This window comes from Antechinus flavipes, chromosome 1 (genome assembly GCF_016432865.1).
Source record: "Antechinus flavipes isolate AdamAnt ecotype Samford, QLD, Australia chromosome 1, AdamAnt_v2, whole genome shotgun sequence".
Taxonomy (NCBI): domain Eukaryota; kingdom Metazoa; phylum Chordata; class Mammalia; order Dasyuromorphia; family Dasyuridae; genus Antechinus; species Antechinus flavipes.
The window spans coordinates 9,462,510-9,534,598 of NC_067398.1; the positions used below are offsets into that span (position 1 = coordinate 9,462,510).

A 72,089-nucleotide genomic window follows, 5' to 3' on the forward strand; every position below is an offset into this window, starting at 1 on the left:
GTTCTCTAGGAAGACCCTCCATGTCTTGGCTCCAGGCATTTTCCCTGACTTTCCTTGGCCAGGACTGGAACGCTCGCCCTCCTCACCTCTGCCTCCTAACTTCTTTAAGTCTTGACTAAAATCTCTTCTCTTCTGGGAGCCTTTCCCAACATCCTTCAATGTTCTGTTTGAAGGTCAAGTGTGTCACACTTCACCCCTCGGGTTTCTCAGGCAGCTTTGAGCTTTGAATTTCTCTGCCTTTGGCTCAAACCCCGACCACTTGTGTTAAGCCAATTTTAGGGGCTACCTGAACCCCAATTCCATTTAACCATGGAAAAGTCAAATAAGCTTTTACAAAAGACTATTTCCTTCAGAGACATATCATGCACTCCCAAACAAATCCCACCTCTTCTCACCCCACCCTACCCCACCTCTGTCTCTGGGAAGGAACTCAGTTCCTCCATAGCATCAGCCCCACCAAGTTCTAAGTCCCAAACCTCTACGAACCTGTGCCCTTGTCCCCTGGCTTCTCGTGGCGTTCCCTCTGGACTGGGGGCAACATCTGTCCTGGAATCCTGGCTCCAAGGTCGCCATGACTTGAACGTCCAGGGCTGGGAACTGAACTGATTGTGGTTAGAACTGAAAGGGGACCAAACAGATCCTGAATTAAGCTTTGGGTTCTAAATGGGAGAGGGGGAGGTAGCTCTTCCCTCATACCCAGGTAAGTGTATGGTGCCCATGCATTGGGTGAACACCCTTTAGATGTGGCTGAAAAGAGGGAATGAGTCCTTTTTTTTTTGCTCCATTTGCCATCCTCTTCCCCGCCCAGATTTAGTGCCTGAAAAGGAAAGGCTCCTTGTTTCCCAGGAATATGCAAGTGAGGCAAAGATGTGATTGATTAGATTGAAGGAGCTTGAGCAGATCAGCCCTCTTGCTTAGAAGACTTATCATTTCAGGGCTCCAAAGTCTCTGAGGAATGTTAATTAATAACCTCAAAGTTCCTCCCCGGAGAGTAAATAAGCTATTAAATCCTTCAGTTGACATGGAGAGAGGGCGAGTCATTCTCAGAAGAAGCAGCTTTGGAGGCAACAGTCAGAAGGACTCCTGACTTGGGCGATAATATTGTCCTGAAGAATTAGCAGGTCACTCCTTAGCTCAAGAAGCTGCAGGGATTCAGTTTTCCTTTCTAATAATAAGAGTTAAGGAAGTAGAACAATGCCAGTAGAAATACTGAAAAAAACAGCACCATCAACTGATCAATTGATAAGTATTTATTAAACACTTACTGTATACCCGGCACTTGCCTCGGCCCTTGGGAAATAAATAAAAGGAAAGAAGGGAGGCATTTAGGCCCTGGTTCAAATTGCATTTGCAGGAGCCACTCTTCCATATATGTTTGGCCGGAGCTTAGAAGAAGAAAGAACCAGGTCCTCTGGCTTCCTGTTTAGAGAGAGGACGTAGAGAGTATCAGATTCTTTTCAGGCCCCTAAAGGGAGAGAAAGTGTGAAAGGAAACCGACAAGTGAAGCAACTGCCCCCCATCCTATCTCTATCTTCAGTTTACTTCTACTGGAGACTTCAGGGAATCCCTCTTGGTTCAGATCTGGTGCCTTTGTTTCCATTAGGAGAGGAATCCATTTTCTCTGTTGTCTTGGATGGGGCCGGCACCGGTTATGGTCACCTGTGTCTTCCCGCTGGACTCTGGTGGCTCTGGAGGAGAGAGGCTGACCACTTTGCTGCTCTTTAAATCCAATTTTCTTGCAAAGTCAAGGTATCCCTCTCCTAAAGTCATTGATCCCCTTTAAGAAATAAGGCCAGGGGGCAGCTTTCCCAATGTGCCCTGCAGTGTCCATGGAGTCTGTTTATTTGTGGTTCACAGAGAGGTATGATATCTTAGTCTCCTCTCCCCCACCCTTTCCCAGGGGAAACCTATTCCTACCAGGAGGCAAAGGGGATATTGGTCACAACATAACATTCTCCCTCTCTTTTTGTTGTTCGCTTGTATTTTATTTTCTTTCTCTTGCAAAGTCAAGCTATCCCTCTCCTTCGCACTCTCCAGATTTCCCTTATTAGTTCCTTTTCTCAGTTTACCCCTGGTGCATCCCATATACCTCTTATTTGTACATTTGTGGGTTTTTCTCACTAAACTGTAAGCTCTTTGAGGGCATGGTCTGTTTTTAGCTTTCTTTGTACCCCCAGCACTTAGAACGTTGCCTGGTACACAGCAGGCACTTAATGTTTGTTGGCTGCCTCCATGAATTAGCTTGGGCTGGAAAACTGTTTCACCCTCACCTTTTGCTGGCTCTGTCACCCAAGCATCTAATTTGATTCACTCAATTAGTTTGGAGGGAATGCGGGGAGAGCTTTATGTAATACTTCCTCTACTCTGCCATCTTGGTCTTTGGTTTCATTTTTTAAAGTATTTTACAACCGGCAATGGACCCGTCTCTTGCTGTGACTCTGTCAGTATTTGGAAGTCTGCAAAGGCAGACCCTGTGGAGTGTTACTTATGGGGACGGCTACGCTTTCCCATTTCTCTTCTGAAAGATCCAGTTTCAAGTAACCAATTCCTGGAGCTTGTGACCCTCCCTTCACCTCCCCCCCCCCCCCAAAAAAAAAAAAAAACAAAAAAAACCCAACAACAACAACAAAAAAAACTGGCTTCTTGTCCTTTTGCTTCCTATAGGTAGAAATATACACACAAAAAAAGAAAGATTAAAAAACATTGGCCATTATGTATTCAAGATCAGTACACTATTGGTCTTCATGTCACATCAACAAATGATGTCATTCCTTTGATTATTCCATGGCTTTTTATAAAATTGGACTATAGGGAGAGCATCGATACAATCCGTGACTTTCTTGAGCCATCTAGAACATGTATTTTAATCAATCTAATATAATCTAAGGTATATCTCAGATTATTTCCCATAAAATAGATTTTACAAAATCCATTCCCTAATCCTTTCTCCTTTCTTAGGGAAGGATATCCTCATATGACATGGTGATAAAACCCTAACCAGGGATTTGACTGAGATTCATTTGTACTTTTCCATTCTCCCCACACTCCAGGAACTTATCTGTTAAACCGTCCCTGGAGAAAACATCACACACCCTCTGGATGGACAATCCTCCATAGAAAATCAATTCAAAGCCTTGTGATTCAGGACAAGTCACTTAATTCCAACTGTCTTGCAAAACAAAACAAAACAAAACAAAAAAACAAGAAAAGAAAATCAGTTCAAAATGCGGGAGATAATCTTTTAATATTTCATCCCCCCAACCCCCTCAACACTGGGACACTTTCTCTTTTCTCATTATAAGACTCAGGTGACGAGCTCCTTAGTGAAAACTTTCTAATGCACCAAGTGAAGATCTCTCCTTTCTAAGAACACTTGACTTGGATCTCTCCTTTGTACCCATTATATCCCATCTGATCTGTAGCTGTGAAATAGCCCATTAACAGACTCCAAATTCTGTGAGGAGAGGGATTGCTATTTTTTAAATCTTTTTAAAACCTAGCACAGTGCCTTTCACCATGTTAGAGAGCTCTTTGTCCTTATCCAAACCATTTGTCATATTCCAACTTTCTGTCATTTCTGACTTTTGTGGAGCATTTTTTCTGAGATCCTAATTCTCCAATACCCTGCCTTCTCACAACTTAAAGTGTATTCTCCTTTGTCATTGCAGTTTAGAAAATTAAAGATGTATTAGGATGGGTTGTTGGGGGGTTTTGCAAATGGCGCCATATAGTTTTCCATTCTATCTAGTTTCATCATGAAAATCCCCTCAAGTTTCTGTCTGTAGCCAGTTCTTTTATTCTTCTTTCCCCAGCTGATTTAGCTGTCCTAGCTCATCCTTTCAATTCCCCACATACCCTTTGAGCCAGCAACCCCATTACTAGGTTTGTAATCCAGAGAGATCAGGACCTACGTGTGCAAAAATATTCACAGCCTCCTTTTTCACGATGGCAAAATATTGGAAACTGAGGGGACGTCTATCAATCAGAGAATGGCTGAACAAACTGTGTTATATGAATGTAATGGAATACCATTGTGCAAAAAGAAATGGTGGCAGATTTCAGAAAAACCTGGACTTGTTAGGGAGGGATGTGAAGTGAAATGAACAGAACCAGGAAAACGCTGTACCCGGTGTCTATCAGCATCATGGTGTGATGATCAACTATGGACTACTCAGCTCTTCTCAGAAGGAAAATGCTGTCCATAAGCCAGGGGTTCTCAAACCTTTGTTCTCAGTATCTTCATGTTGTTAAAAAACTATTGAGGATCTGTCCAAAGAGTTTTTGTTCTCATGAGTTATAGCTATTTACGATATTAGAAATAAAAAATAATTTTGAATTTGTAGGCCCTCTGAAAGGGTTTCAGAGATCCCAACAATTCACTTTGAGGACCACTGCCATAAGCAGATAAAGAACTGATTAACTCAGAACACAAATTGAAGCTTACTTTTTTTTTTTTAACTTATTTCATTCTTTCTCATTTTTTTCCTTTTGATGTTTTTTCTTTCATAATTGTGACCGATATGGAAATGTTTTACATGATAGCACATGGATAAACTATTTCAAACCGATTACCATTTCAGAAGAGGGGAAGGGAGGGAGAAACAGTTGTAACTCACAGTGCTAAAAATTTTCTTGACGTTTAACTGGAGGGAAAATAAAATACTACTAAAATATTTTTTTAAAATGCAAATGAAATTTTAGAAAAATTCGTTTTAGTTAAAAAATTCCTCACCATGCTCCGTTTTCCCAGTTTCATTTCGGCTAAAGGTCCAGTTTTGTTTTCTAGTTTCTTGGCCCATAATAGATTCCGAATAGCAAATTAGGAGTGGGAGAAAGGGAGGTGAGAGCCCCGCTTGGTCTGGGGTTATCTAGTATAGACAAGCGGGTGTTTCTACCTCAAGGTCCCATGGGCTCTTCTGCTGTGAGAACCAATTATAGAAAGGTTCTTTGCTTGAGGTGCTCAGATCTGAGTTTTACTCTCTGCTCTGCCATGTAAGGGAGCTTGGCCAAGTTCCTTAACCTCTAAGGCCCTGTTTCCTAGGCTACAAAATGGGTAAGAATATTTTCCCTGCAAAATTTGGCTATTCTGTATCAAATGAAATTATTCTGGGGAAGTTCTCTGGAAGACTGTAAAGTGCTGTTGTAACAAAATATGATAGAGTAATATAACTATCATTTATCAATGCAATTACTGCCAATGGTGTGCCTCAATATGCAGTACTACGTACCAGACCCTGTGCTAAATGCTGGGGAGACAAAGCTCCGAGGACGGCTCAGAAATGTCCTGTCTCCAAATAGGGAAGCTTCAGGCATGTGGAACTTCATCCGTGGTATTCCTGCAGGTTCAGAGTAAGAGCCAGCACTGGACAAGGGGCAGTTCCATTGTTTGGAAGGGGGGCAACCACAGGCAAGAAAGCCCACTTCTACCGGAGCCAGTTCTCAGCTAGAACTGAATGCTTCGGTTACCTGATCCACAGACTAATCAGGAGGAAACCACCGTGGGAGCCTTTTCTAGTTGTACTGTGCACCCCCCCCCCCCAACCCTTCTAATTGCCTGGGGTATCTTACGTCGTTTTCTTGGGTTGCCATTTAATTCCCAGTGTGTGCACTGTACACAGACTTCTCACTAGATTCTGATGCAGCGCCAACTGAGAGAAGGGCACGAAAACTTAGTGACCGTATCTGGTGACCACCAGTGACAAGAGCTGCCCACCACACACACTGCCCCGAACGGGACGAGCAGCAGCCCAGATGACAGATGACTGGGAGGTGTCCGGACAAACGGCCGGAGCTGGCAGCCTCCTCGAGTCCCGGCACCCAAGTCTACACAAACCCATTTCCCAGAGATTTTTTTCATATACATGCACAGTAGGGAGACCCTTCACCTTCAGGCGCCAGGCAAGAGACTGCATTTCTTAATTAAAACACCAGCTGCTCAGGGGTATCAACAATCAAGACAGGGTTGGAGCCCAAGAGGTGGGTTAGTCGGGGCAGGTGGGGGGATAAGGCCCAGATTGGCCAGAGAACTGGCTGATGACCTCACCCACATTTAAAGGGATGCAGCTGGATGTTTCTACTTCTATAAATGAGAAGAAAACTCAGTTGAAAATTTTGTAGGTGAGAAAACTTTGTTTTGAAATTTTATTAAAAAAATATACTTGCAAACATACAAAATTTAGGATGAAAAAACGCTCAGTTTAAAACATGTAATAACTTAATATTTGCAAACACACATGGATGGTACAAAATTCATAAAAAAAGTTAGTGATGCAGTATCGATGTCGAAAAGAAAAGACCCATTTCCAGAGATTCTTACCTCCACTTCCTAAGAAGGGAAGCACAGCACATGTTCACAAATGCCTGTTGTTTGGACCAGCACTTTGTAAGAATGGGTGAAGCGGACGTTAAACAGTAACACACACACAAATTAAAAACCATTTCCAATGTACTTTTGGTGAATCAGGCAAATAGAATGACCAAAAAAAAAAAAAAGATAATCGTCTCACTTAAAAATGAATAATACATCTCAACAGTTTTGATGATGTCAAATACAAATTGGAGATGAAATATATTGCACACATTTTTCCTAAATTAAGCGGAAAAACAAATCAGGCAAAGATCTGGGCCCCAGGGCTGATTATCCTAAGTACAGGTCATTTAAGTCTGAGGCCGATCACCGTGTCTGCTTGACCTTTCGTTAAGATTTAAGTATGTTCATCCAAACCGCGTTATTGGTTTCACAAAAGAACCGGAATAAGAAAATATCGACAAAAAGCAAAGGTTTGCTCAGCAGCAAATGTGCAAGAAGAAAATTCTTCATTCTTTGTTCGGTGAAACAGCCTGAATGAAGCTGTAGGCTGCTTTATCTCCACCCTGTTCTCAAGCTTTGCTCAAGGTCCGTCTCTCACGGGCCGCTCTTACTTCCTTAGCGCCCCCTCCACCCCCCAGTATCTCTCTCACTTGCTTATGAGCTATGGAACAGCAGCCACTGTCTGCACTGGGCAAAATGGAAAAAAAAAATCGGGACCGACTTCTTTGGGGAAAAGAAAAATAAAAGCAGCAGGTCTAAAAACAGATTTTTTTTTTTGGTAGAAGGATCAATGTGGCTTTCTTTTAAAAAAAAATTATCACTAGAGAGAAGAACAAGAAGTGCTTGGCTATACAGGTTTTGTTTGGGAAAACTCATTCTCACTTAGGCGTCTGCACTCTTGGAATAAGTAAAATCCAAATTTCTTTTAGTGAAAACAATCCATCGCTGTTGATGATGGTCCCAAGTCTCCGGGAACCCCTCCTGGCGGCAAGAAATCTATACTGAAAATCAACGAAGCCTTCTTGTTTTCAGACGCTGGAGATGCCCTGGAAAGGGCAGCGATTACTTTGGGGAGGTGATTCCATTTGGGAAGGCTGGACCGGCAGGACACACCTGGGATCCTAATTCAGTCTCACTGCCCCGTGAGACTCGTTTCTTTTGAGCACTCAGTTCAATTTGGGGTTTTCAACCTGCGAGGACCTATCCAAGACACTGCCAAAAATGTAAACAAGCGATCCAAGCTAGCACGAGGGTCTGGATAGTTCAGTTGGAGGAAGTGATAAGGCGACTGAGCTACAGCTTTCAAGCAGGGTGGACCAACAGCAACTACCCAAAGAGGTTGACCTGCCCTATCCAGATACTCCTGCCTGAATTACTTCAGGAAGTATGGCAGTGTAGACCTGGCTTATGCATTATAAATAATTCTAATATATAATTATAGAGGTTAAAACTAAATTATCTTTTTAAAATCTCCACGACTTGGGCACTTAAAATTTTTACGTTCCACACGAAGGAAACCTGGTTTCCTTGGATTAGCTATTTAAAGGATGTAACGGTCTGGAACAATGGACAGAAACTGTCACAGAAGATTCCGCTCTACCTTTCCAGCGGGATCCAAATATCATTTTGACGCTAGCCCCTTGCCAATCGGTCTGACGGTAGGATGACATAGATCGTGTACCGCGATCAGACCCTTCTCTCCCACTGACCAAAGCATCCCATTTTGCTGGACCAGACATAGGAATCCTGAGGCTTGCCTAAAGCTAATTAGGATTCTGGCTGACACGAATCATTTGTTTTTGGTTGTCAAACAGATACGCTGTCTTGAAAGGCAAAGTTCTTTTGGACTGGGCCCTCTCCCTTGCCTTCCTCCCTGAATTCAGCCCAGGGTCACCAGCGGGACTCGAGAGCTAGGACAGGCAAAGCTGGAAGCTTGTTAAATAAAGCAAAGCCAATAAAACCAAGTCCTTTCATGCAGAGAAATGAAGGTCAAGCTAAAGTTATTTAATACACTTAATACGTGTCACCTACCGAAAACTCTGCTAGAAAACCCTATGATTGAGTTGCCTCGAAAGCTCACCGGACCGTTCCCGAGAGAAGATCCCGAGTCTGACAATGGCTTTCACAGCGCATCTTCGGGAGAGCGGCTGGAATCGGGTGAGCTTCTCACCCTGGAGTCATCAGAATGACGCCCAGAAAAGTGAGCAGTGCATCTTACTTGATTACATACGACCGAAGGCCCGACTCTCGTGTAAACTAAGACACTTTGATTCCGAGGGCTACCATAAAATGACTATTGCTGAAATAAACGGGAATCTACACTAAAATACCACATGCCCTATGGGGATAGACACACACCACACGGGGGAGGAACAGCAGCATCCAAGGTGCCTTTACGTGTCCTCTCAATACCTGGGCTGGAGCGCGCCCGCAGGGGCAGCGAGTCCACCGGCCAAACTCAGAATTTCATTCATTCGTTTCAAACTCGGAGATGAAGTGAGTGGGTGTATCCCGGCTCCCTTTCCTGCATAGTTTATTCCTATCAGTCAAACGCGTGAGGAACAGTCGGACTAGGGGAGGAGGAGGGGTCATGTTGTATTATTGGTCCAACAGTTGTTTTTTCCCTACAGTTAAGAAGAGGGATCAAAATTGTTTTGAACTCATGCTTAGCTAGAAAAGGACAATGAGGTTACACTTAGTCGTAGTTCTCATGTATAAAAAGAAACTTGATATCTTCTTTAAAACACCCGGCAGTTTAAAAAAAATGTTTTTAAGCCTAAGAGGATTCCGGCTTTGCCAATTGGCCAATTAAGTCAAAGTGGAACCTAAGTAAAATCGGAAAAGAAAAGGTAATGCTCACACCAGCGGCCAGACTTCCTATGGTCTGGTCGGCGTCAGAACAATCAACAAATAAATTCTTACCATGAAATCTGAGGCCCTCAAGGCCAATGACACCATTCTTATCAAATAACCTTGCAGGTGAACAAGAGTCATACAGCATCAACTTCAGTGGGACCTAAATACCGGAAACGATGCCGCGTCACAAAATTTCCATCTGATCACAACTTCCCTTAGTAGGTCAAATCTCAGGAAAAGGGGCTCAAGGCGGCTCCCTTTTGGAAGCGAATGATCTTTGCAAGGTAGGACATTGCATGAGATCTCTGGGACGGGCGCTTTACTTCCGAGGGAGGGAGAGAAGGCCAGAGCCGTCCCGGGGGGGCCAGGACGGGCCCCGCCCCGCCCAGCTTCTGGACTGGGGAGGTCACGCGTCTCCATCCTGTCGCTCCGTATGTGCTTGATGCTGATGAAAAGGCCCATGCAATTTTCCATAAATGGTCTTTGTTTTTCCCACTGAAATAAAGGATTGCTGGTGATGCTTCACAGTGAAATCTCCATCATTTCTGAGAATATAACCTTAAAAACATTCTTTAAGAACAAGTCTCTCTCTTTCTGTCTCGTAGGCTCAATTCCAGGACTTTCCAAACAGCACGGTTTCTTTAAAATCAAAACCTCTCACACCAGTTCTATTAATGAGGCGTATTTGTTTCTGAGTAGACACCCCCCACCCCCCACCCACTCACACGCTCACACACACACACACTCACACACTCAGGTGCCCGCGGGCTTCAACTCAGGTCACTATAGCTGCAGGTTGTTGATGTTCTTGGTCAGCACTTGCAAATAAACTTCATGGAGTGTGCTGAGAAAGCTGGCGTCGTTCTGTGGGGGAGAGGAAAGACACGGCTCTCATGAGTGGTGGCGCGGTGAAGCCCCCTCGAGACCCCAGCTACACGAGAGGGTGACTAAAGGCCGCCCAGCACGAGGAGTCGGGCAGCCTCAGACACCCCGGGCAGCGGCTCGGACACCTGCTCCCTGGGCAGGCCCGGGAAGGCCCAGGAGCTGCTGGTGCCCAGGGTCACACTCCGAGGCTCCTGATGCAGAAAAGACGCTGACCCTGCTCCCTTCCTACGCAAAACTAAGCTGTGGAAACGAAGAGGAAGAAGCCTGGCTTCTTCAGCCCAAAGCCGGGGATGGCGAGGGAGCACTCAGTCCCGTTTGGCCTCCATGACACCCCAGGCCCCTTTCCATGAGCGAACCAAGGTTCTCTGGCATCCACAGCATAAGCATCTTTCGCCCTCAGCTGTGCCAGAAAAGCTCAGGTGGGCGACACTGAGCCAGTCCCCACCCATGGGCTGGGGCCGCCTGGGACTGAGGGCAGATGATGGACCCAGCAACACGCCTGCAGCCAAGGCCCAGCCACGTTCAGCTCAGGCTCTGGTCCGCTGAAGTGCCTGCTGACTGACTCGGGGAACTGTGTGGTCACAGCAACTTTCCCCAAGTGGTGGGTGTGCTGCAGGGGTCTGCATGCGGCGGGCTGCGGTCTGTTTCCGGGGGGCTCCACCTGCCTATGAGCACTACTTTAGAAACTGGACCCAAAGCTCAAGCCTGGATCTTCTGAGAAGCTGGACTCCATTTGGACTTTCGATTCCCACTCAGACGTTAAAGCAAACAGAGCTGGACCAATCACTTTGTGGGGAAGAAGGGAGCACTGGTCAGCTGACTCTGGCCTCCCAAAGAACATGCGAAACACTCAATTCCTTCTACTGAAAAGTGGAAAATTCAAGCTAAGCAATTACCTTTATTAGATGTATTAATGTGTCTTGGAGCTGAGACCTGCTGAGAACCAGAGGAGGCTTTGCTGGATTTTCCGAGGTGCTGCCCGGGCGACAAGGGGAGCCGGCCTTCTTCTCCAGCTCTGCCGCCTTCGTCGCCGACTGTTGGAAAACACTGGGTGACATAAGGACGGAAGAAGCCGGTGTCGTCGCCGTGACAAACTTGGGAGAGGAGACCTGACAATGGAGGGAGGAGGGTCAGGGCGAGATCAGGTGGAGAGGAAGCCCTCTCTGACCAACATAAGTGAGAAGGCCAGGAAGGGATTAGGAGAAAATTAAACTAAAAACCTTAGGTCTAAGATTATAAATTTGGTGGAGGAGTCTGGGGAAAATTCTTTCCAAGTTATTAAATTTTCAGTTATGAACAAAGGGGGAAAACTTTTATCATGGGAACGATCCTGGAGTTGTTACAAGATCCTGAGATTCAATCACCTTGAACCAAAATAAGCTACAAAATGTAATTAAGAGCACTCCAAGACCGTCCTATGAGAATTTAGCAATTACAACAGCTAGCCTTTCATGGGGCACTTTACAAATCACATAAAAAAAAAATGCTCTCATTTATTCCTCATTACAACCTGTGAGGTGGGGGCTATTACAATTCCCATTTTACAGATAAGTAAGTGAGGCAAGTAAGGCTTGTCCTGAGCTAGTAACTGCCTGAGGGCAGACCTGAACTTGGGTCCGCCTGACCACAGGCCCACTGTGCTGCCCACTGCCTTCCTTAATGACCGGCTCCAGGCGGGCTGTGCCAGGCCTCCAGGACACGGCTCTCTCCTCAGGCAAGGGGAGGGGAAGCCAAGGGCTCTCAGGAAATGGGGCACCGCAATGGGGTCTGCCTGCCCATGGCACGCCCTCATGGGGGCCGAGAGAGCCTCGCTGTGCCCCCATAATGCCTCCCGTCCTTGGGTCCCGTCAGCGGCAGCGAGAATGAAGCAGGAAGGGCCAGCTGCCAACACTGCAGCGTGGGGGGCCGGGGCCTGCTGTTGGCTGGGCTCCAAACCAGGGCCCTCCCATCCCCCTTTCTCTGAATATCTATTATCAGGACGTGCAGGTTCTTGTTCTTTTTGTCTTAACTGTGGAGCCCAAAAAAAACCTGAAACGGAAGTCACGGACAAGACGGGGGGCCTGGCGGCACCGGGGTGTCCCTGAGCTGTGCAGCTGGGGCCAAGGTGTCGCCCCGCCCCATTGCCGCGACCTGCAGCCCAACCCGCTCTCTGTGGCGCCCTCAGCACCATTCCTCTGGCCCCTTCTCGCCCAGGGTGGAGTCCCCCTGTCCTCCCCTGACTCACACCTCTCTGTGTGCCCACAATAAGCCCCCACTTCCCATCCATCTGGGGGCACTTTCCCCAGCAGCCCTGCTCTGGCTCCCCAGGGGAGCCCTCCTCCTCTCTGGTGACGGGGATCCTCTCCCTGCCTCCTCTTCCTCCCAAACCGTCCTCCCTGGGGCTCTAGGACAAATGCTCCCCTCTCCCCCCACCCCCCGCCATCGTTTCCCTTCAGAGCAGCTGCCATTGCCCCCTCCTGCTCCCCAACCTCATGGTCATGGCTGGCCCTGCTCCATCTCTCCAATCCTGGACCTCACTCAGGCTTCTCAAGGCCCCTGGGAGACAGGAGACCAGGGGAATGAAGGTGAAAGGTCAACCAGCTGATCAGTGGCAAAGATGGGATTTGAAGACAGGGCCCTGAGCCCCGATCAGGTGTGTCACACCTGTCAGGCCACCCTGTCCAGCTCCCGCCCCCTGCTGGCAGTCATCGGTCCTACAAAGTCACGAACATGGCAGCCAAGACCCCTCAGGGTGCCCAGGGGATCTTGGTTCTGACCTGAACACTGATCATGGGGCCTCAGTTTCCCCTTCTGGAGAAGGGGGTGACCAGCCTCCAGCCACCCCTAGGACTGTTTCTTCTCTCTGTGTCCCCCCCCCCCCTGCTCAGATGGGATGGCCTATTCTAACCTCAGAGGGAAGACCCTTTCACCCCAGAAACCTCGAGACCACCAGGTGTTTAAACTGTCCGGGGGCTTGGCTGGGCTGCTCGGGGAGGATTCCTAGGCCCGGATCTGCCTCTCTGGCTCCTACCTTCAGGGGAGACCTCCCGGAGATGCTGAGGGTGGCCATGGCCCCTTTTCTTCTGGCATGAGGCTCTCGGAAGCTCTCGGGAGTTGCCAGCTGACTGGCCGAGGAGGTGAAGTGAGGGGCGATGGAGTTCTTGGGGAGCGCTGATGGCTGTGGGGTCAGCTGGAGCTTGTGCAGAAGGCTGGCACTCGAAGCGCTCCCGGGGCTCGTGGCATTCAGGGGGGCCACGAACTGGCTCTGGGAGGCGATCAGATGGCGCACCTTGTGCCTCAGCTCGGGGGTCGGCTGGGCGAGGAGAGGAGACCGCTGGGAAGCAGCCTTCTTCACGGCTAGAGACTCAGTGACCGGAGTGGCCTTCACCAGGGGGCTCCTGGGCACCACGCACCCGGACGAGCTCTTCCTGTCAGGGGCGGGAGCTTCCTGCTGCCCCACGCTGGGGCTGCCGGGCTGCACGAGGGGGTTCTCTGGCTGGTGAGCTCCTCTGGATGACTCAAAAGAAAATGGTGAGAATAAGTCATACTCTTTGGGGGAGGTGTCTGCTGGCAACTTCTCGACCCCTTCCGAATTGGGATACACGTTGGTGGGTTGTTCCTTTGGCAACGAAGTTCCGAATAATTCTTCCACCGTGAGGTGTTTGTGTCCGGATGGAACAGGCTGCAAAACAAAACCACCGAGAATCAGGACGACTGAGGCTTTCCGGCCGCTCACGGGTTAACGGCACTACGGCAGTCTCAGAAATGGAAGTCTGAGAAGGAGAAAGCCTAAAAGCATCCCATGCTCGTGGGACACCAGGCAGGGTGTCTTTAACGTGTCCCTGAGAAACCATGGCCCGGGTAGGCTTTAATAATGGGGTTCAATTTGGGAAACTGCTCCTGTGAAATGCAGGCGTCTGGCTTGAAGGGAAGACCTCGGGAAAGACCCGAGTCCAAACATGACTTTCGACATTTATTTATACGTTATGTGGCCTGTGACAAGTCACGAAAACATTTCTGAGCCTCGGTTTCCTCAGCAGTCAATAGTGTTAATACCAACACGGACAGCATCTATGATATAAGAAACAAGCTTGCAAAATTAAAGTGCTTTGGTCATATTCACCACCGAACTTCAAAACCTTTCCTCTGGCCTGGCAGAGACTTCTTTTAGTATGTAAATGTAAGTGGAAAAAAGTGTGATCTGGATCCCAGCTCTCCACTCTTCATTATTTAAAAAGATATGGTCCTGGACAGATCACCTGAATTACAAGGGGATGTCTTAAGGCACACGTGCACAAAGAATACAGATGCACTGTGTGCTCAAAATTAAAAAAAAAAAATTAATTCAAGTATTCGCCATTTAAGTAGACAGAGAGCCAAATAATAATGAGGAGATAAATCTCAGCTTTTCCTTTTAGGGCAGGCCTCCTCATCCAGGAGGTTCAACTGATCTGAATAAAGACCTTTGAAGATCCCTTAAGAAGTCCTCATTTGGATAAAATTTTAAGACTAAGAATGAAACGTTAACTATTACCATATGGTGTTATGAAATAATTCAAAGTAGTTCCAATTGTTCAGTGATGAGGAGAGACATTTACGCCCAGAGAGAGAACCGTGGGAACAGAGTGTGGACCACAACGTAGCATTCTCACTCTGTTATTATTTGTTTGCATTTTGTTTTCTTTCTCAGTTTTTTTTTCTTCTTTTTTGATCTGATTTTTCTTGTGCATCAAGATAACTATATATATGTTGGATTTAATATGTATTTCAACATAAAAAAAATGCTTGCAATCTTGGGAAGGGGAGAGGTAAAGGAAGAAGAAAAATTTAGATTTCAAAGTTTTACAAAAATGAATGTCGAAAACTATCCTTATGCACACATATATTGTATCTAGGATATACTGCAACCCATTCAACATGTAAAGGACTCTTGCCATCTGGGGGAAGGGGTGGAGGGAGGGAGGGGAAAAATTGGAACAGAAATGAATGCAAGGGATAATGCTGTAAAAAATTACCCTGGCATGCGTTCTATCAATAAAAAATTATTAAAAAAAAAAAAAAGAAAACTATCCTTAGATGTATCTGGAAAAATAAAATATAATGGGGAGGGAAAAAAAGGCCTCAAGATGCCATCTGTGATTGACTTGTCTTTTTTTTTAATTTAAAGATAGGCAGCCCCCAATTTCAAATGGGTCATGTTCCAAAAGCTCACTTTAAATATTTCTATAGAACAATGTTTTCTATGTTTCTTAGTTTATCGCCACTTTAGAGCAAAAAAGGAGCTACTCTAACAGAAGAAAGAGAATCCTCCAACAACATAAGGATGTTTCCCCCTGACCAATGAACAGGATTTACAACCAGGATTGCCAGGTTCAAAGATCTAGACCTTGAAGGGATCCTAGAAATCACTCTTGCTAATCCCTTATTTGAACAAAGAAGTGAGGGCTCAGAGTGCCTGCCCCAGGGACAGGGGTCAAACTGAATGCCCACAGCCACCTGTAAAGGCCCATCATGGAATCATCTTGCTGTAGCTGGATCCTTAGAAGTCCTCCCTCCAGTTGCTCAGTTGCTGCCCAGCCACAGACTTACCCACTCTACCTGAACTGCCTCCAAATTGGGTGGACCCGGTTCTTGGCTGCCAAAAAAGTCTTTCTAAGGCCTGACAATGGTACAAGGGCCTGTGTTCAAATTCCCACTATGCACCATATAATTTCCTCATCTGCAAAGAGGGCAACACTTTTTATTAGAAAAAAATAAAGAGCGATTATGTTAAGAATAAGGTTTGCTTTGTCTGCTGTCAAAATGGTGCCTCTGGGGGAGGGAATTATGGATATGACGTTAATATTAATAGACCAAATCCCCAACGCAGCCGAGGAATTCATCAGGGAGCAGTGAAAAAGGAACAGCGTGATCAAGCTGAATGTTCATGAACTGCTAAGGTCTCTCCCAGTTCTAAACCCAGGATGCCAGGATTCCTGTCAGAAAGTCTCTAGTGGCTCCCTATTGTCCCAGGATAAACGATAACATCTCCAGTGTTGTCAACAAGGCTCCAACTTCTCCTCATCACAGGATTTCTCTCTCAATCCTTCATTGGCCACCCAGCAGCCCCATTAAGTGCTGCTGGAACTCCCCCTTCATCTCCTGGGGCCATGTCTCTCCTCCTCCCGCTCAGGGGCCACAGCTCCTCCCATGAACTTGTCTCTGCTCAGCACGTACATGCTGAGTGCCCATGCTCTCCATCTCCCTAATTGGATGCAAACTCGCATCAGGGAGGAGCCAGTTCCCTTTGAGCCTCAACACAGGCCCTTTCCACAACAAAGCCATTAAACTGGGAAATTATTAAGCACACAAGGTACTGTCAGTAAACACTAAACTAATATTTTCTTTGGGCCAAGTAAATGGAAGATGAGTCTATTTTTGTCTAATTAAAAGTTGATTCCAGGTCACCATTACTACAGTTGAAACATCTGACGGATCTGTAGGCACTGCCAAGAAGGTCGATGAATTAAGACATTTCTTTCCCCGGCTGGGCGAGCTGAAAGCCAACCAAGAACTCTGCGAAGCCCCCTTCTTTACAACTACCTTCAAACCCTATGGTTTGGCCTGGGAAGGGCTGAAGAGTGGGCACTGAGTGCCCAGCAGGGTCTCTCTTCTACCGGGCATCAAAGGCGGCTGAAGGCTACAGGGACAGAGCAGGAGCTGCCAAGGCCTGCCAAAACAGAAAATCTGTGACTTGAAGGAAGTAGGCTGCTCGTGGACTTAGCCCCGGCCTATGGAAGGCAGCTTGGTCTGTAGTCAACGACTGTCGGGTCTGTGGCTCATGAACCACACAAAAATATTCCACCTTCCCCCCCCACCAATTACTAAAGGCAGGAAGGGCTACAATCTGCAGCACTGGAACCTGGGTCCTTTGGAAGTCCTGAAGTGGTACCTGAGAGGGAGCAGATGCTGCCGAGTGAAAACTGGACGTCAGAATTATGAAACAGTTTCATATAGAAAATGCCAATTTTAAGCAAGGATTAAAGGAAAGGAGAACATTCAGCTTGATCACGCTGTTCCTTTCTCATCCGAACGACACTGCTCCCTGATGAATTCCTCGGCTGCGTTGGGGATTCGGTCTGTTAATATTAATGTCATATCCATAATTCCCTTCCCCAAAGGCACCATTTTGACAGCAGACAAAGCAAGCCTTATTCTTACCATAACCACTCTTTATTCTTTTCTAATAACTGAGTATTTTTCCACCTGACCACTGGTCCAGGACCACAGTCCCATAGGGAGGAAATTCTAAAGAATAAATCATGAAGCGGATTGGTGGTTTCTTGGACCATTACTTGTTCTCTCCCACTAGATGGCATGATGACAAAGCAAACACTTGTGACCTGGTTTGCTCTTATTACAGCACAGAGACGACTTCCCGTTTCATCTTCACTAAAGAAGCAGGCTTTGTAATCACACTACGGGGTTCTATAAGTTCAGGAGACTGAGTGACACATGGCTTCGGAGAGCTAGGCAAACATCGGGATACCAAAAGATTTTGTTCATTTGGATTCTGTGACAGGGACTTTTAAAAATACTAACAATCCTTTTACTCTACTCCAAGCAAACAGTTACAGGAAGCACAGGAGATGTCCTCTTAGTTTGTTCACCTCATAGATCCTGCCTCTCAAGGAAAACCCATTAACTGCGGCTCAGGCTGTAATGCAGAATCAACTCTAGCAATAAGGGGAGGGGCTGCCCATGGGATCTCACTGATCTGGGGGAGGAGACTCCTCGAGCAAGCAGGTGGACAACTTCCCCTCTCAGGTATCAGGGGACATTTTCAGGGTCACTAGAAATCGTCCTCCTGGCTCTGAGACCAGCTCTCTGTCCATAACAGGAGACTACTGCCTCTCACTGATTACCAGCCCACAAACATCAGCAAGGGACAGCGTGGCAGTGCACAGAGGCAGCCTAGGAGCCCAGAGGTCCTGAGTTCATGCCCTGGAGGAAGTCCTTAAATCTGAACGTGGCAGAGACGGTGGCCAAGTACGTCAGGAGTTTCCTCCTCCAGGACTTCACACCAGTGAGATCTGAGGTGCGGCCCCTATTTCTGGCTTCTTTGATTTTTTTTGCAGCATACACTATGCAGTTCTGAGCCCTCCTGATGGATGCTGGAGGACTGGGGACTCAGAGCTCTGTGTCCGGGCAGGGATCTAGGACTTGCAGAGGTGCCCATACCTGTCAGAATCCAATTTAGGGGCAGAGGGGTGGTGGTGATGAGGCACTTTATAAGCTAGTGTCTGGGGCAGGATTTCAACCCAGGGCCTCCTGCCTCTAGAGCTGGTGCTCTGGCTGCCCCTCGAATCTGATTCCTGAACAAAACCGTTAATTCTGTGTCTCTGGGGAACACGTCCTAACTTGGGGTAGACTCACCTTCTCTTGCGTTTGCAGCCCCGGGGACGTCTCTTCTGATGTCTCTTCAGCACTGCCAGGGTTTGTGAGGCGAGCACCTGGTTGTAATCCGGGGCTTGAGATAGTTGAGTCCGTAATTTGATTCTTTAAAAAAAAGAAAAAATATATATTCTCTAAGTATGCTGGCCACAGGAATTCTCCGAGTAGCATTTGGGAATAAGAAAGCTGCTGTATTTAATTAGGAAAACTTAAAAATCCCTATTTCCTTTGTGTGTTAAAATAATAATTTCTTTAGGAACTTTTGTGAGATTTGCTTTAGAAAATGAAATGTTAGCAATAATTTAACTCAGTCCTTTATTCTTTATTTCTAGTAACAGGAAAAAACCAACGATACCCTTAAGTTAATGTAGCTAAATAAAAAGCTTTCCAGAAATCACTAGTTACAGCCAATTTACATGAGATTTTAAAAATATGTTGAAGACTAAAACATGCTTATTCACTGACAGTCTTTTTAAAATAATATTTTATTTCTCCCAATGTGAAGAGAATCTTAAAAATTCATTAAAAAAAAAATTGAGTTCCAAATTTTCTTACTCCTGAAATCCCTAAACCCTCCCTAGCCCCCATTAAGTTGATAATCTCTTTAAAAAACTTTACTGTAAAAATGCAGCAACTGGAAGAGGGATGAACAACTATTAATAAGGACCTTGAATCTCGTTTTTTTATTTTCTGGATTCATTTTTAAGACACAGGGCCCACATAGAAATAATTTTGAAAACAAGTGTCAGATCTCTGATAGGAAAATGTCAGAGGCAATCTTGAAAAAGGGGCTACTCTAAAACTTTAAGGATGTCAAAGTTCATCAGTGAGGACACTCCTAGAACCAATAGAGAACCCAAGTTTTCTACGCCTACTCTTGCTCGAGGCCTAAAAGCTCTGTTCTTTGGGGCCTCCAAAACTGGGATGGCTGGGCTTGGGGTGAAAGAGATCCCATCAATCTCTGGCCTTTCCAGTTTGGAAGGAACTTCCAGACCTTGCTCTCTATTGGCACACCTATTTGAAACTCAAGGTAAGTCACAATGAGAATTTTGGGGAGAACATTCATTTGCCCTAAATACAGTCCCCCTTCTTCCTTCTCTACAAATATATCATTAGTTACTATGAAGTTTCATGTAGTAGGAGTTTAAGCAAAAGTAAAAATGTATAATTTTTCTGTTCTCAGAATCTAAAATGTGCACGACTGTAGATTATGCCTATGCTTCTCTGAATACAGCCACTGAAGGGAATATGAACTACACAATCTCAGTCTTAAAAGGAGCCAATGATTTCAGTAAGCCCATGGTTTATTTTAGAGAAGGGCCGTCCTGAGAATCAAGGGCCCTGGAAGTGCATTGCAGAGGACAACATTGGTCAGAACCTCACCACAAAACAGCTGGGTATTTGGGTGTGGGGCTTCTCAGTGATTTCACCTTTTCCCATGACTATAGAAGTAGTGTTAGCTATTTTCCTCTATTTGCAAAGGCCCACATACCTGGGGGACAGGATGAACCAGCCAAAATAAATAAACCAACTAAATAGAAGCTTTTAAGACAGACATGTCAGAGTGAGGATGGCATATCCAGTTCATGTGTAGTCTGAATGTTGGCTGATTTCCCCCTACAGAATTGACATACTGTCTGAGGGACTCATCTTCCTAAGAATCCCAGATTCCCTCACACCCCCTTTTTATACATCTTTCTCCTCAGCCTTTCTCTGAGTAGACTCATTGTCTTATCTCCTTTGGGCAAGAGAAAAGTCTCCAGAAGGTCATGAGTCAAGAAAGGTTTTTCTCTCAAATGCAGAAATACAAATTCAGATGGCCCCCACTGCCTTCATGTGCTGTAGCACTCACCAAGATGGCAGGCGTACTCTGATGAGGAAAATTCTCTTTCAAGGAGAAGTTTATTCTACTATTAAATAGGAGAAATGGTTTAAAAAATTAGGAATGCAAGATTTTTTTTTTTTTTTTGGGGGGAACATGAGAAAGTCACTTGTTTGGTTTTTAAAAAATATTTTATTCCCCGCCATTACATGTAAAAACAATTTTTAACATTTAAAGATTTTTTTGAATTCCAAATTCTCTCTTTTTTCCTCTGTCCTTCTCCCTGAAATAGTAAACAATCTGATATAGGTTGTTCAAGTGCAGTCATGTAAAACACTACCATATTGTTCATTTTGTTACAAGAAGACTTGAACAACAACTAAGAGAAAAATCATATGCTTCATTCTGCATTTAGACAACATCAGTTCCTTTTCTAGAGGCAAATAATATTTTTTATTCAAAGTCCTTTGGGACTGTCTTGCATTACTGTATTGCTTGAACCTAGTTAAATCATTCACAATACTTCATCATACAACCGTTCACAATTCTTCCTCAAACAATATTGCCGGTACTTTGTATAATGTTCTCCTGGTTGTTCATTTCACAATGCATCAATTCTTGTAAATCTCTACAGGTTTTCCTGAAATCCTAGTTATGACTTCTTATTATTAAAATAATATACCATGGCTTATTTAACCATTCCTTTATTAATATTCCTTTGATGTCCAATTCTTAGCCACTACACAAAGTGATACCATAAATATTTTTTGGATGTAACATTATTAAATAAGTGCCAGAGTCAATCAATCCTTCAGGAGTTTTTGTTTTTAAATGACTGATATAGAAATGTTTAAAATTATTGTATATCAGACTGCTTGCTGTCTTGAGAAGGAGTAAGGGAGGAAAGGAGAAAAATTTGGAACTCAAAATCTTACAAAAATTAATCTTAAAAACTATCTTTACATATAATTGGAAAAATAAAATAATACCAAATTAAAAAAAAATTCTGTCTGAATCCTTAAAAAAACAAAACTGAGGGACATAATTTTCCTTAGAAGAGACATTTCTCAAAAGCACGTTTGTTTCCCCCAGAAGGCAAAGGCATGTGATTTTCTTCCTGATCCTAGATTTTCTTTACAGATTTGTATGCCAGTTGTTTCTCCTGTGTACTGCAGAGGACCAACGGCATCATGATGTTGGCTCAAGTACAATGTGTCTGGCTGAGCGGGCCAGTCTGAGCTTGGAAGGCTCTACCGTAAGTTGGACACAAAGAGTTCGTTTGAGCATTCGGGAAGGAGATGTCTCTAAATTTGCGCATCTCCCATTTCCTTCACACTAGTGCTTTTTCTCAAAGAACACCAGGACACCATGCTGGGCAGTCCTGTGCCACCCCCCATGTCTAACCTTTGAATCCAAAGTTCTTCAGAGAGATCCTGAGAGTGTCCCGACACTAATTCTGACCTCTGTGTGTGAGTTCTCCATAAGTCTTTTAGGTAATCATAGGCTTGGCATCTGGGCTAAGGGGCTAGCCTCTGGGAGGTGTGCCCTCTGCAGCAGAGGGTGAGGGCCTGGCAGCTCAGCTTGAGAGAGGACCTCAATGTCGGGTCCCTCATCTTGCCCCCACTCAGGGCAGCCTCTGAGGCTGAGATGGAACGCCACGGGTCCCGGACCAGTCCTGTCGCTTACGCTAACTCTGAGCTAACAACTGGCGCCAATCAAACGGCTTCTCCACCACACCACCCACTTATGGGACCATCAGTCACAACAATGCCGAGGATAAGTTCACTTACCTTGGCAGGACACTTTCCAGGGAGGTACACATTAATAATGAGGTTGACACATGCATTGCCAGAGCTAGCTCAGTGTTTGGGAGGCTCTGAAGGAAAGTGTGGGAGAGAAGAGGTATTAGGCTGCCCACCAGACTGAAGGCGCACAGAGCATCGTGCCGACCTCATCGCTGCACGCCTCTGAAACCCGGACCGCCCAGCAGCGCCAGGCCCATCTGAACTGTCTCGGGAGGATTCGGAAGAGCACTCAGGAGGCTGAAAGCTAAGGCCTTTCTTTGCTGCTGTCCACTCACCAAACTCTGAGGCCCCCACGGCCAGACCCGGGGTTCGGTGTCAGCCCTCGCCCGAGCACAGGGGGTCACTCGGACTCTGGGGAGCGGGCACTTAGAGGAAGCCAGGACAGTGAGACTCGGGGTCTGCAGGCCTTACCAAGGACACAAAGCCTGGACACCTGCCCCTGAGGAGAATCACTGAAATGTCCTCGTGGAGGGGGCAGACCACACTGGTCCAGGGAGTAGAGGTCCTGGGGAGGTCACAGTCTCCAAGTATTTCTAACCCAGTGGAGCAACACTACTGCTACCAGAGAGGGAAAAGGAGAACAAATGCAGGCCGAGAACCCTCAGTAGAAAGTGTGGGGAATGGTTCAAGTTCCCCCTGGAGGCCACGGGGAGAAAATCTCCCCGTATCTCTGGAGGAACGCAGCAGCGAGCCGTCCTCTGGGAGACAGAGCTGGCTGAGGGAAGGGGTCTCAGGCTTGTTCTGCCTCCCGCCCGAGGCTTCTGGGAACAAACTGAGGCAATGTCTGCTCCATAATCTTAGCTTATGTCCTAACAAAATCAAGGACTCTGCTGTGCCAGTATGAAATGTGGGCCCTCAAATTTGAAAAACTATCATCCTAAAAATGCCCTTTGCCCTTTTCAATGTGCAGGAAAGCCCAGCTAACTCACGGCACAGGGTCTAAAGGGGATGAAGCAAGAACGCTACGCTCCTCTCAGAAACGAGTCACTGGGTTTGAATCCACTGCAGGTACCTTGAAGTTATGAGACCTTCAATTGTTGTCACAGTGGATGCAAACCAGCGGCACGCCCACCAACCCCAGGCCAGTCCTAAGAGACAACAAACACCCCAGTAGGGAATGAGCTTCCCGGGCGCTGCAAGCAGCCCTCACCTGGGACTAGGGGCTGGGAACAAAGGTGAGCCTGAGGAGGCTCCCGGTCCTGTCTGGCCTTCTTCAGAAGCCAGATGCCCAGTGGTTAGAGCTACATGGAGCCAGGAAGACAAGATTTCAAATCCAGCCCCAGACCTCTACTAGCTTGCCCCTGTCCACACTGGTACAATTGGGATAAAAAGATCCCTGACCTCACAGCACTGTTGTGAAGATTAATGAACAAATAAATTGCTTTTCAAACTTCCCAGGGCAGCAGAGACGCTAGCAGTTATGATAACAAGTGCGAAGCTCCTGAGAGCTCAGTGAAGCAATTTCCTCCAATGCATTCGTGGAGCGTGAACAGAAAAACTCAGTCGTTACTCAGAAAAATTAGTTACATTTCTAGGTTTCAAAATAATTAAGAGAAGTTTTAAAATGTTCTTGGAATGAACAATTTTAGGGTCAGCCATTTGTGGCAAGTAAGGGTAGAATCTAATTACAGGTTTTCTTATAGGCAAAAGAATTTCTGGATGTGTCTTAAAATCCAAATAATAAAAATCACAGAAGTCTGTGTGCACACCACGAGATTTTCTTATTGGCACAAAAGAACATTTAAAAATAAAATAAATTTGTATTCAAAATAAATAAAACACTAGTTATGGGGATCAGTGTGAGGATCAGTGAAGCCCCAGCGGCTCCTTGCCTCCTGCCTGCTTCTCCTTTTTCCAAGCCCATCCCGACCACGTCTCGTTGCCGAGCCCGGGACTTACTCGTTCATACTCATCCTTGGCTTTGCTCAGCATCTCCAGGATGTCAATGGGCCTCTTTTCCTGGTGTCCGTTGGCTCGGCTGGGACTCTGCCTGTCATTCGCCGCCTGCTGGCACCTTTGGGTTTCCTGTTCCACCACTCTAAAGTTAGGAATTTAAAAAGTGGTCATTAGCTCTGTAATCGGTGCTCAGAACACCTCGGAGGCACAAGCCTTGGGAGGAGACAAGTCTCACATCATTTAGAATGGTACAAACCCACTTCAGATTTGGTCAGTTAGAAACAGCGAATTGACACGTGGCTATTTTTTTAAGGCATATGCCATGAATATACATGGAAAACTTTCCATCAGAAAGATCTGAAATAAACCAAACAATGCGTAACAGCAACAAAAATTCTGAATTTAGGTAGGATCAGAGAAGAGAAAGGGGAAATGTAGAATATTCTGCAGCAAACTAAACCATAAATCCCACCAGCCACTGCTCGGGAGAATGACTCGTACGCAAGAAAGCCCAATGTGCAAGGCTTGTACAGGAGAAAAAAGGCTTTCCAGAAAAACTTTTAGTATCTAAGTTGTGCCCCAAGCTCCGTGACTAGCGTCCCGGACGTTTCAAGCCCAGAGAAGCATCATTCATGCCGCTGTCCGGACAAGGCACTGTCTGCCCGATCACAGGGGAGAGCTGGGAGGGGCCCCCGGGGACGTAGAGCACCAGCCAGGTCGCCAGCTGCAGCCCTCGGAAGGCAGCCAGGTGCACTGCTGGCCCGTCACACACACAGGTCATACCTGATTTAGATCTCTTCGGGCTTAGATATGTTCAGTCGCAGCCCTCATCACTGAATAACCTCTGCCTTCAAGGACTCATTGTGGTGAGCCCAGGCCAGCAAGTTCAGCGCAGCCCAGTATCAAAGGCAATCTCTACACAGAGGACTCTCCATTTCAACAGACAAAAAGCAAAGATACCCATGCTTTTGGTGGGAGGGAAAAGGTGCCAAGTGACAAGAAGGAGCCGCCTCTGCCCTCCCCCCTTTAAATAAACCATGTCTGACTTGTATCAAGAGCTCAGCTAACTAGCTGTAGAGGAGGGGCAGGGCGGCAGAGCTACCATCTGAGGGTTCCTCTAGAGGCGGGGACTTTTTGTGTACAACTTTTCATCGGGGTCCCTTCAGCTGGAACCACCCTCAACCCCACCTTATAAAAATCCCTTTTAAAAATGCAAATAACTTTGGGGAGGTGCTGGTAGTCCTTTGTGAAGTCATCTAGAATGGGACTGGGGGAGGAGAGTCGGGTCTCAGCAGGGAGCAAAAACAACAGAGGAGAAGGGGAAGGGGAAGGAGAGATCTGAGGCTCGCCCCCCAGGAAGGTACAAACAACTCCACTCTTGCCCCAGAGACCCAGCACTCAGATGAGGAGATATGAGGGGGAATTCAGCCTCCAACAGTGACAACTCCTGAGCAAGTCACTTCCTCCCATTTTAACAGGGGTTTTAAGCCTATAGTGTTGACCTCACAGGCTTGTAGTGAGATCATCTAAGCAAAGTGCTTTATTAACCTTCAAGTGTTTTTAAATGCTGCTGGGGCATGATTACTGTGGCTTACAATGTCTTTAGGAGCTGGCCACAATTTTTAAGAAAGTTTCTAGGACCCAGTTTCTTTCTTTCTTTCTTTTTTTAAAAAAAGACTTGAAAGCCCTTTAATCAATCAGTAAACATTTGTTAAGCGTCTACTATACATCAGGCACTGGGCTAAATGTTGGTTATACAAAAGGAGACAAAAGACAGTCCCGGCTCCCATTTAGCTTACATTCTAATGGAGGAGATAAGATGCAAGTAAATATACACAAAGCAAACTATATACAGCTTGTATATGAAACAGTTAACAAAGGGAAGGTACTAGAATTAAGTGTAGGCAACCAGTAAAAGAGATTTTATTTGGGACTTAAAGGAAGCTTAGGAGATCAATAGTTGGAGTACAGGGAAAACATTTTGGGCATGGAAAGGACAGCCACGAGATGGAGTGATTTGTTCAAGGAACAGATGAGTTACCAGTGTCACTGTATAGAAAACTGAGGCAAGATATAAGAAGATTAGATTTTTTTTTTCTTTTTGTATCTTTTAATGTTTTTTACATTATATAAAATCATAGGCTGTCTTTCACACAGGTTTATTTCTTGTTCTAGAAACATGACTTGCTCATGTTTATATCGCTCATCTTGAATGTCACTTTCTTTTGATTAAAATTATTTTTAAAAAAATTTAAATTAAGATAATAACTCTTACAAAAACCCTATGTTCCAATTTGTTTCTTTCCCTTCTCCCCATCCCTTTCCCCTAGATGGCAAATAATCCAATATGTTAAACACATGTAGTTCTTCTATACATATACATACCTTGGTGCACAAGAAAAATCAGATCAAAAAGGAAAAAACTGAGAAAGAAAACAAAATGCAAGCAAACAATAAAAAAGATGAAAATACTATAAGGTGATAGGATTGAGTTTTTTAACTTGGAGTCCATGGACTTGTTTTTTTTCTCTTTCAAAATATTTTGGTAACTATTATATCTCAATACAATTGGTTTCCTTGTAATCTCCTATTTTGTACATTTAAAAACACTGCTCTAAAAAGGGTTCTAACAGTACCCCCACCCAAAGGCCCACACCAAACTGGTGAAGAGCCAACCATTACTCTAGAGAAAACACATTATAAACTCAAACCACCAAGTCCCACGAATTTGCACCCTGAGCAATTTTTCAGTTGGGGATGGTGGGTAAACAAAACCATGGCCCAAATTTTACCTGTTAGGGAGAAAGAGACAGTAGGGAGAACATTCATTTCTCACAGATTAGCAGGACAACTATGGAACTAAAAAGTGGATACTTACTTGGCCATGAGCTTGGCTATGCGGTGACAGTCATTCTTGTCATAAAACCAGATACTGTAAATTGACACTTGAAAAAGAAAGAAAAAAAAATAAAATGAGAGAAATAGAATTTCCCAAATGATCATGCTTCAATGGACAGATCAAAGCAACCCACGACCACCATAAAGTATACCAGAGGAGACTGTCAGCCTCACACATGAGTTGGTATAGAATAAAGTTGCCCCAAGGAAAAATGCCTACCCAAATCAAGATGATCAGCGTTCACAGGAAAAGTCATTGAGTGGGAAGCACTACTCATTGCTAAGTTTTTAACAATCAGTTGGGTAGAAAAGCACTGGGACCTTGAAAACTGTCTCCAACTTGGAGCAGAATCATTTCCAACAAACCCAAGCTAAGAGATATTCTTTGTTCCATGAATCATAGCATCTCTGACAAAGGATTTCTCCCCAACTTTATGGCTGAAGATGAAAACAAACATTTATTGCCACGTGGTAAAAAACTTGGGAAACTGTAGGATTTTAATAAGAGGTACATCAATATTTTAAAATTCTAAATATTTAAACTTTCAAATATTGCCTTTTTAAAGTCTGCAGCATTTATACCACAGAAGTCATTAAAGTGCCAAACTACAATAAGACTTTAGAGCTCTTAAACTTTTTATTTATTTCCAATACAAAACTCATTCTGCATATAGAATCCATCACTTCAGTCAAGAGGTAGGACAGCTTCCTTTGACACCTGTCATCTGGGGTCGTGGGTAATCATCGCATTGATCAGAGCTGTCCAGTCTTTCACAATTGTTCTCCTTTACAATGTGGTTGTTATTGGATAGTGTTCTCCCATTTGGAACATTTCATTCTGTACTAAATCAGAAAGTCTTGTGGGTTTCTTTGAAAACCTGCCTTTCCTAATTTCTTTCAGCTCCCAAATATTCCATTGCTGTCATCTGCCATAGCTCGTGCAGTCATGCTCCAATTGATGGGCACCTCTTTAAGTGTCAGTTCTTTGCCACCACAAAAAGTCACTAATATGCAAATTTTTTTTGGACAGATGGATCCTTTTCCTCTATTTCTTCCTATCTTCAAGAGTCACCTGACACTTTGTAAAGGTAATCCCAGTGATCACATCATTTCTGAGCACTGTACAAAAGATCTGAACAAAGGACCTTTGAAATTATAATTAAGGGAAATAAAACCAACAAAAAGAAAACATCATACTCCAAAAGAACTTTCATTTTGATTCTATTAATTGATGGGTCTTGGTTTATGTTCATTGTAGTCTTTAGAAAAAAAAGTTTTGGGGGAAATATTTCAAATAAACAAAATCTACAGTTCTCCTAAACTCCCCATATCACAGCTGAATACTCCTTCACTGATTTCATCACTCCATTCAAAATTCAGCTGAGGCCACAAAGAACAAATCCCATTGGAAGCTAGCTAGTTGTTTCCTTAAATTTTTCTTATATTTGGATTCATCAATATAACTTGCAATGAAAGAACTTTCACATGCAAAATGTGTCAAAATGAACAGAAGGCTACATAAGTTTTTGTGATAGAGTAATTAAATGTTTTCACAGGGAACTTCCAAATGAACTTCAAATAAGTAAATATCGATCATCAAAACAATTCAATCACAGTTGACAACTCATCGTGAGGCTGGGCCTTCATTTTGCCATTTTTTTCTCCTTCTGTGGAAACCCAATCGCCGCCACAAAAGCAGCACGTTCGTGTTATCAAGAGACCCTTTTCCACCATCCTGACGCCCCTAAAAAGCTTTTGCAGAAACTTGTTTGCTGAAGAAAGGAAGATAAGAAACTTGAAATGAGAGCTTAATGGGGGAAATGATAAGAGTCACACTCGATTCTGCCTAAAAGAGCTCTGTGGAGGTTCAACCGCGCTTGCCAAAACCGGGCCTGTCTGCCAACATGTCAAAGGCTTCACTTCCTGCGCCGGCAGCGAGGCAGAGGGAGCTCCCAGAGAGTCAATCAACGTCACTCGAGAGAAAACACAGACGAGCTGAGAGATAACGCAGAGCCACGAAGGCCCTGTCTCCTCGAGCCCTGATGGGACAGGAAGGCACGACCTTCGCCAAGGGGCATCTTCCAGTTAAACTCAAGGGGGTGGGGAAGGGTTACATAATGCAATTATATAAAGCAGTTAAGCCCTTACTATACACACAAGGAATTCTGCTAAGGGGCAATAACAACAAGGCAGAAGTCCCCCGGGTCCTGCTCTCAGGAAAATTATAACGGGATGGGGAAAGGTCAGGTCCAGAAATAACCAAGCTGTAAAGTTACTGCAAGAGATACCCAAGTAACCCGAATAAAGATTCTGAGAAATAGAAGGAGGAAGAGGCCTTCTGGGTGGAGGCGGGAGCCCTGAGAAGGGACCCCAAAGGGGAAACTTCCACACAGCCATGCCCACCAAGGCCTAAGGCTAAGGCCATCCCAGGAGCCCAGGGGCACAGTGGGCAGGGACCCCAGAGGTTAAGGGAGGAGAGTGTCCAGAGACGTAGCTATTGTTCGTCAAGACAGAGCAGGACCACAATGGCTGGAGCGTAGAGCATGTGAAGGATTGTTCAGCTAAAAGGTGTGATTGAATGAAGCACTGTTTGAGCACCTACTGGATACAATGGATCCATAATGTAAATCACCAAAGTAAACTGAGCACAATGACCAATCCTGGCCCCAGAGAAGAGATGAGGAAAACACCTCCCCACCCTGTACCGCAGTGAGCAGCAGGGGAACCAGGGAGAACCTGAGTCAGGAGAGCCCCAAATCACATCCTGTCTGAGAAACACCTTCTAGCTGTGAGCTTAAAGCCCGCACTTAAAACTTCTCTGACCCTCAGCGTCCTCCTCTGTGAAACAAGAACATCACCAGGAATTCCTGCCTTTGGGGGCTGCCACGGGGCTCCAAGGAGATCATGGATGATTAACGCTCTGCAAAAACTTGCCTAAAGTATTTTTTGATAATTATAAACACTCAAGGCAGCTATTAAAAGGAGAAATCAAAGCTATCTATAGTCACTTGAAAAAACATTCTAAAGCACTAAGAATTAGGAAAATGAAAATTTAAAACAACTGTGAGGTACCACCTCACATCCAGCAGATTGGCTAACAAGGCAGAAAAGGCTAACAAGGCTTACCCTCTGATCCAGCACTCATAACTAGGTCTGTATTCCAAAGAGATTAAAGAAAAGAATGGCTGAACGAGTAGGGGTGCGTGACTGTGATGGAACGCCGTTATGCTGTCGTGCTATAAGACATGACAGAGGGAATGGTTTCAGAAAAACCTGGGAAGATTTGTATGGACTCAAGACGAGTGAAGCTTGCAGACCCAGAGATTGTTGTCCTCAGTAACAGCCATATCATCGCAATGATCAACAGTGAAAACCTTGGCTACTCTAATCAATCCGACGATCCACCACAATTCTAAAGGTCTCAGGATGAAAAAAGCTACCCACTGTCAGAGAGAGAAGCGAAGGCCTCGGAGGGAACTCTGCAGCACGGCTTTCTCTCTCTCTCTTTTTAATCCCCAGAAATGGCCAATGTGGAGATATGTTCCGCATGAATTCCCGTGTGTAACGAGAGCTATACTTCTTGCCTCTTCAAAGGGTAGAGGAGATTCTGGAGGGAAAAGGATTTTCCCCCTTATTTTGTTTCCAGCGCTCAGCATGGTGCCATCCACTTAATGAACGCTAATAGAAAAGCTGAATTAGATCCAAATGACCTTGAAGCTCTCTTGGAGATGCTCTAAATGAGGAGTAGGGGTCACTATCATGGAGTCTTTTCTGTATTATTATGAGAAGTGATTTTCAATTATGAATAGTCTGTAAGGATGTTGACTGACCTACGGAGAGAAAAGAACGAGAAGCATTTTGGCACAGTGGAGAAAATGTGGGTTCTGGCATCCGGAAGATCTGGCTTCAGACCCCAACTTGTACGTTTACTAACTATGTGACCCTGGACAAGTCCCTCCATGTCCTCACCCTGCTCCAGCCCCTACAGCATTACAGGGTCCGCTCCTGTTGGCTGCCTCAAATCAAAGCCAAGTCAGGAGGCGGGGGAATGGGGGACCCTCTTCTTCAGGCTTCCTCTGTCCAAAGCAATAGCTGGAAGAGACCTTGGCAGTCACGCAGCCCAAGGCCATCACTTCACGAATAAGGAAACCGAGGCTCACAGTGGGGGCTAAGGGTAAAAGGCCAAGCACGTGAATCCCCTGAGTTCTTTCACAGTATGGAGAAGGCAGCCATGGCTGAAAGACCAGGCCGGAGAACAGGCAGATCCGGAAGCTCACGGGTCAGTTCTGCCCAGCACCAGGGGCTTCGCTTTGACAGGGCTCTGAGAACATCAGGCACCTCCCATTCGTCTCTGGGTGTCAGACACCAACGCAGGCCCAGGACACGACACCAACTAATCTGAGCTGCGACTCTGAGTTTCTTGAGCTTCTGAGCTGAGAGGGCTTGCTTTTGCTCCTTTTAGTTTCTTTTTTCCAGCAGCTGCCGTTTCTTTTCATGTTCATTTGCACAACAGGTTTCATTATACATTCTCAAAAGCAAAAAGATATCAAAACCAAGTACAAAGACGAAGCCTGCAGGCTCTAAGAGGAACAGCAAATTCGAAAGGAACAAAAGGAAAATGAAATGCATTCTGGATGAACTCAAGTAGAAATACTCATCTCTGATCCACCATAAAGCAACTCCAAATAACATTTAAATGCTTTTCCATGGAAATCTGATCCCATTAAGTGCTCATGACCTCACACCACAAATGTTCCTATAGGAGGAGTTTTCACCTGGTGTTTGTGAACTTGTGTTTTTAAAAATCTTTTGCTAAGTGTATTTCAGTAGCAGTGGCTTTCCTTTGTGACCCCAGGGATTTTATTCCATTCATTAAAAAACATAATTCTGAGAAAAGTTCACAGGTTTCACCAATTGTCAAAGGGGCCCATGACACCAAAAAAAGGGTAAGAAAATCTAGTGTAAATATTTTGAAATGGTAATGGATTCAGAGATAACAAAGCAGGGATTCAAGAAGACCTTCTGACAAGAGACCAGCAGCCAGAGCTGAGCCAGAGCTCGGTGACACTCCGGAGCTGAGCGCTTCCCCCTCTGCCAAGCTGCGGCCTTATCTTGGCCCAGGAGGCCGGACTAATGCAAACGCCACCCGGCTATCTCCTTCGCTGATCAGAGACAAACTATCAGGGTGTCCTCTGGGGATGGAGGCCGGCTTTTCTCCGGGATCAGACGGACTCTACTAACATCTTGCTGAAGTGACAATTTCCACAGCCTGGCTTTCCTCTTGTTTCTCTGAGAAAGATCTTGACGGGGGCCCGCAGAGCTTCTGCCCGGAGCCCGAGATCCCCCTTTCTGGACCCGAGGAGACTCAGCAGCAGCTTGTGCTGCCCTTCCCGTCGCGCCACGGGCCGCCTCTGTCCTGAGCTGGGAACAAGGAGACGCGCCGCGCCGCGCCGTGCTCCTTTCCTGTCAGCACCTGAATTTTCAACACCAGGGAAATGAGTCTCCCTGACTCTACGGAGGAACTAATTTTGATCACAAACCCTCCTCATTGGAGGCCAGATCGCAGATACAAAGGAAAGATTGTGAGCGAAATGGAAACAGAGGCAACCTTCACGCAGGCTCTTGGAGGTAAGTTTTCATATTTCAATTTTCAATTCTATTTGTTTTAACTTCTGATTTTCTTCGGCAAAATTAGCTAAAGACCAATGTGGTGAGGTAGCCAGAATCAAACATTTTCTCCAAAAAAAGACAAATTCAACTTCTGCCCACAAAATCTTTACATGTGTTAATGGAACATTCTTTGAAATCTGTTCATTATTAAACCGTGTCAATCTGTGCCAGAAGGGGGCATTTCTTCTTTTGGAAAGGATGGAATAATTTCTTCACATACTTGCGTGTATATATGTTTAAATGTTGATGGCAATACTATTCTATATAATAATCCTAAATTAGAGAAAGTGACGTTCAGAAGCAAAGATGGGGGCAAATGACTGACGTTTAGCAGACCGTAATTAGGACAGAGCCAAGAGCAAGTGACTTGTAATCAGTCAAGGTATAAGCCCGTATTAACAGGACACATATGGTTTTGTTTGAGATAAAGCAACAATTGCTTCCAACAAACTACATCCTCTCTCTCAAAAACCCCAAGGGAACCAGACCAGCGCGCCCACACCTGGGCCGGCCAACTGAACAGCTGGCCTTGGCTGTCTTGAGAGAGGCCCTGTGTCCTGCTCCTAGGAGCAACGAACCTCAGATAGAGAACAGAGAGTCAGGGTCCAAGCTTCCCGACCTAGAGATACGGGGGTCAAACGTGGTCATGAAGGGGTCTTCCTAGTCCCTTGGTCAAATCCCAGAAAGAGCGAGGTTTTCTATGTTGAGGGGAGAGTTAAGGGTGGCGCCTCTGACCTCACCAGCTGTGTGACCCTGGGCAGGTCCCTTCACCTGGGTTACCTTAGATTGCTCATCTGTAAAGTCGGCTGGGGAAGGCAATGGCAACCCCGCCAGAGTCTCTGCCGAGACCCAATGGGGTCTTGGAGAGGCAAGGGCCAAAAAGAGACCGTGGGGAGGCCAAGGAGGAGGGGCCTTCTGCGCTTTCTGGCAGAGACTTGAGGCAGGATGAGTCTGGGGGGTGACGGGCAGTATGGTGGGCCCTTCCCCAGGAATGGGCAAGGTCAGCAGAGGGAAGGGCTCTGCCCTGCAGGGGTGTGAGCCAGGCCTGGGCACCCAGTTTGGAAGGTCTGATGGACGCTGCTGGCCCAGAGAATGGGCCTGGGGTCCAGATCTGGGTCACCTGCACAGATCCGGTGATTGCCAAAGCGATGCAGGGTATCAGGGGGTCACCGAGCAGAGAAGACATGGAGAGGGCCCAGGGCAAGCCTGGCGGGGACAGGGGAAGGTGGTGATAGTGAAGGAGACAAGACAGGAGAGGGCAGGACCAGGGAAGGGAGGAAAGGGCGCCGCCACCGAACGCCGCAGAGAGGGCCCGTCCGATGGGAGCGGAGGGCAGGACGATGAAGCCGCGAGGGCCACAGCCCCAATAACGGCCGGATCTTCCTCGATCCACAGTTCTGCTGAAAAGATCCCAAAATGGGAACGTCTCCTTAAATCACGCTAACAGGCCCGGCTGTTTCAAATGGTTTCCTGGGACACTATTCCCTTAAACCGTTTACATATTTGGTTTCCGTCTGGGTGGCAGACTGCCACCTGCCCTCTGAACGTCAGCTAGCAGGAGTCAGCTGGGCAGGTCCAGGCCCTGGGGCATCACGGGCACCACGGAGCAAGGTCAAGGGCGGCTCCAGCATCCACAGAATGTTGGGGATTTTACTGAAGACCAGACCCAATCAGCAGCTGGGAGGAGAAAGTGTGGAGGGCTGGCAAGGCCAGGAGGGACTGCAGGTCAGAGGGCACTGAGGCAGGACAGTGCCCAAGACTGGCAACAGGAACATGATGCCCACCTTTGCCTGTCCTAACACAGCTCACACCCTGGGCCGCCTGGCGCCTCAGATATGTTCCCCTCCCCGCCCCGGCCTCCTCTCGCCATCCCGTCCTGGGGGACGCCACCCCGGGCCTATGCCAGGAGCGCATCCTCCGGCAGCTGCTAGCGACCAGGATGAAAGTTTGGGCAGAGGTCCAAGCCTCAGCTCACAATCTCCTGGGGCCTCCATGGGCCGGTGGGCTTAAAGACCTCCGATCTCACTGAGGGAGGCTGCTCCCTGCCCCGGGAATAGGGGAGAGCGCGCACTCAGAGAACGACCACGGCTGCGTCACAAACATTCTGGGGCAAGCTTGGACGCCACAGGCAGGGCTGGTCTCTCCTAGAGGGGAAGCTCAAGAAAGCCTCCACCTGGCGCTCTTCTGAGCCCCCCAGCCAGCTCCCCCAGGGAGCGCTGGCCCCCATGCCCCCCGGTCCCTGGAGACGCCACCTTGACTTCATGGGAAGGAGGGGGGCCGCCACAACGCAGGGAATTGTTTCTGTGGCTTCTCAGTCTTAAAATTGGGACTGAGCGGGGACAAGGCCACAGACACGAAGCTGAAAGGATTTAGAGCGTTCACCATCGCTGAAGGGATGAGGAAGTGGCCCCTGGGGGGGAGGGCAAAGGCATCTGAGTGTCCCAGGCAAGACCTGGAGCCAGATCTCCTGCAGCCCCTGCTCTATCCACTGCACCACACTCCCCCTCCTCCCCCCCGCCCGGGCATCAGTGACCCTCATACAGGCACAAAGATGGCCCCAGGCCGGGGTTCGGCTTCTGGCTCTTCAGGGCCTCAGGACGTGGTGCTGATTTCTGAAGGGAAGTGCCCCAACCTGAACCCTCCAGAGTGGGCCTCTGGCCTCCAAAATTCACAGCCTTTCCCACATCCCACTTCTGGTTCCGTGGGGCCTTCCAAAAGTCCAAAGAGCTAAGGCTGAAGTTCTCTCTGTCTCCCAAACACCCCTCCCTCTCCCCACACACTACACACAGAACCCTTTGGTTCCGTTCACATCCACATCATCGATCAGGTCATAAGGTCAGCCATATTCTCCTTCCCAGGGTGTCCAACTAAACAGGAACAAACTTTCTGTGGAAAACATGAAATTCCGACATTTCACATCCCCCTGTATCTGTGAGCCCTCCCTCATTTCAACAGCCAGCTTTTATCATTAAATCTGGGCGATGACTAATATTAAGAAATATTAAATAAGTCCAACAATTCCTATTCAGTAAGATGTCAGATTTGCACATTTTACCTCCTTACAGTCTGGGTCTGAATCATGGTAGATGTCCAAGTGAACAGTTATTAACACAGACATCCATCTATATTTAGAAAGCATTAAAGAGTTGGGTTTTTTCCAAATTTATCCACACGATGAATTATCAAAGAGGCAAAGGACAGGGTAATTATCTTGACAGATGAAGTCACTGAGAAACGAAGAGATTCACCTTCTTTCTTAGAAATTTCAAAGTAAAGCTAGGAATAGAATCCAACAAAAGTTCCAGCTTTTAATAAGTTTTGATGCTTCTAGACTTAGAAAATGTGGAAATAAAGAAAACATAGATCTCAACTGGGTCAACCTCTCACCTTTGAACCAAGAAGCCTGCTAAGAGAAAAGAAAAAAAAACATTCTTTCCCTAGAGAAGTTTCTTTCTAGTGGAGCCATTTTTCTAGCAAGAAGCCACATTTCAATACAACCTGCAGATGCGGAATGATCTAGGTCAGGGGTCCTCAAACTACGGCCCACAGGCCAGATGCGGCAGCTGAGGACGTTTGCCCCCCTTGTCCAGGGATATGAAGTTTCTTTATTTAAAGGCCCACAGAACAAAGTTTTTGTTTTTCCTATAGTCTGGCCCTCCAGCAGTCTGAGGGACAGTGAACTGGCCCCCTATTTAAAAAGTATGAGGACCCCTGATCTAGGTGAACAGCAGGCACTAATGACTCAGGGGTTTAAGCAAGGATTTCCAATGGGACTTCAGAGGGCCGGAGGGAGAGGAGCAAGAACAATTCCAGGATAATGAAAGGCAGGAACGGGTCCCAGGCTTGTGAAGGGGCAGGGGGTACCCACCTGCATTTCATCCTGGAGGAAATAGGCAGCTACCAGGATTCCTGAGCAGGGCAGTGCCCCGGTCAGACTATTTGGGCAGCTATGTCAGGGAGGGGATGAAGAAGAGACTGGAATTAGTTGTCCAGTCAGGAGGTGATCGCCTATTACACAGGTAATGGCTGTGAATACAAAGAAAAGCAGCTCAGGACAGGGGAGGGAAGGTGTCCCAGTGCACAGAATGCTGGATTCAAATCTTATTTCGGCCACTTTTGGCTGTGTAACTCTGGGCAAGTCCCTTCCAATTCCAAATCTAGGATCCCACCAAAAGATGAATTTGAGAGAGACTGGAGAGGCAGAATCAACTTCCTGGATAAAAGAGAGGGCAACGGAAGAACCAAGGCTGACTCTCGGGTAGCAAACTGGATAGATGGAAGGAGGATGGCGTCCTTAAAAGAAACATCAGGTTGAGGGAAAGGTGGACTTAAAGGGGAGAATAATGGATCCAGATATTCTGAGTTTGAGGTGTTGGAGAAAATATCATAAGTGGCTGGTATTGGAGAACTGAGCTCAGCAGGGAGACGAGGGCTGGATAGACAATCTGGGAGTCATCAAGCAAGAGATAAGTGAAGCTGGATGCCCACAAAGGGCCCGGGCAGAGCTCTGAGGGGCAGAGAGGATGGTCACCAAGAAGGAGGAGGGCTGAGAACAGCTCAACATTTTGTATTTTGCCTCTAAAAGACTGTTGGTAACCTTAGAGAAGCAGCTTCAAGTAAGTAGTGACAGCTGGTCTAGGAGATTTCTTTTCCTTAAGTGGACTTTTTATGTTATCTGGACTGGGGAAGGAGGGAGCAGGTCACTAGAGAGTGACAGTGATATTGGAAAAAAAAAAAAACCATAACAAAATATTTATTAGCAACTTGAAAAAAATGGAGCGGGAGAAGAAGTCGAGGGAGTGAGGGGACAAGCCAGGAGAGGGGAGAAAGAATAATGCTGCCGACATGTAGCCTTCCCTTGGGCAAGTCCATGTGCTGCCATTTCTCCAAGGGGTGAGAACACGACCCCCTAGCCTTGTTGTGAGAATCCAATGGGGCAAAACCCAGGAAAACACTTTGCAAAAGTTAGATAAGGAAACAAGGGCTCATGTGGACCTTTTGGGGATTTAAAACAAAACAAAAAACAGTAACTTGAAGGAAGCCCGAAATGGACCCATTTATCAAATGGGCAGATGGAGCCAAGATGGGCAATGTAGCTGTAACAGAATCCCGCCAAATTCTAGAGGCTACACCAATGGGCCACATTAAGATCAGATGCTTCTGGGACTTCGTGCCCCTCAAAGGCAGTAAATAAAGGCTTGCCAGTGTGGCTTCACGTCCCACAGAAGGGACTGGCCGGCCCAGTTTCCCCAGTACCAAGCTTCCTTCCTTTCCTTTTTAAGCCACCCCAAATTCACCATTCTGAGCACTGAAGACATTCTCCCCTCCCTTCCTCCCCCCCATCCAGTTATGGCCGTCCTCCGAAGAGCTGCTCTTTCCAAATCCACCCATCTCAAGTGCCCAGGGATTTTTGCAGAGTGGCTTTAAAACCCCAAAGAAGGGTCAGCCTGCCACTGCATCAAGGGAGGGCCCGAGACACACAGATTCTGCCTGGCTTTTTACGTCCACAACGACAAGGACCCAAGGGGATCCCACCTCTGAGCTTGTTTCGAAGGCCTTGGTTGTGGAAGGTGCAGACAAGTCTTGGAGGGGACGGACCAAATCAAGTGAAGACTATGTTCTATAAAAGCAGTGAGCTGGCACGGTGGGGGAACAGGAAGAGAAGAGCTCTTTTACCACAGGCAATCTACAGGCACATGTTCAGGAAACCCCCTACCTGCATACAGACAATGGCACCTCTTCCTGTCTAGATCAAATTTGTGCTTTACAAGTTTGGGCTGCAGGAAATCAGAAATGATTACCCTACACGCTCAGTTCCCTGGAAGGAGAGTCACCTTAATGCTGTTCCAGGGAAGCTCTCTGATTGAGTCTCAGATTTATAAACGTCTGTGCCCCACTTTCCTGCGGACACAAAGGCGGCACCCCCCAGGCAGATTTGGCAGTGAGCGGTAGCTGGCTTCGCATGTTAATGAATACGACAGGTTACAAACTGAAACCCCCCCAATACCTGGACCCCAGAAAGAAGACATCATTGGAATACAGGACCCCTGGTACTCACAGCTGGCGTTTCTGTAGAGAAGAAATGGCTCATGGAGCTGGAATTCCAAATCTTTGTTCACTGGTTCCACAAGGTTTGTCATATTCAGCCGATTCACGATCGTGAAACCATGGAAAGGTGAAGCTGACCTTAGTTTTAATGGGGAAAAAAAAAAACCACATTTGATCTGGGGCTCAAACTGCCAAAAGGCCCACTCCTTCACCTTCCATTGAAATCACTACGTGAGCACATCACGCAGACTCATGTACAGTGACCGTCCCCTGCAGCCACTGTGAGCGACTCAATGATGACCGGCCTCACCTTCCAAAAGGGATCATCATCCATCTGGGCCCCTGGCCCAAGACCCACACTCTGAGCCCGACAACAGCCCCGTCCTCGGGAGGGCACACGGTAGCTCAAATCTCTCGATGGCTCCCGAGGCCGATCAGCTTCTGCTGGGCTTGTTACCACAGTGACCCCACAGGTAAGGGCCACCACCACTTGTCCGATGGGCAGACTGGAGTCCGGCGCATCTTCACGTGAAGTGAAGGAAAGTGTGGTTAGATTGCTGAAGGGATGAGCATGAAGCGGGACAGCGCGTCTGGGAGACACTAACTCACAGACGGGGGCTCTGGGGCACGTGCCGGCCAGCTCTGGGGCGGGAAGGGTAACGCCCGACGCGCTCTGGGGCCACACTGCGGCTTGCGGGGAGAGCCCAATCTCTCTGATCTGGCCAGAGTAAGGGAGGTGCTCAGACATCCGAAGGCTCCTCCAACCCAGACCTTTCAAGGCAACCTGTGGCAGGCGATCCCCGACTCGGGAAACACCACGTGTGGAAGAAGCCCTTTGCTTTAAGTGACTCTAAACCAAACTAGCCCAAGTAGCCAAATATAGTTCCCATGACGCAGACTGAATCCAGGTGCTTCAAAGAGCATTTCTGAATGAATGTGTAGAGAAGAGAAGTAAGCCTGCTGGCAGACCAGGGCAGTCTCGGATTTTCATGGATTTATCCCTTAATACTGACTTATTTTCCAACTTGATTTCACAATACTGAAATCTGCCTGATTCTGCCTGGGCTTCAATGATACAGCACAGGAAAGAATAAGGCAACAAATAGGGGAGGAATCAGAAAGGGAAAATCTTCATCTCTTCCAGTAAGAAAGTCGTTATAACTACATTAAGCAAACAGACAAGAACTTGAGGTTTGGCATTTAAAAAGTCTTACCTTCGGTATACAAATAGAGTCCCTTCTATGTCAGTTTTCTCCTGTAATAAAGAAATGAAGAAGACAGTTAGAGGCAACTCATTTTTCTTATATAACTTGTCTTCAACTATATAACTTAAGCTTGTCATCTTGGCAATGGAATATTAACACTGATACATCAATTTTGAAATGTCGCAGAGACAGAGATTAGATAATTGTTAGATATTATAATTAATTAGATAAGAGGTTTACATCCAATTCCCTGGTTTGCTCTAGTTTTAGCTTTGCTCCTCTAGTTTCTGTCCCTTTCAATGTTGATCAAAGCCGGCAGAAGAAGGGAATGTGGGCTTCTCTACTGATAACAATTCTTTTATTTGGGAAGTTGTGCCCAAGGCAAACAACTCATGTTAAACATTTGATTTCCACTTGGGATAAAGTCATTAAGATGTGTGTTTTGTTTTGTTTTTTGCTGAGGCAATTGGGGTTAAGTGACTTGTTGGGGGTCACACAGCTAGGAGGTGTTAAGTGTCTGAGACCAGACTTGAACTCAGGTCCTCCTGACTTCAGGGCTGGTGCTCTATCCACTGCGCCCCCTAGCTGCCCCGAGATATGTTTTTTTTTTTCTTTTTTTAAATGTTTATAAATTTTCAGTGGTATGAAGCGTAAATCCAGCCTCAGGCCCTTATCTGCCCAATCCTGTCAGGATCTCGGTTTCTTCATCTGTAAAACTGGAATAACAGGACCGAGAGACTTAAGCCGGTGGGAACCCCAAAGAAAGCAGAAGGGGGTAGAGGACCTGTCCATCCTCAGTCCTGCGCCTCAGAGCTGGGCCCGTTTGGGCAGCTCTCACGTGCACCATCCACTTTAGGCTCTTGTCAGGAAAACACTCTGCAAACCTCAAAGTGCTCCATAGATGTGAGCTGTAAGTAAAATGGAAACGTTGCCTTTTTCTTGCATAAGGTCAGTCCTAATTGAGAACCTGCTATTCTTTACCATCTTTGCTTTCAAAAAAAAAAAAAAAAAAGCTTCCAGTTTGGACACAAGTCCTTTTGTACATTTGTTATGACCAGAAGCCAGTGGGATTTTTACGGGATCTCGATGATTTCTTTCAGGTACACACTTGTGAGCTGAATTCTGATGATCTGTGTAGGGGCTTGGCCTTTTTTCATTCTCCTTTAGGTCAGAAATCTGTAACAATTTTAAATTGAATAATAAAACACATGAGATCAACTCTCAGAACAGCGGATAACGGCACTTTTTAAATGCTGTCCAGTGGAAACATGCTACTATTTTGTGAGTGGGCCCTCCCTGCGATATTTGGGTCTCTCATGGCACTTGGCCTTTTTTGCCCCTCACTGACACCAGGCTGCTGCCTGCCTTTTGGGGGACTGCAGTTGCTCTACAAGTCATTTAAAACTTCCTAAGCACAGTCAGGAAAACTCATTTTTTTTCTTTCCTGAATTCAAATCTGGCCTGAGACACTGGGTGTGTGACTCTGAGCAAGTAACTTAGCCCTATTTGCCTCAGTAAAATGAACTGGAGAGAAAATGACAAAGCAATCCATTATCTTTGCTAAGAAAACCCCCAAGTGGGCCGTGAAGAGTCAAACAGGACTGAAATCATGGAATAACAAGCAAGCCACGGAGAAGCAGCAGAAGGGCACAAAAGCAGCTCTGCAGGAGGCTTTGCCTGTGCTAAGCAAGTCCACCATTTCAGCAGCGGAGTCCTGGGCATCCATGGAAGCAAAAGGGAGGAGGCATCAGCAGCCGGCCTCCGAGAGCCCAGGGCGGCTTCCTTGGAAGCGAGCTTTGCCTCCTAGTTTGTACGAAGAGGCCACAAGCGGGTCTCTGGGTTCCCAGCCCACATGGAGAAACACTAGAGGCTGGCAAAGGGCAGCCAGAAGGAGGGGAGGAGGGTTCAAAAGGCTTTAGGGAAAGCAAAGACCCTCCCAGCAAAGACTGCGGTAAATGCGCTGCAAGAGTGCCAGCCGGGGACGCGGGAGAAAATGCAACAGTATCAGCCACGGGGACACGGAGAAAATGCAAGCGTCAATCGTGGGGACACATGGGAGAAAATGCGAGAGCGTCGGTCATGGGGACACGGAGAAGATGCGAGAGTGTCGGCTGTGGGGACACATGGGAGAAAATACGAGAGCGTCAATCGTGGGGACACACGGGAGAAAATGCGAGAGCGTCGGTCGTGGGGACACGGAGAAGATGCAAGAGTGTCGGCTGTGGGGGCACATGGGAGAAAACGCAAGCGTGTGGATCACGGGCACCCGGGAGACAACGCAAGAGCGCAAGCGTGTGGGCCGGGGATGCGGTGTGCTGGCCACATTCGGACTCAGGGAGCAGCTGGAGTCGGGCTCCAACCTTTTAGGAGCCCCTGCCTGTCTGGGAAGCAAGAAGAACAGAGAAACGAATTCTTTGTGAAAAAAGGGAAACAGAATCCGGGCCCAGCGGCGCCCGAGGGTCCCTCTGGAGCTCAGAGCAAAGGGGTGCGGGGTCCTGCCCCAGAATGCCGTGGGGGAGGGGGTACAAGGCCCCGCCCCCGGCCCTGTGGGGGCAGGGGCGCACAAGGCAGACCTGCCCTCGGGGAGCTTCCAGTCTAAGGGAGCCTCCAGATGAGGGCGGGGCTGGCACAGAGCCTGGCAGGGGGGCGGCCACCTCTGGCTCCCCCAAGGGTCAGAAGGCTGGGACATGCCGGGACATGCCGGGTCCTGGCCCAGCCCCGCCCCCCGGTGCTGGAGGAGGTTCGGGGCCCCCGCGTGCCCCTCCCCAGGCAGGGCAGCCTTTAAGCACAGCGGGGGAAGCCCGACCCTCCCCTTTCGGAGGCGGGGACGCTGAGGCCGGAGGGGGCTGCACCTGCGCTCCCAGCAAGGGCTCGGTTCCCCGAGCGGGTTTTGGTTCCGGAAGGATCCCAGTTCCTCGGACGCCAGACCCCGCGCAGGCTGCCTGGCACACAGTGGGCGCCCTCCTTCTGAGAGAGCAGCATTTATGTGGCGCCCACTGCGTGGCCCCTAAGCCCCGGATGACCGTGTTCTCGGCTCACAGGGGAGACGTGACCTGGGGTCACGGGGACTTAGCCCTCGGATGGGGGGAGGGGCTTCATTTGCCAGAGGAAGAAACTGAGGCCCAGGCTGGGGCGGGAAGGGCCTGGCGCGGGCCCCGACGCTAGCAGGGTCCGGCGGAGAGAAGGGAACCAGGTCTGGCCCAGCACGCTCGGGGCCCCGCCCGGCGGCCAGGCCCCAGCCTCAGTCTCTCCGTCTGCGGAATGGGCGCAGCGGCCCCGGCGGCGAGGCGGCCGGCGGCACTCACCCACTGGTTGGCCTCGGGGCTGAAGGTGTAGAGCGCGACCTGGCCCGTGAGGTCGGCTATGCTGGTGATGTAGGGGTCGTGGCGCCGCAGCGCCGCCAGGCTCATCTCGGCCCCAGCTCGGCTCGCCGCCTCCATCTTGGCCGCCCCCCCAGCCAGCGGCCCGGCACCGGAAACTGGGAGGCGGGGCCGCCCATTCAAACCTCCGGGGCCGCGGAGTGACGCAAGCGCCGCGGCGCAGGCGCGTACGCACCACCGAAGCCGTCGACGCCGACGCAGGCGCCGGGCAGCGCCCGACTTCCTCGAAGAGGAGGTCCAGCCTTTTCCTGTCCCGCCCCCGCTCGCCGGATCCTGCGTGGCGAGCGTGCGCTTCGAGCACGAGCCCGTCACTCAGGCGCGAGTCACTCAGGGCGCGCCTGGCGCATGTCCGTTTGGGCCCTCGCCGGCTGCGTGCTTGGGGCTTTGGCAGTGTAAGCTCCTGGTGGGCAGGAGGGGCTCTCTCCCCGGATGATATTAGAACCGGACCTTAGTGATAATGATGTAATGTGGCCCGAAGCCGGCACCTGGGCTGCGGAGCGGGAGCCCCGGGACAAGGACAATAATAACATAACCTCAGCCGAGCTCGTTACAATCCTGCCTGTAACTTCTCCTGGGGCCGCCAGGGGGCGCCATTGTGCAACCAGGCATCTCACCTCCTCGGGTTCTAATCCAGCCCCGCCACGCGGTACCCGTGGGGCCCCGGGCGGGACCCTCCGTACCCGTGTGACTCCGGGCGGGTCCCGCCGACCCGTGTGGCCCCGGGCGGGTCCCGTACCCCGATTGTCACTTCCTCCATGTTTGAGATGAGCTGCAATAGGACGAGGACGCTCCGGTAGCCTGGACCACTCCAGGATCCTGAAAAGGTCCCAGAGTGACTTAGACTATTTTAACTATCTTAGATTAATTCTTCAGGTTATATACAGTGATAATACAACACAAAGCCATCTCTAGCCATCCTTGCATTCTATTAATGATTAATAGTGGGGTGGCTTTTCTATAAGCATTTTCAGATCCGCAGAGTGCCGATGAGATTGTCCCACTTGATCCTCACAACCACCACCTTAGGATGGTTTTATTTTTACATTTACGTTTTACAGACGAAGAATCAATATTTATCAATATATTGTTACATAAGGATTTGCTTAATATAATCAATACAAGTATCAATAGTGGTATCGCGATGAATCAGCATCAGTCCCGAGGATAACAAAATAATTAGCAATAACTGACAACTAGCGATGTTACCCTAATGGCTTGAGGAGCGGTTCTGAGCAGTGGATGGAGTCCTAGTGGTAACTGAGTTACCTCCTCCGTAAAACAAGGGCGTCACATCCAATGGCCCCTTTGGCCCCTTTCGCCTCTAGGGCCGGGGTCCGAGTTAGTTACTGCGCCAGGCCAGTTCTCTACCATGGCCTTGCCAAGCTAATGCCGGTCCCCATTGATACGGCAGGTGTTCCCCGAGCAAAGGGAAGTGACGGATGCGGGACCTGTCCCCAGGGATAGAGAGCAGATAGAAAGTATGGCGTTTCTGTAGGGCCAAAGTACATACGTACATGATCTCATTGGATCCTCACAAAAACCCCATAGGTGCTAGTAATTATTTCTATTTTACACACGAGGAAACTGAGGGTAAGGGACTTGCCCATGCTGCCCAGCTAGTCACTGCCCGGGACAAATTTGCCCTCACATTGGTTGGGCTCCAAGCTTGGCCTCTCTTGCCTACGCCACAAAAGCTGGTGGAGGTGACTTGAGTGAGGGGCCTGGAAGAAGCATCAGGAGGCGTGGCCAAGGATGAGGCTCCTTGTCTTGCCTTTTCATTGATGGGTTGATTCACTATCACTGAGGAAGAGAGATTTCTTGGCGTGTGTGCAGCCCCAGCTGGAAGGCACCTCAGAGTCTGACCCCCTTATTGTACAGAGGAAGAACGGAGATCTAGGGAAATGAAGTGATTATAGGGCTGGTTAGAGGTAGAGCCAGGACTGAAACACAAGCTCAACACTCCGAGTTGGCATTCAGTCAGATGTGCGTTGGAGGCACGGGATTGGAGTCTTTTGTTTTAGCCAAGAGGTCAGTGTCCCTGCATCGCTGCATCATGGTGTGTGTGTGTGTGTGTGTGTGTGTGTGTGTGTGTGTGTGTGTGTGTAGGGGGGAGATTATTTGCAACTCTGGGATAAAGAAACAGTTATCCCCAAACCATCTACCCTCAACACAGGTCAGAGAATAAAAGCCTTCCTGTGGGTATCTTCTTGTTGGGAAAGTCTTGTATACTTCTGACCTCTCCCAAACCAAATCTTTAACCCACTAGTTTTAAGGCCCTGGGCCTGAGCCCTAAAATATTATTATTTCCAACTTCTATCACAGGTTCAAAAAGCATGGCCACAGTCCAGAAAAACTATCTTGGTAGATGGGCTAACCCATGCGGGGAGTCACCAACCAGCCTCAAACCCATTGGTGAGTTAGGGGATTGTCTACTCCTCAATCATGTGAAGACCCTCCTTCCCCCCCCCTCCCCCCCCCCCCCCCCCCCCGCAGTGGAATGGGTGGGTAAGAAAACTTTATTCTGATGACCATGAGAGTGAAAAAGCAGGCACTGGGGAGCTCCCGGAGTCTCAGGGTTGTCCATTGCATGCTGGGCCATCCCAAGTCATCCTGACTTCTGGCCTCTAACTGACTTTGATGACTCAGGGAGCCTGAGGCTGACAAATTTCTCAGCTCTGCTTCACTGAGACCCATTCACCCGTGAGTCAAGACATCTCTCTGGGAAATCATTGGTCCTTTTGGAAAATGAAGGATGAAAAACATGTTTCAGGCACTGCATTAAGCAGCGCAGATACAAAGAAAGGCAAAAGCAGAATTTCTACCCTCAAGGAACTCACAGTCTAATGATGGAGATGCCACGCAAATAGCTGCACAAATTGTTGTTATATAAAGGATAAATAGAAAGCAATTTCAGAACAAAGTCATTAGCATTGGGGGAGAGGGAGTAGACACCTGGAAATAAATACTTGACTGATCTTCCTGGGGGGTTTTGATCCCCTTGGCGGCATCCTACTTTCAAAGTTTTGATCTACTTACTTCCTCCCTGAAAAGCTATAGTCATTGGTGGTTATTTTGTGTTGCCCTTAGGGAAAGCTCTCCAAGAAAGCATAAATATTCAATAGAAGAATTAAATAATTATGACCTGCCAGCTCTAAACCGCTTCTCTTCTTCTCCTCTGTCTTCATAATAACTAAGTCAATCACTTTGTATGTGTCTATGGAATACTTGGTCTTCTTTCTATTTTACTAAATTTAGTTTTTCTCCCACCCAATCTTCCTGAAATAATGAAAGTGGTCTTTTTTATTTTTTGCCTGTTCAAGCAGCTTAAGCAGATCGGAAGGAGGGAAGAACACAGAACTTATTAATAGTGCTATTGACATTTCAGTGGGGAATTGAGAATGGGTGGAGGCCTGCACCCAAACCTGCCTGATTTAAAGCAAAATTCTGCACTGAAAATTAGGAAAAGGAAGGTCCTTGCACACACTGGGAATATTTGAACAGTAATTCCTCCTCTTGACTCATGCTGCAACTTAAAAGTGCCCCTAACACAAAATCAGATTTTGGGAATCCAGGAGCATGGGACATTCTAGGGAGCTATTGGAGTCTGGGAGACGTTATGACTGGGGTCATAGAAATCATATGTTATCAGAAGCAGGAATCAAACCCGTCTTCCTGGTTCCAAGTCCAACATTTTATCTATTACAGCCGAGGAGCTGCCCCTTTTGAAATCCCACGGTACAGTGCTTCGGTGCCACCTCTCCCACTTATAGAGAGCTTTAATGTCCTTTATGCACATTATCTTATTCTGCTGCATGTTAAGAAACCATGGCCTCTTCCTTAATTATCTGTATGACTTTGGCCAACTCACTAGAATTTCCAAACCTCAGTTTCTTCATCTGTAAAATGAAAAGACCGGATTAAATTACCTGAAGTTCCTTTCAGCACTACCATTCTATGAAATCTCCTTAGGATCTAGCCTCTAGATAGCCCTTATGTGTGGATATTTTAAGTAGGTAGCTTCACACCTTGGCTAGTGCTCTATTTATAAATATTGAAATAATAGTAAGCAGGTGTAAAGTCTGGGCTAGCTCTCTGCGGGACCTCAGGATCAGCCCGAGTCATCGGTCTTATTGAAGAAGTGAAGGAGACAGGAGGGCCATGTGGCTGGTCACAGTGGCAGAGCAGGAACTTGAATCCAGTACCTGGGGTTCTAGATCCAACCTCCAGGGTACCACGCAATGTTTACTGAGGAGATTTATTTTTGCTATTTCCACACCTAATGGGGTGAAAAGTCCTAATGCCAGTTCTCTCTCTTGGTGTCCTTCCATTTCAGCTGTTACTACTTTCTTCAGTAAGTAGTACTCGGTTCATGGCTTTTGCCGATCCCATGATAAGATCTCCCAATCCAATTGCTGCTTCATCTCTAATTTGTCCTTTATTTCCATAATGACTCCGTTGCTTTCCATTGCCAGTGGTACATGACATTTTAAGGCCCTCTACATTCTAGCTCTGCTCTCCCTTTATTTCTTCCTCCTCTTCTTGATGCGGTCTAGATCCCAAGCCATCTGCACCACTTACATTTCCTGATTTCATCCAGTCTTCTTCCACCTTCTCTTTGGGGACCCTCATACGTGCCGTGAACTTCTTGCTCTTCTCCATCTATCGAGGTCTTTCCTTTGTTTCATTCTCCAGGAACTTCCCTGAACATCTCACATTTCCATTTGATCTGACTGTTATAGTCTAACATTTAGTTATTTGTATATAGGCTTTAGTCCTTGCTGCCATATTGTGAGCCTTTTCAGGGAAGGGATATTGTGACCTCTCTTCTTAATGCCTTGGCTCCGAGCACCACGCGTTTGACATCGGAGACATCTAATAAAGACTTGTTGAGAGGAATTAATTTACCCAAGGTCACCAATGTTCACGTGCAGACACCAGCACTCTGGCTCTCAGACAGACCCTGGCCCTTCCACCACGGTGTGTGCTGCCCTCTTAAATTACATTAGCACCAAGTGAGTGAAACTCATTACTCTTGGGCAATGATTCTATCACTCAGAGTCTTTTCCTTTTTTTTTTTTTTTAAATACGATTATATGATTGACATCTAAATGTTACAGACTTAATAGGAAATTCATTTTAGACTCAAAAGTCCTTGACTTCTCTGGAGAGCTACTTAGGTCAATCAGTATGTCTTCTACTTCATCCTGTGTAGCAAGTCTCAAATCTTTAAATATGGTTAAAGTATTTGGCGTGTGTGTGTGTGTGTGTGTGTGTGTGTGTGTGTGTGTTTGTGTATGTAGATTTTCTTTAGGAAAAAAACCCTTTTTTGCATGTTAGAGACAAATAGATGGCATAGTGAATAGAATTATTAGGATAGGACTACAAGGGAATAGAATATATAGGCTAGGACTACAAGTCAGGAACAACTCTGTTTTAATCTTTTTTTTTTTTCCCTGAGGCAATTGGGATTAAGTGATTTGCTCAGGGTCACACAGCCAGGAAGTGTTAACTGTCTGAGGTCAGATTGAACTCAGGTCCTCCTGACTTCAAGGCAGGTGCTCTAACCACTATACCAACTAGCAACCCCTCTTTCTTTTAATCTCGCCTCTGTTACTCTGGAAAAATCACTTACCCTCATCTCTAAAATGGCGACCAGCACCCACCTGACAGGACTGTGGCAAGCATACATTGCTATAATACATCTAAAGTACTGGGCAAGCATTCAAGCTCTACACCTATGCTAGTGATGGCAATGATGATGATGATGATGATGATGATGATGATGTTCAATATCATCAGGCTTTTTAATTGAGCACACACTTATTTCTGACTTGGATGGTCTTTTGTACTAACTCAATAAAACTAAATTTCAAGACTGTAGGGTTGGCAGGACATTTAGAAATCATTTAGCCTGTGTTTATATTTCCAAGTAGGATTCTAGCTACTAAATTATTATTTTTTTTTAATGAGTAAGTATTAAGCTTAGTGACAGATCCCATCCTAGATGTTGAGGAAGATCGAAGGCTAAAAAAGAGACGGCCTTTGACCTCAGAGAGCTGATGTCCTGGCTGGCCTCCATGGTAACTGCTACACAAAAAACTATGATGTGAAGCAGACTCTAAAGGGCCCGTCCAAGAAAGGGCAGAATGAGGACCCTGACAAACCTCAAAAAGACCCTTAATTAATAGAAATTCTCACAAGCACATTGTGTTTCACAAAAAAAAAAGGTGAGCAGCTTTAGTAAAAGAAGGCTGCAAATACATTTTTAAAAAATCTTGGAGTAGAAGAACAACATCAAGAAATTTTCAGAAATAATATCAGACACAAAGCAAGAAATTCCCAAATACATGATTAAATGAATAACAGAGATAGCAAAGAAATTAGCAGGCACCTGGTAGTGCAGTGAATAGAACTCTGGGCTTGCAAGGGAGGCAGGCAGGTAGAGACAGCCTCTGTGTAGGGAGGCCCTGAATTCAAGTCCTCCCCCCCCATCCATTTTAGCTTTGTGACCAAAAGTAGGTCAATGACCTCTCAATGCCTTAGCACTTTAAGCCATTGATTATAGATACTTTGTGATTCTAGTGATCAATCAGCCTATAAACAAACATTGGCAGAACTGCATTGGTTTTGTTTTTGCAAGAAATTTTAAATTTAATGTAATCAAAACTAGCCATTTTGCATTTCATAGTAGTCTTCCCCTTCTCTCAAATTCTATGATTCTATAGCCAGTCTCTAATAAGCAATGGATGTAGAGATGCTGACTGAAGGCAAAAGATCGTTGAGTTGCCTTCAGTGAATTCAAATCATTTGGCCAAGACAAATGACATATCCGGATACTGATTAAAGAATGGCATAATCTTTCTTATATAAAATCATAATTTGATTTATACAGTTATAGAAGTTGGTTTTTAAAAACCCTGTCTTTTTTATTATCTTAGGAAACTTAAGTTAATTAATTTGACAAGATTCTATCTTTTTCTGCCCAATTATGAGGTAGGAATTAATGTTGAAGAGGAAGCAGTAAAAAAAAAATGATGATGATTGAAACGGTATCATTAAATAAAGATAACTATTGCAGTGTGAACAAGAAATATTCGTTCACTTTGTCCACGGCCTCGAATTTAAGCAATAGCCACTCTTCTAGTCCTTGGGACAGAACCTCAATATTCATTATTTGAAGCGAAGGAATAAATTACACATTGTAATTCAATAACCATTAAACTCAAAGATAACTGGGCAACGTCTTTCTCGTGGGCAATAAAACGATTCCTGCTCCTCTGAGACAAAGGGTTGATCTAGGTCAATGGCAGCCCTCTTTACGTCGCTCAAGAACTCTAGAAGGATTAAAAATTGATGTACTCTCTCCTAGAAACAATGATCTGCTACAGACAGGTAACCCAATAGTCAATATCGGATGTCTCTCTAGTGTGGCCTATGCCATTTCATTTTGGATATGTATGAGGGCGGGCAGCAACTCTTTAAAGAAAGGCTTTTAAAGACTGACCTTGGACAATGGTGAGCATTTACAAACCAAAGGATGTTGCTGGGAAATTTTCAGCCCGGAGGTAGAAAAAGGTAACATAAAGATTCAGATTTGTACAGAATAACATCACATTTGTTACTGTTTTTAAATAGTTTGTTAATATGTTATTAATGTTAACATTTCTGATGTGTTGATGTTCTTCTCTTAGCAATTCGGTTTTCCTGGTACTTTGAATAAGAGCTTGTTGTTTGTTTGTTTGTTTTTAAAGTTGCACTGATCAAAGGATTTTGTTGTTAAAATGTTTCATATGAGTAACTGTCTTTCTCAGTAAAACTAGCTAAGAAATACAATGTAGTTCATGTTTATATTACAATTTCCAGTGGTTACAAATGGCTAGATTTAGGGTGAAAGCCGAGCTCAGAAACCATACCTTGTGCTGACCAGTGAGTTGACATTTACTCAGCCTTGGAGTCATGGCGATGTCTTTGTTGATTTCCCCAAGTTGTTTGAATGTGGACGTATTTGTTCAATGTTTGGGGAGAAAGGCAAGAGAGCATCAGCAATGGGATCCTTTGCCAGCTATCTTGCGCCATTTTAAGGTATTGTGATGAGGCTGTTTAGAACTTTTTGATTTATAAAATGTGTTTGGAAATTGTCTGTGGCAAGTATCATTGAGCTTAAATGGACTGTATGTGCAGTGCATGTTTGTGTGTGTGCTTGTGGGGGTGTGTGTTTGAGCGAGGGCCGTCTGGTTCTTTTTCCAGCTTGGATTTGTGCATAAGCGCTTACAAATTTTCCATTTGTTGGCTTTTTAGCCAACCTGCACCCGGGGTTTGAAAACTAATGGCAACGCAATTATAGTCACAGAACAACATTACGGCCAGCCTTTCCCACGGATACCTGCATTTAAAGCATTCGAATGAAATATGAAACTTTGAATGAAAAAATGGATCAAGGTATCAAGCCACAGAACCCTGCTTCCTATCGAGTCAGTACTTGGGAAAATGCTTTATGGTTTTTGTTAGAGAATCCCAGAACATAATGAATGCCTATTAATAGGCATTCCAGACCTGGAAAACAGAGCCTTCCCAGACTCCAAAATGCTTATGATTAACACACACACACACACACACACACAGAGAGACAGACAGACCAACAGACACATACACACATGCACACATACAGAGAGAGAGAGAGAGAGAGAGAGACTGAGCCTAAACTCACATTTAAAGTAAATGCTTTGCTTTCCTTCACAAGGATTTGAGTTCATTCTGGTAAGATTTTTCCCCCCAAAAGAAAGTATATCAACTTGCCCTTTTATTCTCAACAGCATTTCCCAATGAAAGAAACTGGAGCTTTAAAAAACAAAAACCAAAATCCAGAACTTCAATAGCCATTTAAAAAGGGAGGAGGAATAACTTATGGTTTTTCTTTTTACCAAATAGTGATTGAAACAGTGAACCAAGCTTCCTGGAGGGAATACCTGGCCTTTACCTTTAGTCTGGTAGAAGTGGGTATATTAATATGGTGACTTGTTATGGAGCTAGGTGCTGAAGGCCTGAAATACTGTGATGTTGTTTCCTTGGCTAGACATTTCCATCAGTAGCCTCACCAGGGCACAAAAGAGCCAGAGTGCTGCTGAGCTAGTGGTCTCGTGTGGCCGAGGACAGCTAGTTCTGCTGCTAAACCTCTGCGCTCCCCCAGACCCGGTGGAGCGAAATTGTGACTTTACTACAGCATTCTCCTCTGAGTCCAATGTTTGATGGTAATCTGGGTGAGATGAGGAGAAAAGTGCATTTTGCTGCAGTAGTTAGCATTTCTTTAGTGTTTTATAGTTGCAAGATATCTCCTAAATGGAGATATCTCCTTTCCTCCTCCTCAAATAGCCCTATGTGATTCTGTCCCTTTTTAGCAAAAAAGGAAACTGAGGTTCAGAGAGACTGGCATTTGTCTGAGGTCACCAAACCAGTGAGTGAAGAAATAACACTGAAACGCAGGTTTTCTGAATAAGTCAGAAATGTTCTTGACTCTGCTCACTGTTCCTCTGTCTTGGATCTCTCAAGCACCAAGGTATCAAACAACAGAGCTAATGCCAATATGCCAGTGGGAGGAAGCTTGAGGACCACTCTTCTGGACATTATAATAGTATCTGCACCTCCATTATGTAATTTTTGTACACTGCTGGTAGAATCTTTCTAGCAACTTGTTCACAGACCTTAAAGTCGGAAGAGACCGATCCACTCTTTTCATTTTACAGCAGGGAAACTGAGGGCAAGAGAAGTTAAATGACTTTTCCAATAAAGTAGTGAGGAATTTGGCCATGGCTACAAATAATATGGGCTGATGTGTAGACCTTTTCATGTTGTCACATTTTCTTCAGAATATTATACAATATTTTAATTGTTCTATTTTCTTTCTTGATTTTGTTTTGATTGACTAAGATCCCCAAATTTATGGTACATTTTAATAATTTCTGGAACAAATGCGCAGAATACTTGAAATTGATTTATACTGGAAAATTCAGCAGTAATTAGTAGCCTTACTTTTCCCTAATTAGATTGTCAACTCAGTGAGTGTGAGGAGTGTTTCCTTTCCTTTTCTTTTCTTTTATTTCTTTCTTTCTTTTTTTTTTTTTTTTTTTTTTTTTTTTGCGCTGAGGTAATTGGGGTTAAGTGACTTGCCCAGGGTCACACAACTAGTAACTATTAAGTGTCTGAATCTGGAGTTGAACTCACATCTTGCTGACTTCAGGGCCACTTCTCTATCCACCAATCCATCTAGCTGCCCCATGAGGAGTGTTTCCTAATTCCATGTATGTCTTAAGAAGACTATGATAGAACCTTGCATCAAGTAGATATTAAACAGATATTTGCTGACTAATTTTCTTATGTAGATTTATCAGCTGACTCTAGATCCAATTCCTCAAGGAATGGTCTGCCTGCTTAAAATAGATCTCTCTCTATGACCTAAAATTCTAACTATTGGAGAGAAACACCATGACATAGAGAACACATGGGGTTAGTACTAGAGAAATTGGATTGGTTTCCCAAGTATACTGCTTAAAACCCATGTGACCTTAGGCAAGTCATCTGACCTCTTGTCCTTAGTTTTTACCTTTGTAAAAATAAGTGGGCTGCCCTACTGTTAAGATTCTAAATTGCAGGGAAGGGGCTGACCTGTCCTAAACCTTGTCCCTATCATGTCTTCCCCCATCCCCTCCCATTATGTGTGTAGAACACAATCAAGAAGTGCATGAAGCATTATTGTCATGGAGTGGGTGGGGCAGCAGTTGCCAAGACTGGCCACCAGATTTCTAACTAGCAAGCCCATGCACACCACAGACAGATTACAATACTTGTAATCATCCTGATTTGAGGAACAGGAATCAGAAAGAAATCTTTTGTAAGATCAATGGTCCCAATTTGGGATTAAAAATAGATATTTATTATAGGGATAACATATGTATATGAAAAGACAGAAGGGATTATCTGGAGGCCAAATAAATGCTGCATTTGATAAGTAGTTCTGGGAAGAGGAGGCTCACTTGGGCCTGGAGCAGTCAGAGAAAGCTTCCCCCAATGAGTGGAATTGAAATGACATGATAAGGTATTGGCGGGATTTAGTTAGCCAACAAGATAGAGGGAAATGGCTGATCCCTCTCTCCCCGTGTGAATCACAGACTCTCCAAAAGGGCATCCCTGAATGCCCGGGAAGTGACAACCAAAGACAGCATTTTCCCTGGCTCCATTTTTAGCACACTCTGCAGATATGGTAACGGATGCCAGGAGCTGAAGCTGTTCCAGAATAGACAGGAGGGGAAACCAGCTTGGAGACCTGGGAAAATCATCTCACCTCTTTGGGAACCTCAGGCTCTGCATCTAGAAAATGAGTCATTTGGGCCAGATGACTGGAAGGCCCTTTCTTACTCTAAAAGCCAGTGATTCGGGGATCAACCTGTAGGCCTCAAGTAAGGCTCCGCAGCCTGGAGATTTTACTGTTGGGAAATCTTTTTGCTCCTTACTGTATATGTTAAACACCAGAAGTGGAGTGGCAATTGATGAATGGCGGCCCAGAGAGCGTCTGTCATTTTGTGACGAATGGCTATGGGGCCAAGAGTAGAAAGAGAGACCCTGGAACTTGGATCACTCCTACCAAGCCTCCCCCTGTGGCTCCCCAGAAAGCCTGGGCTCCTTCTTTGTGATGGATGATGGGGCCGTGGTTCATGCTTCCAAGTCCATTTCAAACCACTGACCATGGCTCCTTGGCCACTCGCCACCTGCTGGGATGACTCAAGGCCCAGACCATTTAGAAATGGAAAGTGCTGAGTGCAGGCACTCTGCCTGGCTCCAGTGGCAGAGATAAGCACATAGTAGAGGGCTGGGAGGAGGCACTTGGTCAGCCAAGAACAAGTCTGTGCGGCTCAGCAATCAGTTGGCTCCCAGGGAGATCTTTCAGCACAGAGTGAAATTAATTTTTCTTAAATACATTTTCCTAGGTGGTCTTCTAAGGGCCTACAGGACCGGTGAGCAGATGGGGCAGACACACTGGTTTAACCTGCTCTCCTGCCATCTAGATCAAACACATGCACTATAGGGAGAAAAGGCCTTCTGGACTCTACTTAATTAATTAAAACATTCAAATGGAAAAAAACCCAATCCATTTCAAGAAGAGAACCTGGTTTTCGGGGCTGTTCTGAACCCAGAAATATCAAAGGAAGGGACAGGGTGAGCTAGCAGAACAGCTCCAACCTCTCAACTCAGTAAAAGTACAAAGCAATTTTCAAGGGAATAAGGTCACAGCAGCTGCAGGATCCAGAAGTCCTGATGCCCCCCGGCCTCCTTTCCCTTTAATTCAAAACAACAGCAAAGATCAAACAAGTCCTCTAGTTACTCTTAGTCTGAAAAAGAGAAGCAACAAAACACCGAAATTAATGTTGGCAATCAAAAATCAAAGAATGAACTCCCTTAGTATAAGCAGTGATTAAAACAATTCACTGGGGAGTCAGTGGGAAAAATGCAATAGCCTCTTGACTCCTAGGAGCTTGAAATGTATGAGAGGAAAAAAGCCTGGCCTGGAGGAATATTCTCCTAATAGGAGATTAGTTAGAAACGGAGAGGCTGCCAGAAATGTGTATGTGTATGTGTGTGTATCTGTGTGTATGTGTGTGAATGTGTGTGTGTGTGTGTATGTGTGTGTATGTGTGTGTATGTGTGTGAATGTGTGTGAATGTATGTGTGTGTGTGTGTGTGTGTGTGTGTGTGTGTGTGTGTATGTGTGTGTATGTGTAAGCTCCAAGGCCCTCGAGCCAAACCTGGAAGGATTTTGAAATGAGGAGGGATGGCATTCCAGATGGAAGAGATGGTTTGAACAAATACATAGAAATGGGAAAGAACGTTAAAATTCTGGGTGTAGCTACTAGGCCAGTTGGTCTAGAACAGAGAGTGGATAAAGGGGAGTATATGTGAAATAAAATAGACAGGTAGGTGGGCAGGTGCCCAATTGAAATGCCAGGCTCAATACCATGCAAGGTATCCTAGGGAGAAGCCAGCCTTCTCAGGCAGTAGCACATCACTCTAAGCACCAGATAATGAAAACTGACTTAAGGCTCAGTGAAGGGCAGAAAGATGCTTTTGGGGATTCACAGGATCTTGCAACTGGTAGGATGTAGGGGATGACAATGCCAAGGGCTGGAGCCTGAGTGATTGACGGGAGGGGACCTCAACAGAACAGGGAACATGGGAGAGGGATGAATTTAAGGAGCCTCTCTAAGAGGGTAAAAGAGGAGATTATAAACTTAACATTAAAAACAAAGCAAAACAAAGCAAAGATCTTGGCAACTCGTCAAACCACTTCCTGGCAAATAGAGGGAAAAGAAATGGAAGCAGTGTCAGATTTTCTATTCCTGGGCTTGAAGATCACTGCAGATAGCAACTGCAGCCATGAAATTAAAAGATGCTCCTTGGAAGGAAAGCTCTGGCAAATCTGGACAGCAAATTTAAAAAAAAGCTGAGACATCACCTTGTCGACCAGGATCTGTACAGTCAAAGTTAGGGTTTTTCCAGTAGCAACGTACGGCTGTGAGAATTAGACATAAGAAAGGCTGAGTGCTAAAGAATTAATCGACGCTTTTGAATTGTAGTCCTAGAGAAGATTTTTGAGAGTCCCTTGGACAGCAAGGAGATCAAATAGGTCGATACTTAAGAAATTAGTTCAGGCTGTGCATAAGGAAGGTCAAATGCTGAAGCTGAAGCTTCAATACTTTGGCCACATGATGGGAAGAAAGGATCCCTTTATTGGGAAAGATTGAATGCCAAAAGAAAAGAATGGGATGGCTAAGAGAGAGTCATGGAAATGATGAAAATAAGCTCAGATAGACTTTGGGAGAGAGTGGAAGTGAGAAGGACTGACTAGTTATGGCCCATGAGGTCATGAAAAGTTGGATACAACTGAGTGACTGAACAACATTCACAAATGAATTCTTGAGCTTCTATCTATTCACATCAACAACCCTCAAGGCTAAGAGGGGAGGCAAATTGCCTTCTGGGCAGCCTTCTCGGAGTACCTGAGGCCAAAGTGGGCCTTCCTCCTTCCCCATTTTAGAGGTGCAAGACCTGGCCTTTTCCAGGGGTGTGTGAATCCTCTTCATGGTTGATAAGCATCAGTGAGAGATGCCCAAATCAGGGCCCGCAGGTATGTCACTTGTCAGTCTTCAAATGTCCTGAAGCTTTTCATGTCAAAGAAGAATCCATCTTGATTTGAATTGGGAATTCTCCCTTGTCTCTAGAATAAAGCATTAACTCTTCTCTGTCCTTTCAAGCTCTTCACAGGTCGGTATCAGCCTTCCTTTCTAGGTTTATTGTTCATCTTTGTCCCTTCATTTGCTCTGCCTTCGAATCCAACTGGGCTGCTTGCTCTTTCACTTAGAAGATCTGGTACCTCCTACCTCCAGGCCTTTGTACAGATTCTCCCTCTCCCCCGCCCCATGTCTGACATGTACTCCTTCCTTATTTCTGCTCCACAGAACTCTTAATTTACAAAAAAAGACTGAGTTTAAGAGCCATATTCTGTAGGAAGCCTACCTAGATCTCCCTTATTTGTCACCACCCCCAACTACTTTATATTTTATACTTGCAGTGAGAGTCTGGACTTCTTTAATCGGTACATGTATTGGTGAGTCAGGTTCTCAGTAAGTAGTTGCCCCACAGGTCAGATTCTCTCTCAGTAAGTAGTTGCCCCACAGGTCAGGTTCTCAGTAGGTAGTTGCCCCACATTTTCCCTCTTCCTACAACTTCATCTTCCTGGGTATCCCAATAGGCAATGGAATTTCCTAGTGCTATTATATCAAGTCCCCATACTACTGAATTCTTCCCAAACAATCACCAGTAATTAGCACCTCAGTATAATCTAACCAATTAAAATCAATGAGCTACTAAATGAGATTTTTTTTTTTTGCCAAAAAGATAAATCAAGAACTGACAGGAAAGGAAGGAGGCTCCCCAACTACCTTCTTCCATGAGTTGGAAGTAGAATAGATAAGCTTATCCCCCGCAAAGGGAGGAGAAATCTTAGCTCCTTTTTTTCCTTGTGGAGTGATCCATGGGAATTATTGGAGTATAGCATTAAATGTACTGTCAGAGGCAGTGGAGATGGACTGGTTTTACTGACCTGCTTTTTTTCTATTTCATTTTTATTTAGTACAAGAGAAAAAAGGAAGCTATTCAGGTAATATATTTGTATCACCTTTCAAATTCAAAAATGAAGATGATGCAAATATAAAAATGAAAGATAAGGTTAATATTTTAAATCTGAAAATCTACTTTCAAAAATGAGGGAGTAAAGACAACTGAGCCAGCATATGGGGGGTGGGGGATGGCAATGAGGGGGTGCCGGAGTTATGGTTATTATGGTATGAGTAGCCAGGTTACAATTTTGTAGGTTTAGAAATTCTCCCCAAAGTTGGATGAAGCTTAGCAGGCAATGAATGTCAAGCAAATTCATAAGAACGTGATTTATAAACCAGAATTACAAGTTATAAATTTGCTCTAGGGGATATAGTTATGGTCACCATATTTTCCAGAGCAAAGCTTGGAAAATAACCAAGGATATTCCATTTGCATGAAAAGTCTACTTTGTCTTTTGGAAATTGGGACTATACTGGAAAACACAAGATGTGTGATTGCTATAGATACAGTGTTCCAGTGATCAGAATATTCAACTTGGCTAACCAGGTCATTCTGGAATTCAGAGACCTGGGAAACTGAATGAGTCATCTCAAGGTTGCTCAGAAAACAAAACCAAAAAAAACCCTAACAAAAATAAAACCCAATCAGAGAGTAGGAAATTGTACCTTCCAGTGGGACATTTGATTCAGGCTAGGTTGAGCCTGATAGCTCTGCTCTATTGGAGAATCTATAGGGACCTGCCAGAAATTCTGACCCTATCCATGGGTGTCCCTTGGGCTGTGCTGGCCACATTCTTATTTCCAATTCTTGGCCTCTTCCTCCCCTGCAAGAAGGATAATATGAGATTTCTGCCCCTTTGTTGTTGAATACATTAGCAAGGGACTCCTTAGCACTAGTGAGATATGAGGATGCTTTGCAAACCTTGAAGCCATGCTAATCAGCAAGCATCTGTGAAGCTTCTGGCCTGTCCCAAGCCCTGTTCTAAGGATGCCAGACCAACTAACCCAGCCTTCTAGGAGCTCCCGGCCTAGAGAGGAGGCAATGTGTGCTCACTTAATCGCCTACAAGATCACTGAGAGGCAAATGGAGATATCAGCATCTGGGAGAATAGGGGAAGGAGTCATCTAGAGAGATGCTCTCATGTAGAGGGCCTCTAGAGAGAGGCTTTGAGCTGATCTTTGAAGGAAAAGAGAGATTCTAGAACAAGAGACAGCAGCTGGGGAAGGGGGCAAAGCAAAGTAGTGTGGATCATAATTCTGGACTGGGAGTAGAATCACCTAGATTCAAATCCTCCCTTAGACATTTGTTAGCTGTATCGTTTCACTTCATTTTCCCAACTTCAATTTTTTCTTTTTTAAATTTTATTATTATTTCTTTTTTTTCAATGTTCTTTCTTTCTTTCTTTTTTTAAAATAACTTTTTATTGACAGAACCCATGCCAGGGTAATTTTTTACAACATTATCCCTTGCACTCACTTCTGTTCTGATTTTTCCCTTCCCTCCCTCTACCCCCTCCCCCATATAGCAAGCAGTCCTTTACATGTTAAATATGTCACAGTATATCTTAGATACAGAAGGTAGAAATAACCCAGGAAGAAAAACAAAAATGCAAACAGTTTACATTCATTTCCCAGTGTCTTTCTTTGGGTGTAGCTGCTTCTGTCCATCACTGATCAATTGAAACTGAGTTAGAGCTTCTCTTTGTCAAAAAAATTCACTTCCATCAGAATACATCCTCATACAATATCGTTGTCGAAGTGTATAATGATCTCCTGGTTCTGCTCATTTCACTTAATACCAGTTCATGTAAGTCTCTCCAGGCCTCTCCGAGATCATGCTGCTGGTCATTTCTTATAGAACAATAATATTCCATAACATTCATATACCATAATTTACCCAACCATTCTCCAACTGATGGGCATCCATTCATTTTCCAGCTTCTAGCCACTACAAACAGGGCTGCTACAAACATTTTGGCACATACAGGTCCCTTTCTCTTCTTTAGTATCTCTTTGGGGTATAAGCCCAGTAGTAGCACTGCTGGATCAAAGGGTATGCACAGTTTGATAACTTTTTGGGCACAGTTCTAAATTGCTCTCCAGAATGCTAACTCAGTCTTTTCATCTGTAAAATGGGGATAATAATAGCACCTTACCTTCTAGGGTTTTTGTGGGGATCAAATGAGATTTTCTCTGTAACATGCTTAAGGTGCCTTCTAAATGCTACCTATCATCATCATCATTATTATTATCAGTTGATGAGGAAGGAAGATGGGGCAGACAGCTTATACAAAGAATTTTAATGGAGGTAAAGGGAATACCTCTTGACCAGGCTGCAGTAATTGATTGGACTGATCAGATGAATGTCCTGATCAGATCGTAGTAGTCATTGGGCCTCCCCATAGCAATGTCAGCTTAGCACTCTGGGAGGTCTCAAATGCTTAACTAAAGACTCTGGATTTTTATCCTAGGAAATTATGGAAAGTTTCTGAGCAAACGAGAGAAAAGGATTGTACTTGTGTTTAGAACAATGTAATGGGGCAGCTATAGGGAGATTGAACTATAAGAGGAGAGAGATCAGAATCAGGAAGCCCCAACAGGGGTTTAGGGGCTTCTGATGATGCAGATTCAATCCTGGAAGAGTCTGACCTTAAAGGGAGATCAGATTCTCTCTTTGGTTCTTTCCAACATCGAGAGATAATTTCCCCAAAGGGACAACTAGTTGGTATAGTGGATAGAATACCATCCCTGAAGTCAGGAGGACCTGAGTTCAATTCTGGTCTCAATCACTTAACTCTTCCTGGTTGTGTGACTCTGGGCAAGTCACTTAACCCCAATTGCCTTAAAAAAAATTAATCTCCCCAAAATGTGAATCTCTTTTAAACAAATTATTTAGTGTACACATTGGATATCAAAAGATGTAGAGCATTTGCTTATTTCCTCCAGCACGGGACCCACTAGACAGATATAGAGAACATAAAGATCTCAGCCTATTAGATTCGTTAAATCCCTTGGGAGTATACTGGGAGACCAATAAAGAGAGTTTTCTCAAAGTTTTCACTTTGGTCCTCTAATCTTGGAATTTCCCATCATCCAGATTTCCTGAAGAGTCAAAACATGGCTTTCTTTAAGTCTTCAGCTAGAGAATCATTCTCATAATAGTCATCATCTCTTCCTTTCTTTTTTCAACAAGCATTTTATTTCCAAATACATGTAGAAACAATTGTAACATTATTTTTTTTTTAAAAAGTTTTGCATTCCCAAATCTTTCCCTCTCTCCTTTCTCCCCTCCCGGAGACAGCAAGCAATATGAGATAGGTTCTATATGTGCAGTCAGGCAAAAATATTTTCATATTAGTCATGTTGTGAAAAAAACCAGACCAAAACAAAACCAAACAAAACCAAGAAATATAAAGAAAGTAAAAAATAGTATGTTCTATCTGCATTCAGACTCCATCAATTCTTTCTCCGGAGGTGGATAGCATTTTTCCATCCTACGTCCTTAGAAATTGTCTTGAATCATTGCATTGCTCAGAATAGCTAAGTCTTTGATGATTGATCATTGTACAGTAGTGTTATTATTGTGTACAATGATCTCCTGGTTCTGCTCATTTTACTTTGTGTCAGTTCATACACAGCTTTTTTGGAAACCATCTCCTTGTTATTTCTTATAGCATAATGGTGTGATATTTTACCACAACTTGTTCTGCCATTTCCCAGTTAATGGATATTCCCTCAATTTCTAATTCTTTGCCACCACAAAAAGAGCTGCTATAAATATTTTTGCACAAAAAGGTCTACCCCTTCACTTTAAAAAAATCTCTTTGGGCCACAGACCTGATAGTGAAATCACTGGGTTGAAGGGCATACATATTTCTTTATTTATTTTATTAAAGCTTTTTATTTTCAAAACATTTGCATGTTTAAGTTTTCAACATTGATCCTTGCAAAAGCTTGTGTTCCAAAATTTCCCTTCCCTCCTCCTCCCTCCCTCCCCTAGATGAAAAGTAATCTAATATATGTTAAACATGTTAAAATACACGTTAAATCCAATATATGGTTATATCCACTTTTATAGCCCTTTGGGCATAGTTCCAAATTGTTCTCCAGAATGGTTGGATCAATTTACAAGTCCACCAACAGTAGAGCACCAACAGTACTTTAGTCTGTTTATTTTCCCATCACCTCCAGTATTTTCTGTCATATTAGGATAGGTATGAGGTAGTCCCTCAAAGTTGTTTTAATTTGCATTTCTCTAATCAAGAGTAATTTAGAGCATTTTTATATGACTATACATAGCTTTGATTTCTTATCTGAAAACTTTTGACAGCTTATACACTGGGGAATGACTTGTATTCTTATACATTTGGCTTAATCCTTATATATTTGAGAAATGACATCTTTATGAAAGAAACTTGCTATAAAATTTTTTTCAGTTATGCTTACTGTGTATTTTCCTCCTTATTCCCCCCACCACACACATTTAATCTTCTCTCTTTCTCCTTTAATCCTATCCCTCCTTAAAAGTGTTTTGTTTCTGACACTATCTTTCCTCATCCATTCTTCCTTCTATTAGTACTCCCCTTCCCCTCCTACTTTCTTGTAAGGTGAAATGGATTTCCATACCTAACTGAGAGTGCATTTTTTCCCTATTTGAGCCAATTTCATTGAGGGTAAAATTCAAGCATTTTTCTGCCACCATCTCCCATCTTCCCCTCCACTATAGAAGCTCTTTTGCTTTTTTATGGGAGATAATTTATTCCATTCTACCTCTCCCTTCCCTCTTCTCCCAGTGCAACCCCATTTCTCACTCCATCATCTCTTTCAGAAGTATACTATCAAAGAAATGCTCACTCGAGTCCACTGGAACCTGAATCTTAGACTCAGAATCCCTTAAATTGTGAGGTGATCACTAACTAAGGTTGAAAATATTCATTGCTCAAGTTCACTATTTGGGGATTTGTGCTCAGGGAAGAAAACACAGCCTAAGGAAGTGGGGGACTGAAGCTCTCTTGGGCAAGCACCCATCCAAGTTGCTGTGTTCTTGTTATATCATTGCTGTTGGGCTAAAGGTGTGGGGAAGGAGAGAAGGGCAATCCTCTTTAACTCCTGCCCTAGCTAGAGATTCAAGCACTATGGAAAGGGACGTTAACCCAGTAGAGAAAGAAAGAAAAACCAGAGTCCTTCCTCCTCCATCTCCTAGGCCACAGAGGAGGTACTCTCTCCTGGGCCTTGGCTCAACAATCCCCATTTAACTGGATGGCTCCGGTACTGAAGAGCACTTTGAGGGGGGCACTCATCACCTCTTTCCAGAAAGGAGAATGTTTCTCAGCAAAAGGCCAGAGCACATATCTGACTCTACAGGGTTGGGGCTGAAGGTAATACTTTCAGGGAGTTCCCAATCAGCACTCTACAGAACGATAATCTACGCTGCACCAAACTGATTCCATCCATCTTGTTGTGATTCTCACCAGCTTCAATTTCTTTGTTGTTTTGTTGCTGATATATTTTGTTTTATATATATATCCATATCTGAATCTATAATATCCCCCATTTTTAGTGACCCCCAGTTCTAGGATGTACCTTATTTGGAACTTGTATCCAAATTTAGAGACCTTCTGACAAATCTGGGATGTCAGTTAAACCTCTGTGATGGTAGGGAATGTAAATTTTAAAAATATATTTTATTTTTCCAGTTATGTGTAAAACATTATTATTATCATTACACTTAATTAATATATATTTAACATAAATCACATTAATATTAAAGATATTATTAATATAATATTCACTAATATAATATTACATTAATATCATCAATATAATATTTAATTAGCCCTATTATATATTTATATATTATATAACATTATATAATTATCATTATATAAAATATTATATTAGTATATATTATATTATTAATATAATATCTAATTAATAATATTAGATTATTATTCTAGCTTTTTATTGACATGGGTAATTTTTCAACATTGACCCTTGCAAACATTTCTGTTCCAACTTTTCCCCTTCTTGCTCTAGATGACAGGCAGTCCCATACATTAAAACAATTTTTTATACTTGTTTTTAAAACTATGAATTCCAGATCTCTCCCTTCTTCCTTCCACCCTCCCTCCATTGAGAAAGCATATATGAAGTTATGCAAAACATTTCTATAAAAGTCATGTTGTGCAAGAAAAACTAAATCTTTCCCCCCAAAAAAATCCTCAAGGAAAAAAATTTAAAAATATATATATGGTCCAATATGTATTTAAACACAATTAGTTCTTTCTTTGGGTATGGTTAACACTTTTTTTTTCATAAATCCTTCAGAGTAGTCTTGGATCATGGTATTGCTAAGAATAGCACAGTCCTTTACAGCTAATCACCCTACAACATTGCTATTACTTTGTACACAGTACATTTCACTTTGCATCAGCTCATGAAGGACTTTCCAGGTTTTTCTGACAGAATCCTGCTGATCATTTCTTATAGAAAAATAGTATTCCATTATAATCACATACCACAATTTATTCAGCTATTCCCCACTTGATGGGTATCCCCTCAATTTCTAATTCTTTGCCCTGAGAAAAGAACTGCTACAAATATTTTTGTACAAATATTCTTTCCTTTTTTTGTTGTTAAACATGGTAGAAATATATGTTAAGTCTATTATATATGTATACAAATTTATACAATTATCGCGCTGCACAAAAAATCAAACTAAATCAGTAAAAACAAAAAAAGAGAGAATCAAAATAAAATGCAAGCAAACAACAACAAAAAAAAGAGTGAAAATGCTATATTATGGTCCACACTCAGTTCCCACAGTCCTGCCTCTGGGTGTGGATGGCTCTCTGTATCACTGAACAATTGGAACTGGTTTGAATCACCTCATTGTTGAGGAGAGCTGGGTCCATCAGAATTGATCATCATATAATCTTGTCGTCGCTGTGTACAATGATCTATTGGTTCTGCTCATTTCCCTCAGCATCAGTTCATGTAAGTCTCTCCAGGCCTCTTAGAAATCCTCCTGCTGATTGTTTCTTATAGAACAATGATATTCCATAATGTTTATATACCATAATTTATTCAGCCATTATCCAATTAATGGGCATCCATCCTTTCCTTTTTTAAAACATCTCTTTCGGGATACATGCCTAGTAGTAGTAGTAGTAGTAGTAGGTCAAAGGATATGCAGAATTGTGTAGTTGGTATCTTTTGATCATTTATCATTTATCAATTGGAGAATGGATTTTTTCATTTTTTTCTAATTTTCCCCAATACATGTAAAGATAGTTTTCAACATTAATTTTTGTAAAACTTTGTGTCCTAAATTTTTCTCCTTCCTTTCCCCAAGACAGCAAGCACTCTGATATAAATTAAATATGTGCAATTCTTTTAAACATATTTCCATATTTGTCATATGCAAGAAAAATCAGACCAAAAGGAAAAAAAAACAGGAAAAAGGAAAAAAGCAAACCAATAAACCAAAAAAGATGAAAATACCATGCTTTGAACTATATTCAGTCTCCATAGTTCTCTCTCTGGATGTGGATGGCATTTTCCATTCCAAGTCTATTGGAATGATCTTGAATCACTGCATTGTTGAGAAGAGCTTATAAGGTTCCTTACAGTTGATCATCACGTAATGTTGTTGTTACTGTGTACAATTTTCTCCTGATTCTGCTCTCTTCACTCAGCATCAGTTCATGTAGGTCTTTTCAGGCTTTTCTGAAACTAATAGTTTTCATTTATTATTTATTTTTAAATAAATTTGACTCAGTTTCCTATACATTTGAGAAATGAAGCTTTTATCAGAGAAACTTGCTTCAAAATTGTTTTCGTAATTAATAATACATTACTAATTGTATTTCCCATGTTTATTCTATTCTCTAGCTCTCCATCCTTCCTCAAAAGGGTTTTACTTCTGAACATGTTTTGTCCAAATATGCTTTTTTAAAATCACCCTCATTCCTACTTATATCTCCTCTTCCTCCTACTTTCCTGCAGGGTAAGATAGATTTCTATACCCATATTAAGTATGTCTCCCTTTCCCTTTCTCCTAGTATATTCCTTTTTCACCTCTTTATTGTAGTTTCTTTTTTATATATTATCCTTTCATATTCCCCTCACAATGGTTTCCTCTTGTCTATATATTTCCCTTCTAGTTGCCCTAATAATGAAAATTGTGAGTTACAAGTATCATTCTCCCATGTAGGAATGTAAGCAGATTAACCTATATTGGAAATGTGCATTTAAGACATCTAGACCACGAGATGACCTCCAAAGGAGACTCAGTGGAAGTGATTCCAGGAAGGGGCGGGGGGGAAGTGCTTGAGAGATGTCTGAGAAACATCATGACACAGCAGGGTCTCTGAGATCAGCTCAAAGGGGAGGTCAAGAGCCTTATTCTCATTGTGATCCACCTACTAAGGAAAAAGGAACTTGAACTCTTTGTAACTTAGTGCCCTCATTTATAAAATGGGAATGAGCTACCCATTTCCTGTGCTCTTGAGGTAAAAATAAGAAAGGCAGTGGGACGCAGGGGATTGAGGACCAGGCTAAGAACAGGTTCAAGTCTTGCTTCTGACACGGACAAGCTGTGTGACTCTGGGTAAGATGCCTCTCAGAGTGTAAGTTACAGACTAGCTACTGACTATCATGGTGTGAATGAGTGGAAGGGTTTCTAAGCTGGGAACTTCTCAGTCTGTTAAAAGTACTTATCCAAATCGAAAAAGTAAAATGAGATAAAATGGTAGCTGGAAAACAAATCAAACTCTGCTGGGTGGCCCTCCTTGGGCCCTTCTCTTTCCTCTTGCCACAGCACCCTTGGAGATCTCATTAGCTCCCATGTGCTCAATCACATCTGAAGCAGATGGTTCCCAGCTCAATCTAGCTGGCTCTGGCCCTATGAGCTCCAGTCTCACAGCAACAATTGGATTGGACATCATCTAGGCATCTCAAGCTTAGCCAATCCCAAAGAGAAAGCATTTGATTTCCCATTCAACTAGTCCTTAAACATCCTTTTTTTCTGGTGGTATCATTATTCTTCTAGTCTCTCAGGTTAGTCTTGGAATCAACTTTGATGCCTCTGTCTCCTTTACACTTACATTCAATTCACTGTTAAATTGTTAATTTGTCCCATATTAGTTCTCCTGTTTATCTGCCTTCTTCCACTCACACAGCCTCTACCCTCAACCAAAACTTGACTGGACTCACCTGGACTACTGCCTCAGTTTCTTAATTGTTCTTTCCATCTCTAATCTCTCCCCCCTATAATCCATTCTCTACACCACTGGCAAAAGAATATTCCTAAAACATAGATTTTATCATGTCACTGCCCTATCAGATATCTTCAGTGGCTCCCTAGTTTTTCGACAAGTCTGACTCTCACCTCTTCACCTACTTGCCATCATCATCATCATCATCATCATCATCATCATCATCATCATCATCATCATCATCATTTTCTTCTACATCTTCTTCTTTGCAATCATGGTTAAGGGTAAGACAATTAATCAGTGTCTGAGGATGGATTTGAACTCATGTCCTCCCTACTCCAAGGCCAGTGCTCCACTGAACTATGTATCTGCCCCTAACCTTCTCTCATATTATATCCAGCCACACGTTCTTTGTCCTGCTCCAAATGGCCTGCTAGTTGTATCCCATACACTCCATTCAATCTCCACCTCTGTACCCTTGCTTAAGTGGTCACTCATGCTTGGAAAGCACTCTTTCCTTAATTCTACTTTATAAATTCTGACAAAACACAGCTCAAACGTTCCCTTTTGCACAAGACATCTTCTGACTTTCCCGATCCCTCCTAGGGAGCTGTCTCACGCTTCAGAAATTACTTGTGTATAATTTGTAATCCCTGTCTTTGTGTCTGATTTATCTTCTCGGTAGAATGTAAGTTCTTTTAGGTGAGAGACTTTTTTGTTTTTGATTTTGTATTTCTAGCATTTCACACTGTGCCTGGCACATAGTAGGGCTTTAATAAATGTTTGAATAGAATTAATTGAATTAAACTGAACCAAATTGTCATGAACTCATATGGATCACTGATTGACTTTAAGTCTTGATGGTAGAATTAGGATGTTTTTAGGTAACTGAAACCTTCCAGGAAATATAGAGGCTTGAGATCCATTTCTGTCAATCCCTTTAAGTGGACCATTCTCAGAGGAGCATTTTTCCCTTTTGAAGAACATTTGTGTCAGAGGCAGATTGTCACATTGAGATGGTGCTGGCCAATTTACCAAAGAATAGTCACTTGGTACTTTCATCCCAGCTGTTAAGGACCAGGCCTGGATGAAGGGACAGGTCAATTCCCTGAGAGCCTCCACAGCTGTGGATCCTAGCATCTGAAGGATTGTGGGGCAGCCTTTGCTGACTCAGGTGTTGCGGACTGGGAAGTAAATAAATTGGAGGCAGAGGAAGAGGAGGGAGGTCAGACAATGCAACTGCCTTTCAGTGGAGAGGTCAGAGAATAGCAACTGCCTCTCAGTCTCCTTGTATCATCATCATCCCAGCCACTCTCCCAGTGAGTTTTCTCCCCAAAGAGAAGCAGAAAGCTTATTCTTCATCCTGTTACTCCTCCAGGTGTCCAGGTCACCCTTATCCCTTCCCTAACCCAGCCAGATGGTCTTCCTTTGAAACAAGGATAGTTTCCCTTTTGATGCTGAAGTTCTAAGCTGGATCAGGATTAGAGACTTTCTTTATAGCTATAGTCATTCAGATTCCTGGTTGCAGATTTGTATAATAATGCCGCTTTCAACATCCCAAGGCATTATGGTGAAAATTGTTCCTTATAATGCACACTATGTAGTACTGTGTTTGGTGTTGGGAAACATTTGACAGGGTCTCTGCTGCAGAGGAGTTTACAGTCTTATAGATAAAGCATATACACAGGCAAATAGGTTATAAATTATAATTTAATCAATCAGTGTATAATAGGAGGAGAATATTTTCTGTAACAGCTCTGAGCTCTGGAAGGCTAGAGCTAAACTAAAGGGCATCTTCTACATTGGGATGGAAAATGACCCAGAACCCCAACATTTCATGATTTCAGAGGTCACTGTGATTTACCCTGGCCACTTAACCTAGATCAGTATTAGTTTCCTAACAATCTCTCTCCCTTCTTTGTGCAAACTGCTTCATGGTACAGTAGGTAGAAGACTGGGCATGGGTTTGGGAACTTCCACTCATTTCCTGCTATAGATGCTTACTAGACTTGCCAAATCAACATCTCTAAGCATCAGCTTTCTCATCTATAAAATGGGAATAATAAGAACACCTATCTTTCAGGGTTATTGTGAGGTTCCAAGGAGATAACATACATATAGTGCATTGCACATCTTCAGGTGCTATGTAAAGGCTATTAGAAAATAGCCTTCCAAAAATGTATGACCATGGGATTTTCCTTCCTCAAGAATATTTTGTGGCTATCACCTTCAGGATAAAATATATTTATTTGGCCTTTGAAGCTTATCTCAGCCTCCCTTTAGCCCATCTTTCCAGATTTATTTCAGATGACTTCACTGCCCATAGTCTCATACTGCTCATATGCACTCAAATGCTTTCTTCTCTTCCTTCCATTGAGTCTTTTTTTTTATCCCAAGTTGATGTAGTCACAGAAACTCAGAGTAGTCAGCAAGGAGTTAATGTCTTAAATGAAGTACAAAGAAAGAGCTCTCTTGCTCCCACTTTCTGAGGCATAAAGAAGTTCTCTATGACAGAATCAGAGCACAGCTAGACCTTTGATCATGAAGGATCAGCTGGCTCTGGGGGCTCTTGAAAGACACATTATTTAGAGTGTTGGTAGGAGCTGAAAAAAGAGAACCTTGGTGAGTGTGATCCCTGACAATCTAGAGAAGAGCCAGTTATGGAATAAGCACCCAATTCCTGAGAGAGGCTCAGTGTACCTTGTCCCTTGGGCAGCCCACCAGAGACCATGAGAGAAGGGTTGGGGATCTCTCTTTCCATCCCTTCATTGGCCGTGGCAGGTCATGGTAAAGCTACACAGAGTTAGGAGTTGAGCTTTAGACAGGAACAGTCCCAGCGTCTTCCCAGTCTTTAGGTGCCATCCTTGACTGCTCAATCTCACCCTCATATTTAGTCTGTTGCCAAGACCTGCTGATTTTACCTTTGCAACATCTCCAAATATTCCCTCTTTTCTACTCTGATATTGCCATTATTCTAGTTCAGAACTTCATCACGTCATGACTGGACCAGTACAATAGCCTGCTGTTAGGTCTCCTTGCTCCAACTCTCTCTGCACTCCAGTCCATCCTCCATTTAGCCACTAAAATGATTTTCTTAAAGTATATAATGTTCCACATTAACCCCATTCCCACTCATTAAACTTCAGTGACTCCATATTGCCCCCAGGATCAAAATCAGAATTCTCTGTTTGGTATATAAAGTCCTTCCTAACTTAGCTCTTTCCTGCCTTTCCAGTCCTTGTCTGCCAATACCTGTTCTTCCAGTCTCCCGGCTGTTCCATGAATAAGACACTCCATCTCTCAGTTTTGGGTATTTTCTCTGATTGTTCCCTGATCCTGGAACACTTTGTCTCCTCTGCTCTGCCTACTGGCCTTTCTAGTTTTCTTTAAATCTTAACTAATTTTAGTGCCTTCCCTCTGTTAATTATTTCCTAATCATCTTGCACATGGCTTGCAATCACATGTATATTTATTTGCGATGAAATTGTGAACTCAAAGATAAGGGTGTTTTTTGTCTTCTTTTGTATTTAGTACAGTGCCTGACACATAGTAGGTACTCACTAAATATTGATTGATTTAACAGCCTGCCTAGCTGAGATGCCAGGGTGCAGTGTAAGGACCTTACCAGGAGAGAAAGGACATTCTCCTTACCAGGAGAAAGAACCGTGTGGTTCTGGAGGCATAAGTTGACTATGCTGCACATGTTGCCTGCGTTTGGGCCTTACTACCAGCATACTCTATATATCCACCCATTCTTCTCTTTGATGCTGTGTATATTTGTGGGAGAATGTGTCCCCAGGTTGATCAGGGGAAATATGTTGTAGCTACTCTGCTTATTAGGCTACCTCACTTACTTTGAGCATTTATATTTATTGGCTGAATATTAAGAGAATCATATTATTAGGGGGCTTATGAGTGAGAGGTTTTTTTGTTTGTCTTTATTTGGTGATAATTTGATTCATTTATTCGTTCTTGGGAGCAGCAGGAAAAAAGTACAGATGCAAAAACAAAACAACAACTTGCCAACTTAAAACAAAAGGAGATGGTATTTTTTCTCCTCTCAGTAGTATTTTATTTTTCAAATACATGCAAAGATAGTTTTCAACATTTATTTTTGTAAGATTTTGTGTTCCAGTGTTTCTCCCAGTCCCCTTACTTCCCCCCTCTCCAAGACAGCAAGCAATCCAGTATAGGTTAAACATGTACAATCCTTTTAAACATGTTTCTATATTTGTCATGTTGTGCGAGAAAAATCAGCCCAAAAGGGAAAAACCACAAGAAAAAAAAAGCAAACAAATAAAACCAAAAAGGTGAAAATACTGTGCTTTAAACTACATTCAGTCTCCCTAGTTCTCTCTCTCTGAATGTGGATGGCATTTATCATCCCAACTCTATTGGAATTGTCTTGAATCACTGTGTTGCTGGGAAGAGCCAAGTCCATCACAGTTGATCATCACATAATCTTGCCGTGTGCGATGTTCTCTTGGTTCTAATGAGCTGTGGTTTTTTAAGGATGAGCT

General features: G+C 44.6%; 1 protein-coding gene across 1 annotated transcript; it reads right to left on the reverse strand.

Moving 5' to 3' along the window:
- Positions 1-6,109: 6,109 nt before the first annotated feature.
- DCP1A (decapping mRNA 1A) lies at positions 6,110-43,366 on the reverse strand. Its single transcript, XM_051978895.1, has 9 exons — positions 43,113-43,366; positions 39,817-39,857; positions 38,613-38,740; positions 26,865-26,931; positions 23,990-24,128; positions 18,446-18,568; positions 13,062-13,712; positions 10,948-11,160; positions 6,110-10,030 (listed from the first exon to the last, which is right to left on the reverse strand). The coding sequence occupies exons 1-9, from the start codon at positions 43,245-43,247 to the stop codon at positions 9,950-9,952; spliced, it is 1,578 nt and encodes a 525-aa protein (XP_051834855.1). The 5' UTR covers positions 43,248-43,366; the 3' UTR covers positions 6,110-9,949.
- Positions 43,367-72,089: the final 28,723 nt, after the last annotated feature.

What these genes read in the sequence shown, in the direction of transcription:
- DCP1A (XM_051978895.1), bottom strand. Translation starts at nt 43,247, where the DNA reads ATGGAGGCGGCGAGCCGAGCTGGGGCCGAGATGAGCCTGGCGGCGCTG. An exon ending in TCTCTACAGAAACGCCAGCT is followed by an intron (nt 26,932 to 38,612) that starts GTGAGTACCAGG and finishes TTCTTTTTCAAG; the next exon opens with TGTCAATTTACAGTATCTGG. An exon ending in CCGGGAGGTCTCCCCTGAAG is followed by an intron (nt 11,161 to 13,061) that starts GTAGGAGCCAGA and finishes CTCCATTGTCAG; the next exon opens with GTCTCCTCTCCCAAGTTTGT.